General features: G+C 39.6%; 2 protein-coding genes across 2 annotated transcripts; one reads left to right on the top strand and one right to left on the bottom strand.

Annotated features, from left to right (window-relative positions):
• Positions 1–11,407: 11,407 nt before the first annotated feature.
• On the top strand, positions 11,408–48,825 carry LOC121658379 (atrial natriuretic peptide receptor 2-like; the record flags this gene model as incomplete). Its single annotated transcript, XM_042015253.1, has 22 exons — positions 11,408–11,534; positions 14,370–14,502; positions 16,872–16,995; positions 18,964–19,068; positions 19,620–19,722; positions 21,287–21,432; positions 24,005–24,077; positions 26,347–26,494; positions 27,933–28,019; positions 28,291–28,434; positions 29,316–29,437; positions 31,090–31,231; positions 34,467–34,515; positions 35,449–35,553; positions 36,487–36,600; positions 37,439–37,532; positions 38,331–38,418; positions 39,171–39,310; positions 42,742–42,894; positions 43,520–43,618; positions 45,911–46,002; positions 46,564–48,825. Coding segments are annotated over 22 exons (2,538 nt in total), but the record flags the coding sequence as incomplete, so codon positions are not given.
• Positions 48,826–49,802: 977 nt separating this feature from the next.
• TMEM215 (transmembrane protein 215) lies at positions 49,803–57,696 on the bottom strand. Its single transcript, XM_042015254.1, has 2 exons — positions 56,623–57,696; positions 49,803–53,689 (listed from the first exon to the last, which is right to left on the bottom strand). Exon 1 carries the CDS (start codon positions 57,504–57,506, stop codon positions 56,784–56,786), a length of 723 nt encoding a protein of 240 aa, XP_041871188.1. The 5' UTR covers positions 57,507–57,696; the 3' UTR covers positions 49,803–53,689; positions 56,623–56,783.
• Between the last annotated feature and the right edge of the window lie 10,498 nt (positions 57,697–68,194).

Raw genomic sequence — 68,194 nt, 5'->3', positions numbered from 1 at the left:
TATGGGAGAAAATTCCTTTAACAGGAAAAAAAACTAAGACTAAACTATATAAACTAAAACCCCAACACCCATCAAGGTCATTTTCAGCCCAAAAATCCAGTGAAACACATTTGTTCAACAAAGAGGTACAAGGACTTTCTCACTGTGAGATGCCATGTAAACCTTCCTTCTGATGGCCCTGCTCTGTGATCCTGCTGCTACTCCTTACTTTGCTTACTATCCTGGCGTAATTCCTTAATGTTAACATTACTCCTTAATGTTAATATTACTCCTTAATGACTAACATTTCTGCTACTTAAATTCTTCTAGAATGCATATAACCTGTGGAACTGCTGGTCATCCAAGTCTAGAAAACTCTAAAATAATTTTTTTCCCCTCTTTCTTCCCAGGCTATAACATTTATACCTCAAAACTTTTGCTGGGCAGACTTACCAAAGCTGGCTAACCCAGGTTTCTGCACACAAAACAAAACATATATTAATATAATAACAAAACATATATTACAATAGTCCATATATCGTGTGAGTGTATTATATGATTTTCTCATATATCATGACTGCTTCTTTAAACAAAAGTGCCTCCCAGACAGACAGGATTAGGGTGAGAAGTGTTGCTTCTTGGGACGGTTAAAGTCTGGCCCAGTGACTACATGCAGCGTACAGAGTAATGGAGTAAAATGGTGCTGCTGCTGCTAAGTCATGTTAATTTCATGGTTGGAACTGAAAGTAATCTCAGACTTCATTAAGAATAAGAGAATACTCTTTGTGGGACTATAAAGATCAGATTTTGGTCCTAGTCATTATGATCCTAGTCATAATACACAGAGATGTAGCTATTTCATAAAAGCTTACTATCTCAGATTTGGCAGGGGGAGTGCATTGAAGCAGCACAAGATGTGAGTCAGTTTAAGAATGAAACTTAGTGTTGGGTATTTATTAAACCACTGATACCTCAGAGGAAACAAAAATAAACACTTATTTATTTAAGAGAATGATTTTCTTGTATTTACCCAAAGCCACACAAGTAATTTTCTCTTCAGCTTTATGCTAGCCACAGCTTCCCAGTGGAATTCCAATTTAAATCTCTTACATAATCAGAGCACTTTCAGGGGAGAATTTGACCCTGAGGGAGGCAGGAGAGCTGGAGAGACTTGCTAATAGTCATGTGATAAAAACAATCTTTTCATTAGCCCTCCATGAAGCACGGAGATTGCCTTGAAATATGTCCTAGCTAGTATCAGAAATAGCCAAGCCAGAGATGAAAAACATCCTTGTTCTCAAATGAAAAGGGAGAAGAAAACCCTAAGATCATCTATGACAGTCCTCCTAATGAGTTCCTCACAAGTCACCGTTTAAAATGGCATCCTTTTCTCACCAGCACAGAAGTACAGGAATACCCTGGACATTCAGGTTCTGATGCACCGTTTCTCCCCTTAAATGGAGAATTGCATTTCAGGGTCCATAGAAATCAGTCCTTAATGAGAAACTCTCATGATCTCTGGGAAGCAACACTTCAGGAGTTGAGAGAAAAGCAGTTTCTTTCCTGGTTTTCCCTACATAACATACCTAGTTCACCTACTCTGTCTGCAGGTAGCCTGGTTCTTTAATCCCCTGTTTGACAATGGTAGGAGATTTATCCTACTTCACACTTGGAGGGCTGAGACTTTTGTGTATTGCTCTTCCAAATGTGTAACTTGCATCTCTAAACTTTTCCATGAAGTATGGAGCAGTTTATGCAGCTTCCATGGGATATAAAAACTAGCAAGATAGGCTTTTCCTTCCCACAGAAGTACTGAGAACAAAATTTATGTAAGTTAAAGGTCATCTCCTCTTAATAGAATAAGCACCTGGGGCATGAGGAGAAGATATGCCTCATCATTTTAATGACTAGTGAAAGAGTGATATTACGATCCAATACAACACTTGGTTATGGTCAAGCATTAACAGAAACCTATCAGTGGTAAAAAACTAAAGTACCAATATATATATTATAAAAGTATCTAAAACCAGAGCCAGTCTGAAGCCGGGGTGTGATATGAAACTGGATATGAAACTAAATCAGTTATAATACTGTTCATTTTAAAATACTGCTGAAACCAGAGATAATCCAAAGACAGTGATAACATCTGTGTTTCAAGTTAGTGATGGATAGAATTCTGTCCTGTCTTGATAATTTTCTACTGGAACAGAAAGAAATGAAAATATTGTTTGTAAAGAGTAAGTCCTTTACAAAAATCCATATTTGCAATTAGAAATAGTTTAGCAAAAGATACTGTAGAGGGATATCTCTGTTAGGTTTTGAGCAAAGCATTTGCATTTTCCTTTCTGGCCAGAATTTTATTTTATTGCATACTTACTCCAGAATATTATTTTTATTTATTTATTGTTAATACTTTTAATTTTTTTTTCCCCCACCACCATTACAGCTGAGGTATCCTTGTCACTGAGCAAAAACAGAGTGCTTGACAAGGGGGGGAGATCCAGGCAGCAAGGCAGGCAGAATAGTGTCAGCCCAAAGAGAGTCAGTTCTACAGTACCAGAGGAGGGCAATCATGATGGGTCTGTAGATAGAGTCCAGCCAAAATTGGAGGTTAACAGATGAAAACATGGTGATGAGACAAATCCAAGGTCAAGGCAGGAAGTCAAATCCATGTAGCCAGGGTCAGGATTCAGATAAAGAGTGTTTCTGGCCAGGTGTGGGCATAGGTACAATATAGCTCTGGCAGAAAACAAGTGTGAGAGCCCAGCCTAAACGCAGATCCTGGAGAAAGGTGCGGAGTCCCTGCAAGGGCTTCCCAGGCAACACTCCTGCACATGGCTTTGAGGCTGGGGAGCTGCACTGTCAGTGTTGGCCCTGAGACCAGGCAGGTAGCTTCCAGAAGAGAAGGGGATGCTCAGGGAGCATAGCTACTTATAACCCATGTCAGGATTGGGTTTCTTTTTTATTACTTGCTTTACACATAATACATAAAAATGAGGTATTTTTTCAAGAGCTAAGTGTCAGAAAGCCATGTGCAGATTCAGTGGGCATCAGGCCTCTGGTTGCTATTTATGTCTTTGAAAATCTCCTTTTGAAATTTTAAAAACCAGGGAATTATTTTATAAGAACTAAATTATAAAGGAAGTGAGGGATCTGGAAGAAATGTGTGAGATGAGAAGATACTCAGCTCAGCTCCTAACTAATATTTGACAGAGCACAGCACTGAAATACTTTATGGTAGAATCATCTGACACACTGTGCTTCTTGCCAGCCAGACTGCACTAGAAATCATTAAGTATTCCACTTTGCGGTGTACTCTCTGAAGGGAGAGAGATATCAAAAACAGGAGAACAAGCAATTAGCAGTAGACCTAGACAATATAAAATTGAAATAATGGAAAATAAAAATCCTCTTTATAAATACAACTTAATATGCCTGCGTTTCTCCGTGCAGTAGATTTGCAAGTTTTCCATTCTGGAACTAGCACATCATTGGGAAAAGCAAAGACATGCCAGGGATTTCAGTCAAAGTGAGGCTGAGCCCTAAATCAGATGGTAGTTGCATGTGGCTACAAAGGATACCTTATTTTATTCCCAACAGGTACATCAGATCAGGTATTTGGGTTTCAAATCAAACCAGTTTTCTTTTCTGTCTCTTCCTTTCTGTCACCATTTGAGCCACTACTTCTTGTGTCAAAGCTACAGTGCAAATGGTAGATTGATCTCTGGGTGAAGTAAAAGAAGTTGCTGGCTGCCCAGTGTTTTCTGACAGAAGGAAGATGTGTCTGACTTCAGCAGTGAAAGTAATGTACCCAAAGAACCAGAGAATCCTGAATAGCAAATAAATCTTTTCAGGTTCAGTAGTGTGCAAAAATTCTCTTCTTCTCCAACTAGACTACTTCTGACAACTAGTCAGTCACAAAACGTTCTAAAAAATGGTGTTATACCAAACTGGACATTTACCAAGTTTGCTCCACTTGAGGCACAGATTAAAAAAGGCTCATTGAGAGAAAGCCTTCATCAGCAGAAAGACTGTGATGTTAAAGAAAGACTGATTTTTACTTCTCTCTATAACTGTGACATTTATTTTAATTACAGAATGAGAGTGGTTGCATGGTAGTGATCCCAGGCTGCATTTGTAATCAGTTGTTTGCGTACAAAAACCAACATTCCTACAGTTGAAATATCTGTTCTGCTTTTTTTTTTAAAATCTCCCTTTTCTCCTGTACTGTGTTACAGAACCTAGGATGATCCTTTTTCCCCTGTGGAGAAATGTGAGAACACGTTTATGTAAGGCATCTTGATACATAGTAACTGGCAGAAACCAGAATGGTGGAGACTTTGAGCGTGTAAAAAAAGGATACAGAACAATATGACTGTTCTTTGTGTAGCTGGGATAAGTATTGAACTGAAATTATAGCAAGATAGAAGCTGGTGGGACTATAGAGAAAACCTTCTAGCAAAGAAGGGTAGTGAAGCCTTGGATTACACCACAAAGGAAGGGATAGAGGCTCCATTTCCAAAGGCCATTAAAAACAGGTTAGGCAAACATCTCTCCAGCCTGGCATATGCAGAAATGATCGTGGCTTGAGCAAAGGAAATAGTCTAGATCTCTTCTTCTTTTTTGGGTTGGTCCAAAGAGATGATAAAAAAGGCTAAATGTTCCTTTGGTTAAAAGACACCCTGTCTCGGTGATCTCTCAGTGTCTCTTAGGAATTCCTGATCTCATGACATCCTGGAAACATGGAAGCAATTGTGGTTTATGAGGGCGTGTTTCTGGGGGAGAGAAGGCCTGTGTGCAATGTCAAGAGATGTGCAGTGCTAATTGTACATAAAAATATGAGCTTTGGAAAATCATTGAAGAGTTCTGGAATCAGGAATGAGTAATACAGTGAGAAGTGAGGAGGACAGGAAAAACTCATTAAGGGAAAATGCAGATTTCAAATGAATGCCACTACTATCAGTGGAATGACCAGTGTATCTTCGGACCATAATGCAGGTTAAGAACAGAATTGTCCTTCAGCTACTGTCTGTCACTATTACCCAGGTCATCCAGTAGATCTTAAGAGCAGCCAGGGTTTCTGTTCTTAAGCACTGCAGACATCTGGAACATTTCTGCCTGTGTGGGAGGACTGAAAGATGGGAAGCATTTGAGAACATCAGTGATGTTCTGCTCAGCTGAAAAACTCAAATTATACTGTACTGAACTGGGACCCACACTTCTTAAGCTTCCCAGGCAGCCATCCTAACAAATTGAAATTCATTCTCACATTCTCAGACTTGCTGAATGCCCTTTGAACAACTACAGCATTGACATGCTATGTAACAGTAACAGAAACAGAAAGATTTCTTCAGGAAAATCTCTTATAAAGAAATCTATATTAAGTTATGTACATAGGGTAGGATTTTCTAAACTTTAGAAAGTTAAAGTTTTGAAAATAAAATGCTTGTTGGCTTCTCTGAGAACTGAGAGTTCATTTTTTCTTATCCAGTCTCTTTAGAGGCTTTCAGTTGTATGTTACATCAAATAACTAACATCACCAATATTTTCAGTTAGTGAGATAATCACTGTTACCTGCTAGTTTTCTACCCATGAGTATTTTCCTTGCAGAATTCTGGATATCATCATTCTATCTTCCCTTTAGAAGGAAAAAAACTACATGTTGTTTTACATGATGAAAATTCTAGAATGTTGCTTTTGTAGCACAATAGCTCATGTACTGGTCAATCCTCTAAATAGAGAATAGTCTTATTCTTAAGGAAAAATGTTTCTTCTTCAAGTCTGTGACATATCCTAGGTGTCAGTCTTCATACAACCTGCAGGAAGTATGCAAGATACTTTTCATTTCAAGTTTTGGAGTATTTTCTAAGATGTTTGAAATAAATATTTAGGCTTATTTAGTGCCACAGATCAAACCCAAAGAGCAGCAACAGAACAAGCCTTCCTATGATGCCTCATGAACTAGAGTGAACCTGAGGAATGTGTCCGTAAAAGCATACATTTGTTCAGTATTCCCAGTAACCTGAGAGTGCAGGGAAGACTATCTGCCACCTTCACCAATACCACTTGCTTTTTTGAGGTTTCTCTGAGTTTCTGAGGTATGTACAACATTGTGGGTGTTCGTCAGAATAAGCTGTTTCTTTGCTGCAGTTTTCAATGTCTGTAGTTGCCTTTTTTGTCTGTTTTGCTTTCATACTGCCTCCCTGTTCTGTTCCTTTGTGTAGGTATGTAACTGCTCCTTCTGCTGCGAGTAAACTGCCATCAAAGATTAATCATCTAACATTAACCTTTCAGATCCTTGAAAACCAATATGTCACCATTTCCTTTTCTAATTATGATTACCATTTTTTTAGCCTGAGACCTCTTTCTTTGAAATTCTCTCAAACTTTCAGTATTTGGAAAAGTGTATTAGGGAAATGAAGAGATACTACAAAGTTAAGTGATGGTGTGCATGCAAGACTCAGGGTTTTGCTTACTGCTTTCCAGCATTTCTTCAGACCCACACTTTATTACCTGTTCAGCACTTCCAGCAGATTGAGGGCACTCCGTACCTCTGAAGCTACTAATCTACTACAAAACTTTTTACAATGTTTAGTCTTTTAGTTAAATTATCGGTAGTTCTGAAGAAAATCAGGTGTTATTTTTTAAACCTGCTAATCCAGGCTCAGATTAGGTGTGAGCCTCACTGAACCATATGAGCTCACATGTGTGTTACTTGAATAAGTCAGAATGATGAGAAAAAACAAAGGGTGGGAGGAAAAAACACTGAATCTTTTTAAGCTGATGCATAATGATAAAAATAATAATAATCATCATCATCATAGCAGTTGTAACCAGATCAGACTTTTGACCCAGTTGTCCAGTTCATTTCAAAAGCAGCAGAAAGCCTGGAGGACCAGCACCGTAAGGAGAGAACAAGAAGCTCATGCTGAAAGGCCTCTTTTGGCACATATAATTGTTTGTGTCAATGTGGATTGATAAGACAAAAGTCAGTGCTCTTTATCTGTAGGGCTGCATTACATAGGGCAGAAAAACCCTTTCTGCAGGCTAAAAATGCATAAACAAATGATTAGGGTGACCCAGTGAAGGTGTGATAACTTGTGCTGTGGTACTGTCACCACATGCCAGAGCCCTGGGAGTTTCTTGTGGCTGGCCAGTGTATCACTCTGCTCTTGGTAAGGGGTAGAAGGCCACTATCTGCTGCCTCTGAACTCCAGGCGAGAACCTGAAATCAGGCAGGTTCTCTGCTGCACTGCTGCTCCGTACTCCATTTGTGACAGGTTGTGCGCCAAGAGGGGGCTTCCCTTAAACCAGACTGGGCATAGTGGGTGCATGCAGAGGAAGCTGTCCTTGAACCAGACCGGACACGGTGGGAACCTGCCTGCCGTTGTGCTGCAGGGAAACCACTAGAGAGCAGTGCCAGAGTGCGCTGTCCATGCCCAGCAAGGGCCGCGGGTAGGGGAAGCCGTGCTGGTCCCAGTAAGAGAGGCACTTGGACTCTGTGTAGTTGAAAATGATTTTGGAGCTGTCACTCTAAGATGAGAATAGTATGGATAATCTTACATCCCTGTCGCTGATAGGAGCCTGGAGCGGTGTAGCATTGAGCAGGTGCCAACCAATGCACAGGATGAACATCCTCTGCATGGTGGAGTTTTATATGCTAAGAACTTAAGCTTTAGTTACTGATTTCACAAATTGCAGCACAGTCGTCATGAATCTGATAAATTTTGTCTTCGGAACGCCATAATTTTTAAACGTCAAATAAGCGCTGGTAGTGATTTTTTGAGTTTTTGTCTGGGGCTTTTTGGTGGTTTGTTTTTGTTTTTTGGGTTTGTTGCTTTTTGGGGACTGTTTGGTTTTGTTGTTTGTTTGTTTGGGGTTTTAGGAGGGTGCTGTTGGGTTGGGGGTTTTTTTGTTTGTTTGCTTGGTTTTTTGTTTGGGGCTTTTTGTTGGTTTTGGGGTATTTTTTTTTTACTCAGTGTCCTCATCTTGCTTTCAAGACAAGAACGATCTGGAAAATTTGAATGTTGGAATAAATAAATATTTTCAAGGATATCTGAAGCATTAGTCACAATAATTTTTGTTCTGACTTATTGCTGGAATTTGCTATCCTAAAATACTTGAAAGCACAGAGGTGGCAACTTTTGTTCAGCAATATTGTATCCATTGTTATTTGCTACAAATGTTACAAAATTGTATTTAAGTTCTATGATTTTTGAAACACTAATAAGAATGCATGTTTTTAACAATATCTAAAGTTGTATTACTCATAGATTTTTGAAATATCTTTATTTTCCCTTTCTTTCGTAGCAGAAGTTATAATTGTGTCAATTAATGAAATGGAAATAGTGTAGCTTAAGGGACTGAGTACAGCCAACATAACAGAAACATGTAATATGTAAACATAAAGTGATTTGATAATTTAATTTCAATCAGTAGAAATGACCTGGGTTTTTTTCAGATTAAGAGATCCTTTGAAGAGAAGAAGCCAAAGAACTCAGTGTTACTGCACTAAGCAAGCCAAGGAACAGTACACAGAATTCACTTAATCTATGCTAGACTGGGTCTGGCTGTGATAATAAACTCATCCTTGGTATGATGGGATGTTAAGATACTAATGCAAATTTTGTAACTGCGTATAACTTACAACCAGTAAAAGGAACAAATGTAAAGCAATTATTACTAAGTTTGAGATGAGTACTTCACTTTATTCAAATGTATTTCTGATTTCTTTTATATACAGAGAGTTGTGGACAGGGTTGAAGAATATATTACTCACTGAGCTGTCAATCCTTTCTTTTTACCAAAGTGTACATATTTATATTGTACTTGTTTCCTTTTTAAAATTTCTGGTGCTTATCTGCTTAAATGCAGAGATGGTAATGTCCATCCCAGATAGCTGGGATTGGTTGTTAAATCAGATAATTGACAGCCATTTCTGTCTGCCCATCTTTGATCCAAGATTCCCATGTACATGTGCCCATTCTCCAGGAATTCTGAATGAGGGGATAGACAAGTAGCTGTAAAGGTAATGTATGATACTTACAGTCCTTGAATATTGATATCAATGTCACCTGAATATTTGTCAGTCCTATTAAAGAAAGTAGGATCAGTCTGGTAATCTTTAGGCTTCTGTAGCATGTAACAAGTTGTAATCCTTAGCTTTGCTGCCAGCAAATTCCTTAATAAGCAAAGATATCCTAAAACACAGTGCCAATAAAACCTCTCCAATATGTTAATTTAAGTGGGCTCTTTTAAGCAGATAATTGTACCAAAAAAAAAAAAAAAAAGGCGGCATTCTGAAATTCTCTAAAAGACTTCTAAAAGACATGGTGAGACCTATCATTTGGATGATCTCATCATAGTGAAGCACAGGAAAACAAAACACAAATGAGGTTTAGGATCTCACAACAGACATAAGATTTCAACCTAAAACATATTAGCTTATACAAATAGCTCTTTAATGAGTGAATCCAAACAGATTTTTTAATTCATCTACAGCCCTTTCAAGATTAATTTGGCACACACTGCATTTTTTATGCCATTTTGATGCAAGACATAGTGAACTTCAAGCATTTTGAGTAATGTTCTTAATACTGGATTTGGCTGAGAGACAGAATTCAAGAGAAAACAGAGAAATATTCAGGAGAGCTGAATCACAACTGAAGATTTGTATTGGCAGGACTTCAGCAAACATAGATATTCATGGACACATCTATGTCTTTAGTGTACCACCATGGCCGCACAGAAGTCGTTTCACCTGTGTATGTAGCAGGACATTTGGATAGAAGTTGTCCTACACCTTCAAGGACTGCAAAGTTGAAGCTACAGGGTCTCATAAAATTCAGGTTGGAAGGAAGCTCAGGAATCTGGTCAGCCTCTAGCCTTACCATTTATCTTATGTAGGTAGCCTTTGCTTGCCTTGGTGTTTATGCATTTCTCCTCCTCTGGGCTCAGCTATGTCTCTGTGTTTATTTCCACAGCATCAATTCATCTGCCTAAGGGTCAGATGCTAGTCACATTTGACAAGGCACTGTAAGAAAATCCCCCCAATTGGTTTTCTGATTTTGAGCAGTAAGGGGCACAAATTCCAGTGGTCTGAGGGTGGGACTGGCCCTACAATAAGTGGGGACTTTTCGAAGGATTTCAGCAGAGGTGCAGAGGGGTATTTCCACCCTGCACGATGAAGTGGGCTAGGGAAGAAGAGGGAAGGAGGAGGCAGAACAGCTGCAGCAGCTGGAGTTGCCAGGATCAGCTTGCCTAGCAACCCTCTTCTTAGGGAAGGGCATCTAATTCAGAAGCAACAGCAACATCAGAAGCAGCCCTGACACTTGGTGAGCTGGGTGTACGTTAGGGAGCATGGGAGCTGTCAAAACACCAGCTGTAGAGCTCCGAAGCCTCCTCAGTTTATTGGTAGGTCTACCTAGATCTGCTTACCAGACCTTATTCCTCTGATCTGTGCATACAGAAAGAACTGTATATGGCTTATTAAAGTGAAACAGCTATTTGTACCAGGCAGTTGATTTTTATTTTAGTAATGTAGAAACCAAAAGTAATGGAAGACATATTACAAATAACCAGTTTTATCATTGTATCTTATTCCATTCATGTTGTGTTAAGCAATTGTATAATACAGTAGATGATTATGCTTTAATAATATGTAGAAAAACAATAGCAGATTGTATGAGTAGAAACTACTATCTTTTACTAGAAGTAGAATAAGCCCAGAGTACATTACCATAGGGTATTCTGATCTGTTCGTATACACCCTGGAGTATTTTTTAATACATGACTGATACAATCTGTTATATATACATATATAATGTATATTTTGTTACTGTTGCAATTCAATCTGTACGCTACTATGATGCTGTATTCTACCTATACCAGGCTTATGCTATCCTTATTTTATGTGTCATTGTGTATATTAACATTTATATGGTTAAAATTTGTAGTGTGTTATTAAAGGTATAATAGAAAATTACTCGTTCAAAGATTTTAGGTATAAAAGATTAAAAGAAACTGAACAGTTTGGAGTGGGAAGAGTGCCATTCTAGAAGCAAAAAAAAAAACCTCTTTAAATAAATTGTGTCTCTGCATATGGTCCTAGAAGCACCTGCTCTTTGTAAAGAACCATTCTGGAAGAGAAAGGTTAGTTAAGTCCCCTCACTGTTTCAAGCCAATTTCTGGACAGATCAAAATAACATACTGGTTGTGTTTGTATACCCCCAAGGAGCTACCTTTTCTTTTTATTATTACTTCTATTTTTTTATTTTTTTCTCCAGAAGTTGAAGACAGCAAAATATGCCATACTATGTTTCTGCATTTTGTTTGATTTCTGTAGAAGGATTACAAACTTAGGAGATGGAACCCATCCTTTTCCCGTTCTCCTACTGTCATTTTGACTCTATTTTTTTTTTGTTTTGTTTTGGTTTTTTTTGGTTTTTTATTCCGTCAGGTGATACTAGTGGAGGGGTGGCATGATTTAGATAACAAAGACTATCACTGTTGGCCCCTGGAAAAGCCAGATGAGTATAACATGCTGGACTGCGGAGGTGAGTGAGTCATAAAGAAAGATGATATCTTCCTTGGGGAATGGCTGAAACCCCAAAAGTGAAGTATTCAAAAGTGAAGTATTCATAATAATAGTTTACTCATGATGGATGTTATCTGTGGTAGAAAGCATCTAAATCAGTGACAGCCTCTCTTCCTAGAGAAATAAGTGAAAGAAAACAACTAGAAGATACTTCAGAGTAATTATTTGTCCAATATAACTTTGTTCCAATAGAAAAAATAATAGCAACAGCTGTATCCCTTTGCCCAGAGAGAAACTGAAAACATTTTCTTTCTCATTAGAAAACCAAATGCAATTTAATCCAAATAAAGCATGGAGGCAGTGCTGCATTGTAGCAAATGTACTTGCTGAAACTTTGTAGTGTCAGTTCAAAAGTGTATTATGCTTAATCAGTAAGCCAGAATGTAAAATCACTGATTCTACATGTCATACTTTTCCACCTGGCTCAAAACTGTTCCATGAGTACCTAAAAAAACCCTTAGACCTTTAACCACTTACTTCTGCCAGTTCCAAAAATTAATTTACATGATGAGATAACAAAAAACCAGAATAATTTTTTTCTGTTGGTAATTTATAGATGAAAAAGTAATTAAGGAGCAACTGAAATGAGGAAAATTCAATTTAAGTATAAGAAAATTTCTTATACTGAAGGGGTTATAAAACAGTAGAACAGGTTTCTCAGAAAGTTTGTGGCTTCTCCATTCTTGGATATTTTCAAGACCTAACTAGACAAAGGCTAGAGGAACATCCTTGGGATGACACTGCCTTGAGCAACACAGGCTTGGACGAAATGATTTCTGTAGGCACCTTCCAAGATCAACTCTTCTGTCATCTTGTGACTCTGTCACAAATAAATAACTGATGTAAAGGAACACTTTGTTTATGTTGCAAAAGGTAGGACTGGAGACAAACATTTAATAGGGTTTTTAGAAAAAAACCAAGAACACTTCAGAAGGCGATTCTAATAAAACACTCCGGGAAATATACTGCTGTGTCACACCCTGAGCTGAATGTTACGGTTAAACATTCTCCAATTAATTATTTTGGAACAATGAAGTTCAAAGACTATCTAGATAATTTCAACTAATACTTATATCCCTGTATGAATTGACTCTTGGTTTAACATTGAAACAGCTACTTATCAGTACAGATGCCTTGTTTAAATCTATTTTTATTAAGTACAAGGGAAACTAACATGAGCAGGTTGCTTAATTAATGTATACCCATTACAGTCAGTTTTAGAATGAACTTCAAGCTCTATCCTGCCTTTCTTTGTAGGTTTTCTTAGCCATTTTCTGGGCATTGCTAGAAGCAAAGCAAAACACATATACTGTAGCCTCATTGCTGTGGAATTAACAAAAGATCTTCAAAGCTTTTATATGTGGGAGTATTTACTGTTGAAAGAAGAGTTAGGTTTATGTTTTTAAGACCTTTAAAAGGAAGTAGAAAGTAATTTAACTAAAATTTATTCTGACCTTTTGTCTTCATTCTCACATATTCTTTGAAGCTCAACTCTCTTACCTTTTAGTAGAAATCACATAGTATTTTTTAAAAAAATCTTTGTATTATAGTTTTTCACTTAGTGTTAGCAATTAAAATGAGTTTTTACTTTTCAAGGGAGATGGGAAATAAAGAGGTTATTTTACAATTTGCCTAGTTTAATCTGATAAGAAATGAGGGGGAAAATAGTGGTTTCAGTATAGTGCAAGTGAAGAACATACTTGTTAGAACAAGTATGAGTAACAGAAGAGGTCACAACCAAACAACAACAAAAAAAGAGATCTCTTGTAAGGCAGGTTTACCGGTCCTCTGTGGAAGAAATTTAATACTTCCTGACAAACTGAGTTACATAGTTGCATTATGTAGGTAATTTGATGTGGTGCAAATTAAAACTTTCATCCAACAATAGAGAAAAAGGTAGGTGGATGGAGTGGGAAGACTTTGGTAGTGTTGTTTAAGTTTATGGATTTAAAACTTTTCCCAACTCTTGTCTCACTTCATTCTCAGACCCAGAGGAGGTAATATGGAGTCCCAGGGACAAGAGACATGATGGGGGTAAACCATCTTTCCCAGTTAAAATTGTGAAAATGGGAAACGACAGATGTCTGATTAGCAGTCCTTCTACTGTCCTCTGTTCTAGATGCCATATGGTTCTATTACATGAGAATGCATTCTTAAATATGTGGTATATATAATTTATGTCTCATGAGTTTAAGGGTTTTGGCTGAATTTTGTGTGTGGTAGAGTTGTCTGTTCCTCTTCCATAATAAGGTGTGTCTCAGTAAAAGCAGCCAAGAATTAAGAGTAATGTTGCCTGATCAAAAGAGGAAAGCAAATATACCGGGATGCCATGTACTGGAAACAAAGTTAGTTTGCTTAAGCTGAAGAGATGTTTTGTTACATTTCTCCAACGGCTTGATCTTTTCTGAGTGTCAGAATTCTTCAATAATGTGCTTTGGTGTTTACCTATACAGCCACTAAAATGCATGACTCTTTTTGGCTCATAAAAAGTAATGGAGGAATACTCTGAGGGTTATTCAGAGGGTAGTGAGCACAGGAACAGGTTTCCCAGAGAAACTGAGGATGTCCCATCCCTGAAAATGTTCAAGGCCAGGTTTGAGCAACCTGGTCTATTGAAAGGTGTCCCAACCCATGGCAGGGGAGGAGGAGCATCTTTAAGGTGCCTTCCAACCCAAACCACTCTATGATCCTATGAATAGATGAAAATCACTACAGAGGAAGTTTTACATTTGTATGTATCTGTTAAGTAAAAAAGTATAGGAAATATTCTGACCCATGATTGCGTTGTTTCTAGGACTGGAGATGACATGGGTGCAAAGGCCTCCAGAAAAGTCTGTGAGTGGGGAATCCTTCAACATTACTTATGCAGTCTTTGCTTCTGACAGTTTTTATCAATATGCTGTGCAAAATGGAATCCTTTCCCAAAGGTATTACTTCTTATAAAAATGCTGTCATGAGCATGAGTATATGAGGATTTTGTATGTACATATTCAGTAATATAATTGGAACACGCACTCGGGGGCTCTTCATTAATTCCTTCCATCTTTTGAGGTCTCTTGTGGCTGTGTTTGCCCTGCTATTTTTCCCTTTGCTCTCAGACCAGCCATCATGGCATGGTTGCCTGCTAGGTCAGAGACAGGGCACATAACTACTGTCACAGTGCAACTCTGAACATCACTTCTTGCCTTCTCTACACATGGAATTTACAGCTGAAGTTTAAGCATGAGTCACAGACTCTCTGTGTTATATACTCATTTCAATCATAAGTGTAATTGAAGTGCACAACATGGATATCAAAAAGAGATAGTCCATCCCTGAATCCATTTAATTCAGTGGTAAACCTTGCTTGATTTCTGTGGGATTAAAACCCCTCTGAAAGTTTATTTGTCAACTCACACACTGTGTTGGTGACTGTGGACATCACAGCAGTTAAATAGAGAGTATGTAGGGGTGCAACTACAGATCTACAGATCTGGACCTATAAATCCAGGGATAATACACTCCGATTTCACACTTCTGTGTGTATGTACCAATTCTCCATCCCTATACAGGAACACCTGGGACAGAGGGTGCAGCCCCACTTTCTGTGCTGTTGTGTAAGAGATGTTTTTGGAACATTTTTCTCTGCCTAAGTGTTCACATTTCAAAGTTCAATTTATAAAAGCTGTTATCCAGAGTTATTTTATTTCGTATTGAAAGATGATCCACAATCTATTTGCAACAGGAAAAAGTAGATATATTTTATTTTTTATCATCTATGTACTATGTTTAGAAACTTACTTAACATTTATCACATTTTCTGAAATGTATGGCTAGTAATAGTTCTGAGAACTTAACCATGAGGCAGGTTTTTTCACTGCTTGGCATGAATCTGATTTTTCTAGCCTTCCCAGGGAGACCCACATGCTCAAATCAGTAAGAAATTTGGAAAAGTGTGCTTTTTGTGTACTTATACATATCTTGAAAATAGAGAGATGGCAAATATTTTTAAAGAGAGATAAATCTATGCTGCAGTTTTGCAAAGGGATCAAATTTGCATCTCATTTTAACTAGAAGATTATCTGGTTGACACTAAAGGTTACAGTGGTTGACCCAAATACCCATTGTGTATGGCCATCAGCATAATTGGGTGAAGTCGTGATGAAGTTACTGAATAAAAAATGCAGAATACTAGATAAATTTTAAAAAGGAGCCCTAAAGAAAAATACATGATAGAATTAGGCACCAGCTTAATTAAGTATTTTTCTTAACTTCACGTATGATCTCAAAGGCTAATAAATTTTAGTATTTTATCTGTTTAGATGTTTTGGAGATTGACGTATTTTCATATCGTTTCAAATATGTCTATGCCCTTTTAAATCTGGCCATGAGTACAATCTATGTTAACCTAATCCTCTGTGGTTTTGTTTATTTGTCATCATAAACAGTCTTCTCATAATAAACAAAGCCTTCTGTCTTAGATCTACTCATTACTAGCTAGTACTTCTTTCATTAAGAACAAGCCAAAAAATAAATCCTGTGTTCTGGAATTGTTTTATAAAGATCCAACACAAGTGCGTTACATTTCAGCTGAACTGCAATTAATTCGGGCTGTATCTGAGTAAATCATGTTTACAGAAAACAATTTTATCTTACAGCCAAATTTATTAGGGTGATAACCACTGAAAGTATAACTGAGGAAACAGTGTTGCATCACACATTTCCAGGTGAATATATTCATCTTTCAGGAATAAGTTTTCAAAAGTCGTTTTGCAGAACAGTCTGTTCATAAAGTCTACGCTAAATTTGTGGTTTGGGAAACTGGATCTGATATCGTCCATTATACTTATTTTCCTTGGCAATTTAGATTGTGGAGCAAAGACTAGATCTAAATGTTCTGTATGAATCACATGCATAGATGAAGGTATATAATTGAAAACATTGAGACTAGAAGTAGCCAGTGACACATATGTCTGAGAGTAGAAGAAGAATAATGGTGTTTTTGTCTCTGTCAGATAAAGTAGTGCCGAGTAATCCCGCCTGGTCATTAAGTCAGGCTGGAAAGAGAAGTGGAGGCTGGTCCCTGCTTGCAGCACAGTATCTGCTAGATGTTCATAGTACATGGCAGTAGGCAGAGGTCCAGTTGACAAAAATCTCCAGTGCTCTGGGAGCATTTCAACCAGAAGTAAAACAAAAGAGAAGGAAATGATTCAACCCTGTTTATTTCACTGCATATGTTTTTGCTGCTAATTTCTCTGTACAGGATAAAGAGCAAGGAATGGATGTAAAAGTTTTTCTCTCTCTCCTGTTTGGACAGCAATGCCACTGCTGCAAAGGAATTCTGTGAGGAGCATGAATGTCCTGCCAGATGGAAAGATGCAAATGGGGACAACTGCTGTGTTTACCATGCCAACATTCATTCCTGTCCTTTAGCCTTCATGGTTAGTGTGATGGTGCAGCATCATGTGCTCTGTTCTTGCTACTGGATGAGACATCATTGTAATATCCAGGTTTAAGTTCATGAAGTATTTTTGTGATTACAATTAGACCAAATTTATATAGTTCACTATATATTCACAAATTATAGTTCACTAAAACCGTTGTGGCAATGTCTGTCAGCTTTAGAATTTTTTTTGCACTGGATGCTGAGGCTGCAAAGCGTCTGGACCTTTGGACAAGGCAGTCCAAAGAATCTCTCATTAGTGGGACCCGACTTAGATCACTGTGCAGCCAACAGAGAAAGACAGGTCACAGCATTCTAAAACAAACAGGGTAAATTGTCAGTTGGAGGTATTCCAGTCTCTCTGTTTTATAGAGAGGCTGTGAATAATTTTCTTGGATTACTGGAGCTGAGGGCGATGAGTATCACCAGCAGTGATTTGTAGAACTGAAGCCTATATACCCATGTCCTTAGATGGAATGGTTTTTCTCCATTGTATCAGAGCAAAAAAAGGAATCCAAATACAGGATAACAAAATTTGTTTATGTAGTGTAAGCAAGATCCATTCTTAGCCTGTCTGCTTGGCTTGTCCCTCTTTGAATGAATACTTAAAGTTCTGATTCTAAAAATACAATTTGGAACACCTTTAGTTTTTTTAATCTATGAGGTAAGCCTTACCCTGCATGAAAACTTCCATGCAGTTGCCCAGTTTTTCTAGTTAATCTCCCTTCTGGCAATGTGACACATTCTTTGTGATCAAAGGTGGTGTAATAGGAAGCCTAGTCTACACATCTTGCAGCTGTTTCATGTACCCTTCTGTGCGAAGATCTAATGACTCCACAACAGCTCTATTTTGCTTCTTGGCAGCCTATTCTTAAGGACCTGTTTTATTAATGATTCCCTGAGAGCCTTAGCTGGCACCAGGACTTCGGTTTAAAAGAGGAATCCCTGCTGGAATCATCACATCAAAATTTTTGTCTAGAGCCATCAACATCCCACCACGGTGGTGACCTCTCTATTATTTCTATTTTCACTTTTAGTTCTGCTTGGAATTAAGGTGTGGAAATGGCAAAAGCATGTTCACCAACATGCATTATTTGGTTTCTTCATAATAGTGTAAATGTTAGAGTTTCTGCTTAAAGGAATCCTAAGCCATTTGACTGTCATACAGTTGAATATCACTGCATAAGATTAAACATTTACTTCAAAGTAAGATTTTTCCATTCTTTGAGAGGAGTATGGGTTTTCATTGTTTTATTTTTTTCAGTGTCATGAGTTCTAAAAGATTTTATTTTGGTTAACGTTCACCATTTCTTTTGACTTGGTTTATTTCTTACAGTCCTTTGAAAGAAGTGTCTGAAGAATTATCTGGAGTTAGGAGACAGGCTTAATCCTTTCAAGTAAACAAAAAACTACAAGATCTTTGTACAGCCAAAATATTCCTCTGTGTTTGCACATGTAGGATGTTTACATCTTAATAGCTTTATTGAGAAATGCTCTGCAAACAGGCCCTAAAGATGTGCCTCCCTTCTTTATTAAAGAAAAAAGAAAGGAAGCTGCTGTGAGGGACACATAAATCAAAAGTGACACATAAATAAACCCCTTTGAGAAAAATATTAGAAGTGGAATATGATTCTGGTTCTGATTCTAACACAGCAAATCCAGAAAAAGGGAACCAGCTTTATAAGATCACTCATTCTATGAGTACACTACTGAGGCTCATGTTTTAAGAAATAACAGTATATGTAAGATCTTAACTGAGTATAGGATCAGTTGCTTCTCTGTTATTTTATCTTTTGTTTTGTTACAGAACAGTGTTGCTTGCATTTTGGCATTTAATAGCTTTGGTTATAAAACAGCACTTTATTTGCTGTTAGAGAACATAAGTAATTTTGAGAAAGTAAAAGAGGAGGAGCTAGGACTTCCATTGTGTTGTGGTTTAATGACATATTGAATATGTTTACTAAAGGCTAAAGGAGGAATATGTGGTCCATGGATCCCAGACGATGGTCAGATATTTACTCACACTTTGTCTACTGCTGGCAAAATGAGCCAAAGAAACTGGACTGCCAAGGTAAAGTATATTTATTGCATATAGGTTTTTACCCAATTTGCTCTTTCTGGAGCTTACTTGCTAGTAATTTAATTCAGTTCATGTACACGTTCCCCATTTCATTTATATGTATGTGTTATTGTACAAGTTATGCATATAGCTGAGTACTATCAATTCCCAACTGACTTGACTGGGAAGTACCAGCTTTACTCCTTAGGTAGTTAGTGGAAGGAGTGGGGATGGGAGGAAAACAAATAGCATAATCTGCCCACTTGAGATCCACACTAACAATACATTTCACTCATATGATCATTAGGGAGCTTCTACCTGAAAGAACTAACAGGAAAGCATACATGGCAAAATGCGTAGGGCTGACAGCCCTGCCTAGTGAGAAGAAGACACACCAGGAAGGGAATCAGACCAGTCTTTCTCACATGAGCTGTCTCTCCTGATTCTGAAAAAAATGCACAAATTCTTCTGAAGGACACCACAGTCAGTTAGTCCTCGTTATAAAAGCCTACTGTATGCAAGTGAAGTTTTGATGCTTGCTGGTTTGTTCACTTGTTTCACAGGTTGTTTTAGTTCATGTGGGTGTGACTTCTCTCATTGCACACATCAGAGTTGGGAGAATGCAAGCTGCTCTGGAAGCAAAAACCACAGTCCTTCCTGTAGTAGGTATGATATAAAATGAAAATGTGAGATAATTGCCTATTGACTGCAAATCTCAATGCTTTTATCTTTCATGCATGGTTACCAAGAGGAAAAGCAACTCCTACCCCAACCTTTCTTTGAAAATGTCTTCCTGAAATTCTTCTTCACATAACACTGAAATCCGAAAAAGAGTTTGAGCTTCTAACATGAGTATTAATCTAGAACAGTAGAAAACCACTCTTGTCAAATGAGTAAAGTCAAATACCATGATGAATGGCTTCAGGCACTACAAGGCTTGTCTGCACTTCATGGGAATGTGCGAATATTCCTTCAGCTAGTGTTCTGAGGATCTGGACACTCTTCCTCTGAAAGGGAGCAGACTAGTCTTAAACATATTGGAAAGGTAGAAATCCATATTGGTTCCCTTGTTCACATTAAAAATTGTTGCCAAGGGCATCAGTCTTTCATTCACTTTAGTATACCTGGGTGGAGGGAAGCAGAAATAACTCTTGCAATTCTGTTAGTGATGTAAAATTTAAAAAGTGGACTTATTTAGTAAATTAAACACACAACCTGAAGAAGGTTATTGGCTAAAACAGGAGTGTCATCACAATACTCTTGTTAGCTACTCTTCTGGATGTGTGAGAATATATTTCCCAATGTTGTGGAAAAAAAAGAAAAAAACCACAAAGTAAAACAGTGTGAATAGAACTATTTACCTGTAGAATTTTCTTCTTGTTTCAAAACAACTGCAGCTGAGTGTTCCAGGAAACTTAGACTATATCTGAGAAGAAATTTTTTAAAATGCATCTCTACCCCTGAGGCAGAAAGTGACATCTGTTATTATCTTGGTATTATACTGGAATTAATGAGGCTGAAACAGAATTATTTCTGAGCAGTGGATTTTTTTTTTGAGGCTTTTTTATTTAAAAAAATTACATAATGACAGACTAATACCTTCAGCTCACCTCTCAAGGCTGAAGTATAGCACGATACTAGTTTAGTCACAGAGGTAAAATTGAAAGACCATTCAAGACATGGCAGAAGGAGTTTTGTTATTTAAAACTTTTTTGGTTTAAATTACATCTGATACTGCTGATAATTTGTATAAGACCTCGGAGTAAAGTAAAGGAAATACTTGAAGTGTGGGTTGCAAGATTCCTTTCTGTAGTCCCCAGTGTCTTCTGCTGCTGCTGAGGAAGGGTCACTGGCTTCTGGGGATCACAAGGACTGGATTAAATACAAAGAATACAAAAGAAAATGCCAGCCTTGAAGAACTTCAAGTTTCAGAAAAACAACATACGGATAATGAGAGACACAGTAGTGATGAAGTGATTTATACACAAGACATGTCAAAGGCTCAGATGTAATTAACATTTAACCTGATCAAAGAGAACATGTATTACTTCAGAAATTCAGATTATTCTTTAAGTTGCTGGAATGATATCTCTGAATTCTTCAAAATTTGTTCTTTCTGGGGCTCTGAGGTTTCCCAGCGCAAGAACTATGTGTTTAAATCTGAATACAATCTTGTGGATGGATGAAACTGCCTTAAAATTTTCTGATGTATGTTTCCTTTTCTAATCAGTCTGTGGAGATGGCTTTTGTGAGGAAGAAGAAGGCTGCTCTATCTGTCCAGCAGACTGTGGGGAATGCCCTCTTTCTGTTGATGTTAGGATAGCAATTGTCTTACCAATATGTTTAGTTTGCACTGGCTTCATTTTGACAGTCATGGTAAGTACCCATTCTCTCCTATTTCCTTTCTCTTACATCCATGATTTTATAAGAGTGGAGCTCTCTCTTAGTAGAGGGAGAGATTTTCTTCTGCATTCAGCACCTGTGTGCTATGGAAAAAAGGAGAAAGAAGGGAAACAACTTTTAAAGTTTCCTTATGAGGGAAGTCACATTGTACTAGGAATTTTCATCCTGTAAGAGAGAAGACTGAGGTGGAATGTAACAGAGGGATGGGTAGATGATGGTAAAGGAAAAAAAGATTTTCCACAACATGGGAAGCAGGGGATGCCAGCAAAGTAAGAGTACTTTTCACTCAAAATAAAACTCTGTTATGAAATTGACTGCTTCAAACCCTATGGAGGTCAGAATTATAATTCAAAAACAAATTAGGTAAATTCATTAAGGGACTAGCTCCACAAGAGGCTAATCTCAGAGTCCAAATACAACTTTAAAAGCAAAACATTCAACTTTGGATATTCTCAAAAGAATAATGGGGAGAGGATAATTTTTTTTCCTGTTTTTGTTGGTTGATTTTTTTAATAGGTTTGTTTTCTTAGTGTAACAACCAGCTTGGTTCAGTTCAAAGTGATTAATTCTGCATAGTAATTATCAATTATTATAGCAGACTCATGAATGAAAAAAAGAGAATGAGGATAGAGGAGTGTATCAATATTGGAGAAGTAGTTTTGGGTGTCTGTGAATGAAAATGTCTGTATAAAGAGAAGAGAGTATGCTATTATGACATTATTTAACAGTGCTTCTGGGAAAGAGGATCTACATTCCTTATGTATCTGCATCTTTAAAAAAATGCATTTATGAGTTTCATAGCAGAGGTTGTCAGGTGAATATGGCAGTTGTAGAATCATTGTATTGACTATACTCGTAACATGTAATTTATTTAGAGCTTGGCCTCTGTATCCTATAAAACTATAGGCTCCTCTTTCCTCAGGGATTCCTTCTCTTTCCATCTTGTACTGCAGTTGCTGTGAGCATCTGTGGTAGGCAGCTGCACTGAAAGGGAATGAGTAGGAGAAAGGTGATGGCCCACAAATTGAGGTACTAAGGGAGGCCTGAATCACGTTATATTTTTTTGTCTTTCTGTGCCTCACTGTGTGGCTTTGTGAGGTAGGAACAGAAGCACTGTTGAAAGCTATTTGAGCATTCATAATCCACAAGGAAGTTGTGACAATGAGTTTGTAGCAACTGTCCTGTAAAACCATATGATCTGATAGAAATATGCAATTGGACAGACGAGAAGCTCAGACAGTTTTAGATAACTAGCTTTTTAGAAAGAGCGATGGAGTTTCTTGGCCTAGCATATGTTTATTTAATGGTCTTGTAGCAAAATTAACCTATTATTTCTGCTGGTTTTCTGTAGATTTGCAGTACTTTGGGGTTTTTTTGTTCTTTCATTTCTATATGCATATTCCTGCTAACTTCTTCAATAGCAGCATCGTGGGTTTTTTAAGTTTTACTGGTTTTATTGTAACAAGATAGGAAAGATTATTTTATCCAACTCAGGAATTGATATAATGTAAAAAGAACCATCTAGGAAACCAATGCCTTCTTTAAAGCCTCGAGTAGCAGAAAAGATTCCTTTGATATCAGTATCAAAGGAAGCAAGCCTAGTATTCACTTCTTGCTAATGTCTTTGTACAGTCATACCTTTACAAGATAAAATGTAGGGTTTTTTTCCTCAGAAGCCTTTTGAAATAAATAGGATGACTTGATTTTGATTCAGTGAGCTCTATATTTGTCACAATTTCAACCAGTATATCAACACAATCTCCACAACCTGTTCCTTGTCCATTATCTGGGCATTTGTTACCTGTTTCAATGAATGCATCATTCCTAGTATTAAATTCTGCATTATAAAAAATGGTATAATGATGGTAAAATGCTGCTTTGATTTGACATTTTGACATTGCAGTCATAACAACTGTATAATTAATCTGGTGCTCATTTGAAAGCATGTATTTACACTCTGTAAATGTTAGCTTTGTATGTCAGCTCTACAGAAAATCAGCTGTTAGGTCAATGCCTTCTTTACAAAGTAGCCACAGAAATCCTACCTAATATTCTTTATGAGAGAGTATTTGACGGAATATGGCCTAATTTGTAGTTCATGGGCTAATTCTATTCCAAGAAATAAGATAACTGCTCCTTATCTCGGGATTGGGATGAAGTGTGTTCTTGTTCTTACTTACATAGCACAGGGCACTTCCATGAGATGAGATGATGTAAACCCCTCATCTGATGTCCAGGCTGAAATGTAAATGCATAAATGTTGACAGTAATGGAGAGTTTGTATCCAATGCAAAAAATGACACATAATTAGTTCTGGAATATAGTCTGTACAGTTTTTAATATATTTATTAGATGCTGTTTTCTTCTAAGCCTGTTATTAATACTTTTGGTTCTAATGTTACTTGTAAGACATATGCTGGATGTTTACTCTTCAGATTTAGTTTGGATACTTTTAAGTTTTCATATTTTATAAAAATAATCTCTGATTTAATTCCTTCAAAGACAGGAGGGCTACATTAGGAATGATTTTGTTTTATTTTTGTAGTGGTTTCAATATCAGAAACAAAAGATGCTTTGGGATGAAAGCTGGATTATAGATTTCAACTGCATCAAACAAGGTTAGTAACTTGTAATTTTGATACTGTGATCAGTGTCCTTACTAATCTTTTAGAAATAATCTCAATTATATTGTTCATATTTTGAGGCTCTTGCAAAAAGTGAAGCAGTTTGAGAAAGACATATCCAATGTTTCATCCCTGTAACCTCTGTGAGATGATCACTCATATTTTTGTTTATCAAAGCTTTAGATGACAAAGTTATTTTAAACAGTTTCCTTCTTTTTATTTATGTTGATTTGTCAGTGGTAAAAGACAAGCCTACCCCAAAATAAACAGATAATCTCTGGAGTGGAACAAAATAAATTACAGTGGCTTCAGTGGATATATCTTTCTGTATAATTGTTCCCACTAAGTTGGCCTGGAATTGCACAAACATATTGAGGGATAGAGAACTATCTTAATTTCTCTCAGTGTATGATGTCTGTGGCAGACTTGCTACAGAAAGAAATTCATTTTGGCCAGAAGTTTGGAGGGTTTTTTTTCTATTTTATCTTCTGGCTATAAACTATGATTTAATTTGTTTAATAAACTATGATTTAATTTGTTCTAATTAAACAAGTTAAGAATAAATTCAGGTGTTATTATATGCTTTACCATGCGGCACTTAAAATACATATAGATTATTTACTTTGCTGTTCCTTGATTTAGCAGAAGGAAAACAATACCTAGATCCTCAGAAAGGGTAAATCTGTAGAAATCTGCTGAAGTTGGTAGGTCTGTGCTGATTGTACACTCTCTCATTTTCTGTCTCGGGGACAAATTGCTCAGCAGATGTCTGCTTTATCTGTGTTCAGTTGTGTTGCCAGTGTCAAGATGTTCTTGTGATAATATATAGTAGAGATACTTCCAGCCTTAGACTTGAACATTAATTTCTGTATACCTTTGATAAGATATTGTTGTTGTGAAGAAGAAGAGATTTTGGCTTAGAAATTAATTTGATTACAGGAACCAAAATTAATTTCAATCCAGATTATTGAAAACAGAAATGGAGAAAAGTGTTCTTCAATATAACAAAATGTAACATGAGCAAAATTTTCAGCTGATAGTAAATTAGAAAATGCCATAAGCATCACACGTGAGAGGGAGCAATAGAAAGAGACTGAGGGAAATTAGAAACATGATCAAAAAATAACACATTAAAATTAATTTGGAAACTTCAAGATGAAAGATGTAACTTTCTTGGAAAAAAGCCTGCAAAGCAGCAATACTGTTTAAGACCTAAGAGTGATGGTTAACAACTTAATGAGGACTGATAACATTATAAGGTCACAGACACTATATCTTCTCTGGATAGAGTTGTTCAGAGCTACCCACAATGGCCTGAAATGCACAGTTATCTGAATGAAAACACATCAGCAGTGCTGTACCCAGGGTATGTAGCACTCAGTGTGAAAAAGTAGCCTTGTTTTCTTCAAGATAACGTCTTTTTTTGGTGTATTGCACCATATATAGAGATATAGATACATATGCACTCTTATTCTTAAAGCTATCTCAGGGACCCGTAATGTATTTCTGGGTGGAATGCTGTAGAAAGCTTCAAATGTCAATGCAATTTTGAACTGCATATGGATAATACTATGGTGTGGGAACATGGCAGTCCTGATTCAAGGTGAGATGCTGAACTTCCTCAGCAACTTCCTTAGCAAGATATTTCTACCAGAGAGAGTTGAGAGGTCTCAGCAATTCTGAGACTAATTGGCTAAATCTGGATTTTAATTGGAGATGATGACACGATATGTAGTTCATTAAATTTGTTTTGCAGTCCATTTTTTTTACTGTGACCTGGTCAACAGACATTAAAAAATGTACACTGAGATCGCTGGGAGTTTTTTCCTCTTACTGTATTGTTGCTCTTCTCTGCCTTCTCTCTGGTGTCAGAATCACTTCCCACATTCCTGTACTTTACAGTCCCTAGGAGCTCCAAATAGACTTGTTAAAGTATGGCACAGGGTTTGCTCTCCTTCCGTGGGTTCTGTCCTCAGCTTCTATGTAGCAGCAAGGGCTAATCATCTCAAGAGCAGAGAAATAAAAATTGCATCAAATCCTGTGGTTTAATGAGAAGTATCTCTGGCAATAAATCATCTTTGAGACTTTTTTACACTTTTTGCAGCAGTCACATTCCAAGCAATGGCTTTCTCTCTTAAGTATTAACAAGAGCAGATAAGATGCAAAGATTTTGAGAATTCTTATATTCGTTTGCCTCTGGAGTCTCCACCTGTGCAATAATAGGAACCTTCAAGTGCCTTTTCTCATCCCACAACCCATTTAGATTGCACTATATGGACAGCAACAGGAAGCATGATGAGTACTCCCCCAGCACCCAGTGACTCCAATGTCAGTTGTGTTACTGCTCTGAGCTCCTGCACAGCAGCTGCCAACATGTCCAGGAAGAAATATTTCACCCAGACTGGGAGATAGTAAGTCAATATGTTACTCATTTACTGCAGTGTCTACTGTATTATGGTTTCACCTTGATCTCTGATTCTTGCCACTTTACATTGATAAGCAGTGAAAAAGCTTGAATTTATCTTGTTAGGCCAAATCTGATAAGTTAAGATCACCATCTGACTTCTGCACCACATATTGGCTGCGGAATATTTGACATGCCAGGCTTCTGGTTTGGTTGTGATTCCTCTTTTTCTGTTAGGAACTTGTTAAAATGTTGGTGCATAAGATGTCATGCATCCATTAATGAATGGCCCTTGCTGTTTCAAATGTATCTGAAACTAAGGCTTTTATGCAACTCTTTTTTGTAAAATGCAGGCAGAGAAAGCTAGGTTCTTTGCACTAAAGAATGACATCCTCTACAGTAGCACACAGAAATCTTTTCCTTAAACCAGCTGACACGACTCAAGATTCAGAGCATTTCAAGTCTGAATCAAATTATAAAGGTGCATATCATGTAACTATAAGGACAAATGGCATAGCCATATCCTGCTATCCAGAAAACAGTTTTTCCCATAGAAGAGATAAATTAAGGGGTAGGAGCAGAACACATGCAAAGCAGTACTTACCATTTGAATACACAGGGAAGTATCTGTGCTTTGCAGGATAAAGTAGCTTACTTAGGATCATTGGCTGGGGGAGCAAGTGCCTTTTCAGCATAGATTGTGGAAAATCACAGCCACTTCATTGATGAAATACAGTGTCCAGCACTGATATTTTTTGCTTCTTCTTTCTGAATGGTGACATTTTCTTCATCATCATCATCATCGTCATCATCATTTTCCTCAGATGATTCACAGTCAAAAACATTCATCAAGGGTGAAAAATGTAAGAATGGGACATTCAGCCTCATTGGGGAAACACCTACAACTGCTACACTAGCCACCTCATACTCTGTATTTATATGGTGGGCACCACTAATATTCCTGCAGGTATCTCCACTGTATTCCTTTACTCTAACAAGGAAAATTGCTTTGCTCTCAATCAAATTCAGCTGCTTCTTTGCTGAGAATGCTCAATCTCATGAGAAAAAAAGCATGTTAAATGTCAGTGCAGGATCTACAGAACAGTAGCCAGAATTAATGGATAGCAGGGATGTGGCTGTATGTGTTTCTCTAGCTCTGACATTCCCTTTGCTGCTACTCCATCATCAAACTGCCTCAACTGACTCTAGCACTCACATTCCAAATGTTGGCCACAGATCAAGATTGCTTGAATGTAATCACTAATGCTTCCTTTATCAAAAGAAACAGGATCCTGTCCCTTGTCTTGGATTCAGATTTACAGCCACATATGGACATGCTTAAATTCTCTGCCTCATCTCTAGATATGAAACTGTTCCCCATTTGTGTATTGCTGGCTTGTGAAGTTGTCCTAAAACTCTGTAAACAGCATTTCATTCTGTTTCAGTGATGGTAGAACAGTGGCCATAAAGAAAATAATGAAGAAGGCATTCACGCTGTCTAAAACCATACGTAAAGAAGTAAAGCAAGTGAGGTAAGAAGTGAAATATAAGAAGTGTATGTTCTTCCATTTTTACACTGGTTTTTTAGGGCTTAAGATTTTTCCAAACATGACTGTAAATTCATATTCCTCTTTCTTTCAAACTTTGCTTGAAAGAAAGAAAAGATCGAAATTTCCTTATGTCTGTTTTACTTTTTTCTTTACATTGTGAGACAAGGTGCTTGGTTTTCCAGTTACACTAAAAAACCAGGAGGGACATCTGTGAAAATTTCTGTTGTGCTGTGATTTTTGTTGATTTTCACAGGGAACTTGACCATCCCAACCTCTGCAAATTCATTGGAGGTTGTATAGAAGTTCCAAATGTTGCCATTGTCACAGAGTACTGCCCCAAAGGCAGCCTGAGTGATGTGCTCCTCAATGAAGATATTCCTTTGAACTGGGGTTTCAGGTAAAAAAATCCAACTTTTTAAAAGCTAAATGACATAGACTGTGCTATATGCTATTTAGGACAAAGTGTTAATTTTAGATAAAGTTCTTGTGTAGACAGGCCTGTACTGTGATATAAGAAACAAGAAAGAAAGCAAGAAAGCAAGAAAAGAAAGCAAGAGAGAAAGCAAGAAAGCAAGAAAAGAAAGAAAAAAAATTTGAATGTCTAGTCCAAGTTTTCTTCTGGTTTTTTGAGAAATCATATGTTTAGTGCTAGCAATGCTAAGCCAATGACTTTTCAACTCTTTCTCTAGTTATACTGCAAAACTATTTTAAAACCCTTTTTTCCCATATAACTTTATTTTGTTCCCAAATATCTTAGGCATCCCTATTTAACTAAAATCCACTGCATCTTTGTTTGGGAAGACATATTGGTGAAATGGTTAGCATACCTACAAATGCTTTATTATACTTACCAATACTGGAAATGAGCTCACATTGTCAATGAAACTTTCACAAAGGCAGTGACATCGTTTTTTGAGATCGGTTGTCTTGATATGCCCATTCTGCTTTTGCTGTATGCTTGCCTTCAGCAAAGAAAAAAAGTTTTCAGGAAGGAAATCTTCCAAATAAAAGAGAGGAAGGTAATAAAATTGTTTCACTTGTAAACATGTGAAAGTACTTCCAAGGATACAAAAGTACTGACAATTTCTAGAATAAACTCAACTGTCTTGGCCTGTGAGCTCAGGGAGATACGGGTTTTCAAATAGTCACCTTAAGTGTTTTGGAAAAATGAGCATGGGAACACAAACTGAAAGCTATAGTTTCTGTAAACTTCAGCAGGCTTTGGAGCTATTGTTGAGTGAAAGTGGATATACTAGCTCACTGATTTTTGACTTCCAGGTTTTCTTTTGCTACTGATATTGCTCAAGGAATGGCCTATCTCCACCACCACAAAATGTATCATGGACGGTTGAAATCTAGTAACTGTGTGATAGATGACCGGTGGGTTTGTAAAATTGCAGGTAAAGAGGAGACTAGAAGAAAATTCCAAAACTGTCCAGCTAACCCCCTAATTACAGATTTCACACTCAACACTCCTCCCAAGTGCTTTCATGTTGACGTCTCATGTGGAATTGCTGACTGTACCAGACTTCACTAGCAGTGCCTTGTGCTGAAGCAAGTTTCATGTTACATTATCAAGTCAAGTCATTTAGTATATGTCACTGGTGCACATTTCAGATCCCACAAACTATGCAGTCTATCAACATCTGAGCAGAAACCGCCTCATTCTCAATTTTGATACACAGAGAAACCTGAGGTATGGACAATGGTGTAAAGAACTATAGCAATGCTGAGTGATTGGTAAACACAAGGTAGTTTAATGGAGAAAAGCAGACTCAGAGCTTTAAAGTCTTGTTCACAGCATTGAATTGTATGCTCCCAGAGATGGAACTACAGGTCAGGTCTGCTCTTGGTACAGGAAGACAGCCTGTGGGAAAAAGAAAACCACTGAAAAGTCTAGTTTAGTTTGCAGCTGCCAAAGGGAATTAAGGGAATGATCATCACTTCTACTATTTTCCCAGAGTAGTCATCATCCTCTCTAACCCATAGCCATCCTAAAAGCACCAGCAACAGATTTGTTTTTCAGTGGTACATCCTATGACTAAGGCTCCTACACAGGGCCAGGCCTGCTTCTCCAACTCCTTCAGTATCCTTTTGCCTTCAGAACTGTCTACTCTGCTTGAAGCCTGTTCTGGAGAAACACATACAAATTAGACTTAGTTCAATTACATCAACTGCATCACCTTAGCACAGCTCCTCTCAATTAAATAGGATCTCTGTGAAATCACTCAGCAACTTCTGTTTTGATTCTGTTCTGCATCAAACTGTAGTGTTTTCAAATTTTCATGGTTTATTGGGATGAAATAATGTCAAACAAACCTCATAAATAACAAATGTGGGAGGTATTTCAAAAATGACCTCCACATAAAGATTCAATCCCTAGGAACGTCTTAATTAGAGGTCACTCCAGGTAAAACCAGATATCTGCATCCAGCCTTTGCATACACTCAGAAGAGTGCTGTTTACATAAGAAAGACAGCAGAAGTCAGTTGTTTTTTCTCCTTCTTCCTGATTCTGAGTCATATGCTAAGAATTCCTTCTATGTTAGGCTAGAAGTATAGACAGAAAGATATTTCACATCTACGCTGCCTTTGTTCTGATGTTGTTGGTGTTCAAGTAATGCCCACCATCTGATTTTCAGTTGTTATTCTGTCTAACTAGTAATTGCTTGAGCAGCCTGCCACCAGAGATAAGGATCAAGGGACAAAGTAGAACAGAAACCTGTGTTTACATGCTAACTCTTGCACTAGATGAGACTATTTGCTGAATATAATTTGATAAAATCATAAAATAATTCTGATTGCAGTGGGTCACGTAGTTCCATTTCCCTGCTGTCCTGCAGTCTTGCCCAAATATTTGGTTTACCAGATGCTATGTTTGCAATAGTTTAGGGGGACAAGACCACCCAGACCCCACTATTTCTAGACTTAAGATGTGTATTTAGAATAGGGAAAATTAATTTCTTTGGACTAACTGTGTTACTATCTACTACTGCACATGTTTCAGGGAAGTATCCACTGAATAGTTTGCTTCCTGTTTTCTTCCATTTTAGATTATGGCTTGCAGTCATACAGAAAAGAAGATTCTCCTGAGGGATCAAGTTCATCCCAGCAGCATTTGATACAGATTTACACGGCTCCTGAAATACATTCTCTTTCAGATTTTGAACCCAATTCTATGTCAGATGTCTACAGGTAGCTAAGTTTTCCTGATCTCACTTTTACTAATCTCGAGTACTCTTTAACAATTAGGCTTGGTGTATTTCTGTTGTCACTCCAGGTATATGTTTGATTGTATTTTTAAAAGCATTGGTCCTGGAACACAGAACAGCATAGATATCACAGGATCTTCTCTTTCAAGGTAGATAACCAAATACTGAATTCACTGACATTATTTAAAAGCTGAGTTGGCCCAATGATCTGTAAGGAGTCACTTGACCAGTAAAATAAAAAGGCATAAAAGTCTGCTATTATCTAATTATCCTTTTTTTTCTGTTGCTGTTTCTTATGAAAAGCAGATTATTTTCAATAATGGCGATACTTCAAAAGTTAATAGCATCAATGTTCTAGGATGTCATACAGCACATATGCACCCTGTAATTCTGTAATTAAATGTCAGTACATTATGTTGGGGCATATACACAGTGTCAATATTTGGTTTACAGAGGAAAAATAAAGTGAAGGGAAAAAAAATGGATGCACTAGTGAATAGCTGCATTCCTTTCCTTTTGAAAGCCTTTATAGAAGATTGCCTTCCAGTGGCTTTCCCTGCCAGTGGTGGATTTCTTCTATCCAACCACTCTTCAGATAACCAGCATTACAATTGTAAACAAATGTCTGCATATACAATGTGCTTGAACATCATTAATTTTTTTCCATTCTATCAGATTACCTGAGAAAGAATTTGAAGTCTCAATAGTATTTGTGCTCATAGGCTTAAATATATTCTTAGAATTTGCTTCAAAATAATTCAGCTAAGGCAGTTTGAAATTCTGTTGGTATTTCTGGCTACTGTCATTTGTCCTGTTGATGGCATGAAGATATTTTTTTGCTTTTCTTTAAACCATTTTTATACCTTTTTACAACTTCTGTATTCTTAGTGCTTTTTGCCTACATTCTTGCACTTGTTTGTCAAGCTAAGAGACTAAACACTTTAGAAGCTTCGTAGCTAGGGATCAGTGTGCCCCAGCCCCCAAGGTCCTCTCCAGAACATATTCTGTAAACCGAGATAGAACCATCCAGGGGAAGGTTCCTTGGGGAGGGGGGCTCACTTGAGCCTCTCACTGGGGAATCTTTGACAGAGATGCTAATTAGTAAGACCTATAATGTTATACCTGATCTATTGTGGGTGTGCATTGTGGTGTGCATTGAGGTGCATTCGACCTGGATGTAGTGCACCTAAGGATCCTTAAAATAAATACCGAGGTAAAACCCCTTTTTCCCTTCTAACTGTGTTTGACTCTTGATTTTAAGACCAGGAAAAGGCATCACTGTGTTTTCAATATTAAGTAGTCTTAGAAAGAACTGTGCTCCAACTAAACAATAATTTTATGATTGTCTTATACATTCCAGTTTACCATTGCCCTGCAGCCAAAATGCATCCCAAAAATTGTTTCCTTGGCTTGTCTGTTCTTACACTGCTCCTGTTCTGGATAGATATCATTATCTGACTTCGCAGGCAACTTGGCCTCCTGAAGGCATTTCTTGCCGAAGGTTCCCCTTTAAATAGTCCTAAGATCTGATTTGCTCATGTCATGCATGTTTACAATGAACTTTTGACAGATTCAGTGAATGTTTCCTGGATTTATCTTGCTGTTCATCCACATGTCTGGAAAAAAAGGGCAACATGCAGTCAGGGAAGATAGAGAAGTGTCCTGTACTATTGAAAGGGTTGTCTTCTTATCTGGGCTTTCTTTAGAATTTGCATTTTAACAAATTTTGAGCAGGAGATAAGCCTTCCTGATAGCTGTATTTGGCCCCACTGGCCAGGCAGCATTGATCCAGTCTTGAAATCCTCAGTTTTCATCTGTGCAAAAATTCCATTAATATTCCTGAAGGTAAGGCCCAAATAAAAAATGAGTAGAAACTGCAGGAGTGGGACTTGTAATTTAGTGGGCTCTTACAGATGAATCACTTGCTTTTAAAGTTCTCTAGGGAAAGTGTTGGTCAGATGGGAAAGCTAAAATGGAAATGAGAATAGGAGGGAGCATGAATGTAGCTCCTGTTTTTAGCTGAAGAGGCTGTTTCCAGTCACAGTTTCTCTTACATAGATTCTTCTTGATTTGTAATCGTCATATGAATTTCACTATCCACAATGGATAGTGAATTTTATTGGGCAGTGCTGCTGAAGATGAATTAAATCAATATGACTTTGTCAGAGTTACCATCATCTAATTATTGTCCTTGAAAATCTGTTTCAGCTTTGCAGCCTCCCGAGGATTGGTTTTTCTTTCTTCCACCAATCACCACAAAATTAATATAAAAACCTCATCAGATTAATTTCTAAATTATTCATCATGTTTTATATGCATTATTTTATTTTCTAATCGTGGTCCGCAAGTGGGGTGAAAGACCAATGAACATATCCTGCTACCAATAGAATGTCTTACGGAACAGTGCAACCATTAGCAACACAACAGATTGAAAACCAATATTCTCCAAAAAGTAAATGTTACCAAGCTGAGAGGCATGCAGGGTAAATTATTACACTGTTTCACTTTATAAAGAGGTAAAAGCATCTTTTTCCAGCCTGTTGGCTGGAGGAGGTGCTTGCTTTTAAGAGATCACTGTTCTAAAAGATCTCCAGTGAGTTCAGTAAAAAGACTAAACTCTGTTTTTACTGTCTTTTTCCATTCTTCATCCTTGGTGAATGTATTTGACCTTAGTTCAACTGAGGAAGATAATGATAATGAAAATATAATTCAGAAGGAACAAGCAGAAATGCTTACTATAAAATATGTCCTCTGGACACACTGTGTCATCATAGACTTCATGGGCATTTTCTAGAACAGTGATCTTTTCAGTGGCTGAGAAGAAGCCACTCCTCCAACTGGTGATTCTGATGAACCTGCTCCTGCCCCTTGACTGGAGCAAAAATCAGACCTCTATGTTTAACTGGTAGGAATTATGTATATAAACCTGTACATATCACCTCTGGATTCCATTAATTCTTACAGAGAAAATTGCTTTGCATCAACCTCAAACATCTCTAGGACTGATAACCATGAGAGAGGGATGCTATGAAACTTTCAGTAACAGATCTTTGAAATCACAAAGTTGTAATAAGTAGCAGCACCATTGCCATCCTTCCTATTGGGATACTGGGATTTCAGACACAGAATGGGGAAGAATAAGAAATCATGAAAAGAAGAAATCACTGTCTCAATTAACTGTTATTGCATTAAGATTTTGCTTAATTTTTATTCTGCAGTTATGCCATCATTTTACTAGAAATTGCCACAAGAAGTGACCCTATGGCAGTAAGTAAAGACAAATTATCTTTGGAATTTGCATGACAACTTTGATTCTGTTTCTGCTGAAGACACAAACCAAACTTTGAGTTACTGCACCTTTGAGTTACTTTTTGAGCATGCATTTTCCTCATGATTTTCTGGATGCCAGTTCAGTTCCCATGGAACATGCAATCAGGGTTTCCTCATAAATCTACCAGTTTTCCCTTTCAGAGCTTTGAAGAAGAGCATATGATAAAAAAATGTAGCTCTAAAACTGCCTTTTGATTAGTTTTGTGAGGTTTAATGGCTAGGTGGATGCAGGGAGAATGTATGTATTAGCATCTTCGTCTTGCTCCTGCTTCTTCCTTTTCCTGCCATTTACATGCCCTTTTAGTGGAATCTTGCAGTAATAAGAATTACCTAGAAAAGCAAATTAACTGCTCTCCATAAGGAAAATGTCCATTTTGCATGTGTCTTTTGATCAGTGCTAAATGGCATACACAAGAATGCACCTTGAAATTGAAAACAGATGGTCTGGATATGTAACCATGTTCTCCGAAATAATTTGCTTAAGAAAAATTGTAACAATGAACACTTGAAACTGCTATTTTTCCAGTTCTGATAGTTTGTGATAATAGACTAATGTAGTCCTTTTGGTTTCTTAAACGTTTCCCAATATCTTGCCAGGTTTTTTGTTTCAAATGTTGTTTATGTCATATAAACACTGAGATTAAAGCCTGTCAGCCATTAAAAAGCTTTTAGACAAGGTGACCCAGTTTTGACTGGGTTATATGTTTTTTTATCCTTTTTTTTTCCTTGTGCTCTTATATAAAAAAAGCTGACTTAGAAGTGATAGGGAAGATATTATAAAAGTGATGATGATAATAGTAATATATTTTCAGTGACTGGGATGAGAACCATAACACTTGTTTCAACATTGTTTAATCCCTTTTTCTCTAGAAAGATGTCATGCATTCAGCTGAATATTCTTGGTGCCCACCTTTGGCAGAATTAATTTCAGGAAAGACTGAGAATTCTTGCCCATGTCCCACAGATTATATAGAGGTGAGTAAAATACAATATTGTGTACAAAAGTCCTTTATTGAAGTGAATTTACAACATGTCATAACAGTTTTATGGCAATGTTACCTTTGATAAATATAAATAACCTAGAAATGAAGAGGTACAAGTACCTCAAACAACGCAAAATGAAATTATTTAATATCCGTAATAAAAACATGTCATTGTGACAATGAAAGATTCAATTGTCCCCTCAAATTGCCAGTGTAATACATTATGTTTGTAATATTCAATCACTGATTTTTGTGCAATTTCATTTTATTATAGAGTGTTGAATTTCATACATATTTTATGTTAGTAATATCTAGCTTACTGACAGAGGGCTTTCAAATAACGAAGTCTGTCTCAGGCAAATTATGAGTTTGGTTTGATTCTTATGCAAAAGTCTTTGTCTTAGTAGCCTCAATAAAGTACACCCCCTCCCAGTTTAATTAAATCAGAAAAAGATTGGGTCATCCTTATTTCAGTTTCAGTGCAATATAATTCAGCTTTGCTGGTTTGTAATAACATAAATGTAAAAAACTTCTCATTAGTAGCACTGGATTTTAATCAGAAGTTAACGTTCCTAAGGGGTACTTCAGCTCTTAATCTTTTGGGAATTTGTGTAAAGACAAGTCCTCTGAAAACAGTATGTGACTCCAACAGTGTAACACTGTTTTACAGCACAAGACAAGAGCTTAAGCAGTGTTCAGCAGAAGGAACGTGTATATCTTACTATGATTTCCCACAGCAGCATTTTCATGAACTAATATCCTTCATTCAGCAAAAGCCTGTATAACTCCAGAGACTTCAGTACAGCTGCAGAGAGAGCTTCACACAGCCAGCTGGCACCAAGAGAACAGTAGTGTTAACTTAAAATACTGCTTGTGCTTGGAATAGTAAAAGCTGTGTGCTTTTCTCACTCTTTCCCTTCTGCAGTTAATTGAAAGGTGCAGAAAAAACAATCCATCCCAAAGGCCTACATTTGAACAAGTCAAGAAAATGTTGTACAAGATGAATCCTGTTAGCCCTGTTGACATGATGATGACTCTGGTAAATTTAGCTTTTTAATCCAATTCAATCTGCTCACTCTCAATAACTTTCACCTCCATCCTGCAGAGGTTTTTTTGATCTTATGCCCCTTGTTTGGTCAGAAAATCCACAGCTATTTGTTCTGCTTTGTTGGGGCTGATTGTAGCTGCAGCTCTGCTTGAAACCCAGCTTTCCTTCTCATTCAATTTTTTAACTGTTTCAACTTCTTTGGGGTTGAACTTTTTTTTTTTTGTCAATCAAATGTTGTTTGCAAACTATATTCCCCCTTTCCTGTGGCTCAGTGGTCTTACAGTACCATGGATATAGAATACCTGCATGCTACAAATACCATGTTTACAAATAATTTTGAGCAGAGTATCTCAAGCCCATCATCAGAGAAACAAGATTCCTGCCTCCACACACTATTGCCTCACACAGAGAAGGGATGCAAAAAGTAAAGCATTGACCAGCACAGCAAGATAGTTTATGAAAGAGCATTGTGAACTTTTGCTAAAAGATTGAGACTTAGATCCCTTTTGTTTTGGTAAGATTTTGATCCATGTCTGTAGCTTGCTCTCTGCATTGGATTTGGCCCCTAAAGTTTGCATGAAATTTGAAAAGCCTGAAATTGCCTTCTACCATTTTACATGTAAGCAACAACCTCAAATCTAGATTTATAAATTTACCTAAGGAGAAATCTGATCTTTGGATTTTGTAAAAAAGTGTTAGGTGTTTTAGACCTATGCCCTTTTTTATATCTGAATGTTTTCAAAACAGAATCATTCAAATTCTTACACCCTATCCAGCTAAGCATCTGTTTCAGTAAAAAGATGATTTTAGAAAATTCTCTGTTATTTAGATGGAGAAATATAACAAACATCTGGAGATACTGGTTTCTGAGAGAACACAGGATTTAATGCATGAAAAACAGAAGACTGATCGTCTGTTGTATAGTAAGTTATAAAGAGAAAAATAGTGGATATTCTTCTCAATAATAATTTTATTTCAGCTGTCTAAATACAAACAAGAACCCTTTGATAAGTGATTATTTGATAGGTAACATTTAGCTAGCAAAGAATGAGTACACTTTTTTCTTGCAAAGATGGAAAAATAGCTATGTTCTATATTTCCCCCTTAGAAATTAGTACACTCATCTGAGAGCTATGACCCCAAAATCCATAGTGCTCGGACTTTGAATCCATGTGGCAGGCCTTTTGCATAGTTATAAATGTTATGGAATTTTAGTTGGTTACTTTTAAAGGCAGTGTATGTTCCAGAATTCTGTAAGAAAAAAGGCATAAAGGGATGGGAATAGCATATAAGAGAGGGAAAAAAAGGGATGTGAAAGTGCAAGATAGGGGGAACAAAGGTGATTTAAAAAAACCAGAGAGGAGATAGTAAACAAACCTAACACAAGTAGAAAGCACTAGCAAAGAGCTGACAAAGGAAGAATTAGTAAAAGCCCAGCTCACACTATTAGAATCTAACCTTACTCCTTCTTGGAATGTATAGACATTGATTTGTTTGAACTAAAAGTTATGGGCCATGTGAAAAATCTGGATGTGTTATCAGTGAGATTTATTGTGAATTCTCACATTACAGCAGAGCAGATTTTGATGCCAAAGTGTGTTTTCACCTTCATAATATTTTGCATTTATGAACATATTTTTGTGCCTTTAAACAACATATTATATTTAATGTGTTCTTTAATCCACATAAAAAGATTAATAATGCTCTACTTTCTACAACAGGTATGTTGCCGAAACAAGTAGCAGATGATCTCAGGCAGGGAAAACATGCACAAGCTCAAAGTTACTCAAGTGCCACCATCTTCTTCAGGTAAATAAAAATGAAAGATAGGACTAGAACTGTCTCCTACAGAAGAAACTTCTAGGCTTTTAATGGAGGTGAAGCTCCTAACCAAGTACAGAATTTCTATCTAAACTTACAACAGGTGGCTCTGCAAAAGAGTGTCTTTCAAAATTCTCACACCTCCCTATTTTTCATTATAATTACTTAAATAAAAAATGGCATTACTCTGGAGCTCTAACAAACAGCAGCACATCCCTTTGCATGTGTTACACATGCATGAATGTATGTTTCATAAGATAGGTCTAAGTAAAAAATCCACTATTTAGCCTGTGTAATGAAAATTTTTCTGTCCTTAGAGTCCACATGGATTTACAGTCCTAATTTTTTTATGTGTGCAGGAAGAAACATATAAATGGCATGCCTTCACTTGTCATAAATGAACAGATATCAAGTTACCTTTTTTCATTTGAAAAATCAAAACATGACCCAAAATAGAAGACTGCTTAGTCTGTTACAGATTAAACTCTACCTGTAAAAATGCTTTACTGCATTGGTAAGCAAAAAGACTCAGGTCAATCTGTCCTTTTAAATGGAAGAAGTCTTTTGTCAATTTAAATAAATGAAGACAAAACTATCCTACAAGAATCTTAGTGAAAGAATTACTGAAAAGAGAAGGTTGATGTAATTGCATTGAGAAGTTTTTACTGTGTGCTTAAGATTACTAATCAGCAATGATTATGACAGTGGATGAATATGCTCTTTCTGTTGTGTTTTAACAGTGACATTGTTGGCTTCACTGAGCTGTCCAGCAGCAGCACACCATACCAAGTGGTAGATCTCTTGAACAAGCTTTATACCACTTTTGATGAGATCATAGATAACTATGATGTCTATAAGGTGGAGACAATAGGAGATGCCTGTAAGTTCCTTAAGCTGTGGGCAGTGATGGGGCCTGGGGCATCAGGATAGTGACTCTGATGATAAGGAAGAATAGCTGAAGGAGATTTGGAAAGCTTCTTACCACTGTCAAGGCCACATAAAACAATTAGGAGATGAGTCCTACCAGAGCCCTAGCAAACTCCAGGAACATTTTCCTGCATACCTTTAATCATTTGTATGATTGATGAGTGTTGTAAATGGGACAAATTAATTGAGTAAAATACCACTGCTTTTTGTTTGGTTCCTATGACTAGTAAGGTCTGACTTTAAGTCTTGGCTGCAGATTAATCCCAGTTGGCAACTTCTGTATCACACAAACACAACTAAAAAATTTACTTTTTACATGGGATCATAGATGCCATACCCTAAGTTTTATAATCTGTCTTTTTTTGCAAAGGCCATAACAATCTTCTTTCTCCTAATACACTGTAGGGGCTTGAGTGCCTCTTCTCTTTGAGTTTATAGGAAAATGGCTTTATATTTGCTACCATGGGAATCTGCTGGGGATTGATTACCATTAAAATTGACTTCCATAAAACCTAAGGTAATCTAACAGGGCTTTTGGATGAGACAGACAGAAGTCCTATAAGAGATGTGGAAGAAAAGCCCCACTATTTTTTCTCTGTGGAACTGTTGAACAAATTCCTGAGCATAAAAGTCCTGAACAAATGCACCCCTAAAAGACCTGTTTCTTGCCCTACACAGCAATAGAGTCAAAGAATCACAGAATATCCTGAGTTGGAAGGGATCAACAAGGATCATCGAGTCCAACTCCTGGCTCTGCACAGGACATCCCCAAGAGTCACACCATGTGCCTGAGAGCATTGTCCAAACACTTCCTGAACTCTGTCAGGCTGGTGCTGTGACCACTGCCCTGGGGAGCTGTTCCAGTGCCCAACCACCCTCTGAGTGAAGAACCTTTTCCTGACATCCAGCCTAAATCTCCCCTGACACAGCTTCAGGCCATTCCCTTGGGTCCTGTCACTGTCACCACAGAGGAGAGATCAGTGCCTGCCCCTCCTCTTCCCCTCACAAGGAAGTTGTAACTGCAGTGAGGTCTCCCCTCAGTCTCCTCTTCTCCAGGCTGAGCAGACCAAGTGACCTCAGCCACTCCTCACACGGCTTCCCCTCAAGGCCCTTCACCATCCTCGTGCCCTCCTTTGGACACTCTCTAACAGCTCAGTGGCTTTTCTGTGTCGTGGCACCCAGACCTGCCCCCAGCACTCGAGGTGAGGCCGCCCCAGTGCAGAGCAGAGCGGGACAATCCCCTCCCTTGCCCGGCTGGTGATGCTGGGCCTGATGCACCCCAGGACACGGGTGGCTCTCCTGGCTGCCAGGGCACTGCTGGCTCATGTTCAACTTGCCATCAACCAGGACCCCCAGACCCCCTTCCCACTGTGCTGTTTTCCAGCACTTCATTCCCCAGTCTGTCTGTACATCCTGGGTTGCCCCATGCCAGGAGCAGAATCTAACACTTCCTTTTCTTAAACATCATGAAGTTGGTGATTGCCCAACCCTCTAATTTACCAAGGTCTCTTAGCAGGGCCTCTCTGCTTGTGAGGCAATTTAGTAGCATTGGCAGACTTGCTTAGTATCCCTTCCAGTCCTGTGTCCAAGCCATTTATGAAGATGCTGAAGAGCTCAGGGCTGAGGATGGAGCCCTGTGGAACGCCCCTAGTGACAGGTCACCAGTCTGGTGTCACCCCATTCACTGTAACCCTTTGTGCCCAACCTGTGAGCCAGTTGTTCACCCACATGTGATGCATTTATCCAGCCGTGTGCTGGACAGTTTGTCCAGAAGAATCCTGGGTGGGCCAGTATTGAAAGCTTTACTGAAATCCAAAAAGATTACATCAGCTGACTTCCCTTGATTAGCTGGGTGGGTTATCCTGTCATAAAAGGAAATCAGATTTGACAATCAGGACTTTTCATTCATGAAGCCATTCTGGCTGTGACCATTTACCATATTGTCCTTCAGGTATTTTTCATTACCTCCCAGAAAAATCTTTTCCATAATTCTACTGGGCACTGAAGTGAGACCGACAGGCCTGTAGTGTGCAGGGTTGTCCCTCTTGCCATTCTTGAAAATTTGGACAATATTTGCCAGTTTCCCATAGACCGGAACTTCTCCAGATTTCTATGACCATTCAAAAAGCATTTTCAGAGGTCTTGCAATGACTTCACCAGCTCTTTGAGTACTATGGGATGAATCCCCTCAGGTGCCATAGATTTACAGGGATTGAACTACAGCAGCAGGTCTCACGTAAATTCAAGGTTTATCATTCTCACAGTCATGGTTCTCCAGGTCAGCACCCTGGGACCCCCAGAACCCATCATCAGTGTTTAAAGCACAGTGCAGGAAGCATAGGACAATGCCTAGTTGGAGTCATTGCCTTTTTTTATTATATCTGCCCAATGACAAAAGGTACTGAACAGCCACATTTGCACTGCCTGTCCCACTTTAAGAATTCTCAGTGGAGGGGAGGATGGAGAAAGAAAGGGTTGGAGGGAATAAATCTTATGTAGAAGTAAGAAGGAAATACAACATTTTTCAGATGTAAGTGTACCGGTTTGGCCAAATTTAGAAATATACTCTGAGAGAAGGCACAACCACCCCTCCCCCACCAGGTTCGGGAAAAATAAATTTTCCTCAAAGGAAAGTGAAGAAGATAAAACTATTTATTTAACAAACACACGGGAAAGGAAAATTATGCTAAATAATAAAATCTCTCACTGTGGAGAAAAAACCTGGGAAAGTGTCAGAGTCCTCCCTTTGGTCTCCTTGGAGCTGGGGCTTGGCCCAGGGCCAGGCCCTCTGTGCCCGGTGGAAAGTCCTCCTGATGTGCTCTGATGTTGAAGCAATCACGCAGTCCAGTAGAAAAGGGGAAAAATCTGAAATTCCAGGGAAGGAAAAATTTAACTCTCAGTCTCTCTCCGGAGAAAAAAAACCAGCTGAACCACTGGCCAAAAACTGTCCTCGGAGCAGCAAGCCGGGTGCTTCCTCCCTCCCCTGCCGCAGCGGGGAAAACCCATTGCTATCTGTGTGTGACCTTGAACAAGCTGCAAACTGCTTTGAAAAAGTTTTGCTCAGTTTTTTCCTTCCCCCTCTCAGGCTCAGTTTAGAGCCATAGAAAGGCACAGGAATTAATTTTTGGGCATAGGCAGCGATATGGGATACACATCATAAGGTCACCCTAAGACATTAAGGTAATTCCACACATGAGCTGTTGCCCTAGCCTTCATTTGTTTCTGGCTTTCTTTGCTCAGCAGGCACAACTGTGCCTTGGGACATGAAGAAATAGGGCTTCTTTCTTTTTCTTATCCTTTAAATTTTTTTTTATTGTAGGCAGCATACTTTAGTAAATCTGTGTGTAATGCCAAAGGTTAACACAGTTGCACTGTTGTGTTAAGATATGGTGGTGTCGGGAGTACCCAAGGAGAATGGGATCCTTCATGCTGGTGAGATTGCAAGCATGGCTTTAGACCTTCTGGACGTCTGCAAGACTTTTAAGATCCCACACAAGCCCAATACCCTCCTAAAGATAAGAGCAGGAATACATTCAGGTATGTTGAGAAAGCTGCAAATGAGTCTTCCTCTGGCTTAACAAATGCATCTGTAGTGGTGATTTCCTCTCCATTTAAAATAAAGTTAATTTTTTGATATGGGATGGAACACATCATAGAGGTCATCCCAACAGAGTAAATTACTGGATACTGGGATATTGGTACCTCAGTTTGGAGTACAACATTGGAAAGATCCCACAGCTCCAGTGCATTTGCTGATGTGAGTTAGAACTGCCATTCTGTATCTGTTACTTGTCCTTATCAGCTGTTCTCTCAAAACAGTGAGTTTTTTCTTGACACTCTGCTCTAGCCTTCACTCTCAGATCCCCAGCTCACTGATTTAATCTGATGTATGACTGCAACTCCTTGATAGACAGCCAGAGTTGGACATGTCCTGTGCAGTCCAGCATCTCCCAGTTAAACAGCTTACACTGACTTACCAAGAAATCATATTTTTTATGTTTTAAATCACTTGTAAGACAGATGTGTAACCCATGTAAAGACAATATTGACAGTCTTTATCTGGTTAACAAATTAGATATAAGATGGTGTAGGAAGCAGCCATAAGGCTGTATGACCATGTGATTTATAAACACAAAATATCTTGTTTTCTATTTCTTAACAGGGGCAGTTGTAGCTGGAGTTGTTGGAACCAAAATGCCACGGTACTGTTTATTTGGAGATACTGTGAACACAGCTTCCAGGATGGAATCTACCAGTGAAGGTAATAAGGAAAAAACTGCAGGTGGGGTTTTAATCATCCCTGAATTAGTTCTTAAAAAATGTTAGGCTGAGTTTTGAGTCCTGACCTATTCAAATGATTGCAAATCCTTTAAGGATATAAGGAGGTTCTTGATTTCTGGGTCCAGTCTGCCTAGGGACAAATTATGAGAGTGATATTCTCTACAACCGTTTTTGTAATCAGATCCCCTTATTTCTCAATTCTCCGAAAGGGATTTTTGTGGCTTTGAAGTCCTCTACAGTAAAAAAGGTAAGAATAAAATAAAATGAGAGGCAAGTGGTTATGTTCACTGTTTCTATTTGTTGCTCACACACATCTGGATTTATGGTAAAAATATTTTCATTACTCCTCTTTTATTGCTGATAACTTTCTCTAATGGAGAACACGAGAAATAGTAGAACACCATGGGAGCTGTGTCTGTGTTTAACCAGTATAGAAGATTATGTATGTGTCCTCTAGCAAAGAGTTTAAACAGAAATTTTGTGGAGGTATTCTCACTGCTTCTTCCCAGGAGATAACAGAGCTCCAAGTTTACTTAGCAAGCTTCATCTTTATCCAATATGAACATTTGAACCTCAGATTCGGAAATATTTTAGCTGACCTACAAGAACTGAGAGAAACAAATGATAGAGTGATTCAACATCAAAGAACTCTGATATCTTGTTTCCTTTCATTCATGAAATGAAGCTGTAGTAGTTTTATGGCTCACATTACAATGCATTGTAAATGGATTTGAACTAGCCACATACAAGATTCTTCAAGTTTAATTTCATGATAAAAACTGCTGCTTTCAACATCTATCATGATCCACTAAAAACAAGGCAGAAAGGCAGGGGAATGGTCCTAAATGATGTATTTGAAAGTTTTGAAAGGATTTGAGAATCACCAGCATCCATTCCTTCTCACCATTTTTATTTTTCCAAAGCAAATGCTAACCTAGGTGGAACAAATATAACTTCATTTTCTTTCTGTCAGTCTCCAAGATAACTCCTTTTATGCTCCTCGTATCAACTTATCTGAACTCCTTTAAAACTAATACATTCAAAATCTGCTTCCATCATTCATAGGTTATCTTTTGTTCTGTATGCCAGTCTCTTTCTCAGATGGTGCATCAACACTATAGACTTAGGAATGAAGACAACATTTTATCTTTCAAGCCTTTATTTTCTCTCCCTCTTTTTCTGGCCACATACATCTGAGGACCTCAAATTACATTACCATGTTTTAAACCTAAGATGATTGCTTTAAAATCGATTAATTACTAGCAATGTGCATTAGAAATGCTATCACCTGGAATCTGAGTGCTAGTGTCTTCTTGTCAAGCAGGATGACAAGTTGAAATATAATGTATTTACTGCAAGGAATATTTCTGAGATATGTATCTATGTATGTTGACACATATATCTCCTGATCTACAGGCAATGTTCTGAGACTCTAAAAAACATTTAAACAAATAAAAGTGGGCATATAAACTGTCATTTTCTGCTACAAGAAAAATCAATTACACAATCTTAGCCAGTCCTACTATCATCTGGGATGTTTTTTAAACAAAAAAGCATAATGATTGACTCTGTGTCACAGAATGTTACAGGTGAAAAAAACTGGTTTTTAATTTTTTTAAATTTTGGCAAAATTTTGCTTTCCAGCAAAAGTAGAATTTCTTCTAGCTGTCCTGCTTCTTGGTCCTTCCTCCATCATTTTCACAAAGCAAGACAGGTGAGGTTTGCATGGTTTACATGAAGATAAAATCTCAACTAAGGAAAAATCACCTTTTTAAAAAAAATGTGGAATTATGTTAGTATTGTCTCTTCCAACTGTCTTAATTTACAGGTTTGGAGTCAGAGCAAGGATGGCTGTATCTTTAATGTTTAGACTTTGCTGAAAACTATATATGCAAAGAAAGCACTGGCTCTTTATTTATCAGGAGGTAGAACTGTGTATGGTTTTCTTCACCAGATGAAAAGGATGCTCATCAGTAGCACAGACAGACAACTGTGAAGAGTTACAGAAATATTTTTAGATGCAGAATGTGAAAGTAGTGTTTGTTGAAAGCTCCATATTTGTCCTGAGATGCTCTCACAAACAGTCCAGGATACTGGAGCTTGTGTGCAAACATTTCAAATAACAAATAACAAGGAATGAAAGCAAAGACCTGAAAAAAACCCCAAGGGGGAGTTCATTAATGAGTCTTGAAATTTTTGACACACTTTAGGAGATTGATCTGTCTTAGATGTATAAATTGCTTGCTAATATGATATTTATCTTTCTTTCCAGCTCTTAAAATACAGTGCAGTTCAAGGGCGTACCAGCTGTTGGAGCAGATTGGAGAGTTTGTGTTAGTATGCCGTGGGAATTTACAAGTCAAGGTGTGTATGCAACATTTATACTCAGCTTTTCAGAGAGGAGAGTGTGAAAGTACTCTGGAGTCCCTAAATTTTAACCCATGCAGCCCCCTGTATCTTCTAGTCCTCTACATCTCAAAGTGCTTTGGTTAGACTAATTCCTGTGCCTGAAGAGAGCATGTTCAAGTTCTAAGGCAGGACCAGTTCCATGTTCACGGGACAAATCTGGTAAGTCAGAGATGAAGGACTTAGTCAAGCTTGGAAGTCCTGCATGGCACATTCACTGTCACAACTGCCTGAAATCAAAAAAAGGTCTTTCAGAGACATCACAAATCATCATGTGAGTTCCACAAGAGAATTAACATACTTGTGGACCCTGTTTTGAAAGGGACTTCAAAGAATTGTTTTAACTGATACTACTGCTACTATCTTTTAAGGAAAGGTTTTATGCCTCATTTTTCCTCTATGTAAAGTGGCTGACAGGCACATGTTTCTCATTTTGGGATTTGTTTTGAGTTGTAGTAAGAAAATTATTTCATAAATAATGGATAGTGTTATAACCTCATGACTAATATTCTTTCTTAGGGGAAAGGAGATATGGTTACATACTGGCTTGAAGGTAAGAAAGCCTCTGTTACCCAGAAGGCAGTCACCAGCCCTTCTGTGACTACTCAAGATGCCAACAGAGCTTCATATAGTCCGATACCAGCTGTCCTTCCCGGTGATCCTCTCTGAAGTCCTGCTTCCTAGTCACTCATTAACTCCAGTATCCCTTCTGCTTTCAGTCTGTTAGGTCATCCTGCTAAATTAGAAAATTAGAAAAGAGATAATACACCCCTTTGGCCTTGTGAATGTATTAGCTCAGGCTTTATTAACAGGTGTCTCTCCCAGAAATGGCGCTGAAAATACAGAAAAGCAAAAAACTCATCTTAAGGAATAATACATAGAACTGCCCCACCAGCTACCAGGGCAGAAGGTAGCTCCCAATGTTACTTCTTGATTTAGTTTTGATGGGAAATCCTCTGCCAGCGGCCACCATGACTTCAAAATCAGCTGGCTGGACATTCCAGCCTGTGAGGTGCTCCTACAGGAAAGGAGACAGCATAGTGTTGCTGTTTAGTGGTATCAGAAACCTTATGGGTGTGGTTGGTTTTGTGCTGTGAAAAATGAGGTGTGTATTGTGTGACAAAGTAAGATCCATCAAAAGAGGAGGATGAAGCAGAGAAATTATAGTGGATACAAACTGAAACAAGAATCCGTACTCCTGCTTTCATTTAATCTCCATGGTCTGGGGCATAGAAAAAAGAATTAAGTCTGCTGTTTCCATGCAGCCAATTCCTAGTGACACCTGCCATCTTGTTGCAGAGACATAAAAATCTTGGGAGAGAAGTGCAAGACATTGTATACTGTTACTAAACAGGATAAAGTTCACTACAGCTGCTCTTGTCTTTGGCCGCTCTGGGATTTCTCTGAAAAACAACTCTTAACATTAGCTGATGTTATGGAGTTGCTTTGATTAAAGTGGCAGTGAACCTACTGTTGCTGGATAGCTGTCTGTCAGTGAAATCAGGCAGCCCTCTGAGTCACTGTGTAATTTAGAACACAGTTTAGGAAAGGTCATTCCTGAGCCAGCATTTCCTGTAAAGAGAGAACTATCACTACAAGTGGAGTAATCTCTAGATGAGCATGATTCTGTGAGCATTGCTGGTGTTGGCTTTCTTTAAACACTGACCTTTCAGGGCTAATATATTTTGAAGAGTTTAGCCAGTTCCAGTTTAACTGATTAGCAAACAATCTAACAGCATAAGTGAAACAGAGACAAAGGATATCAAGAGTCACAGCCGTTCCACCATAATGTGAACTAGACTGGATAAAGCTAACTGGGAGGAGATGAAAAGGAAGGACTTTGAGTGACATAGCACCACTTACTCCTGCTTATTCTGCTTCCTTACCCTCCAGTCTGTCCCTGATCCTAGGTACAAGTACAAAAACATGCATGAAGCTGCAATTTTTCTGGTATAAATTTGTGCAGTTTAAACAAGCAACTGACTGCTTGTTCATGTTCCCATGTAGGTAGCATAGCCACAACTTTTAATTGCAAGTATGTGCTGTGTGATTGTGATAGTGATAGGAGGGTTACACTACAGTCTTTCTTTGGCTTCTGTGAGAATTAAATGCAGCAGTAATGATAGATTTTTCAGGGATGCCTAACAGAGGTAGAAAGTTAAATCCTTCCAAATTATGGGAGATTTTTTCAAAATACATAGAAAAGACGTAGAAAATTCTGAGTGAATTTATGTCTCAAGAAGTGTGTGACATTCTGTATCTGCCATGTTGGATACAGAATGGTTCTGAATGGAACCAGAATCTCAGCACGGGAGACAGACACAGCTGACTTTGGCACATGAGATCCCAACATAGAGTCCTGCCAAATTTTTTAAAATCAAAATTTTTAATTGGTTTCACATTTTTTATAGGCTTCCAAATTCCTTTCTCTGTTTTTAATTTTCATATTAGAAGGTACAGTAAATTTACTGTTTTTGTAATCTTAGCAGAATAAACTTTTCAGTTATCAGTAGTCCAGAGATATCCTCTAATACAACTATTTCCATTATCCAAATGCTATCTAGAAATTGTGAAACTCTCTGCTGTATTATAGTGCTTCATGTTGTATTAAATAGTTTACATTATTCTTTTAATTAGTTTGGATTTGTTTACATTTTTATTTAAAAGGTGCATATCCGTATCAAATGTGGATGTGAAAACATATGCTTTGTCTGTATATTACAGTTTTAACTCCTCTGCTTTATTTTAATGTTGTCTGTAGAATAAAAACTTTAAAACACATGTCTTATGAGTTTAAAGTCTTCTAAATATAAATGAGTGATGAGGGACCAATAGAAAGCTTGCTGTATTGACAGCTTCCACCACTGACAAGTCCTTGGGTACTATTCAAGTTCTGCTGAAGACAGCAGAGACTCTTGCTGACTTCAGGAGGCTTAGAGCCTGGTGGTTTTCTGTAAAAGAGGTACAGTTTGAAGAGTGCTTGTGTCAGCCTACCTCAGTTTTATTGTTACTTCCTGATCCTCTCCTCAAACAGAGCATCTCCAGAATGAGAACTAGATTGTTTTCAGGACCGTTGAATCTGTCATATGTTTCCTGCAACTTCAAGCAGTAGTCCTTATTAATGTCTGTTTTTCTGATGACTGTGATGATATGACCGAATTTGGAAGATAGAAGTACAGTAGTGAACATTACAGATAAAAACAGAAGTGTCCTCAGTCAACTTACAAGATTTTTTTAAGATTAATTTCAGACATTTTGACAGATGTAGTCAATGACTACAGCCATATTTCAGATGCAGGAAAGCATTTACCAGCTGATAAAGCTGAAGTATGATAACCAGCACAGTGCTCATCTGTGAGATGCTTTAAATCCACAGAGATTCACATCCCAGATTTGGAGCTAGTCAGCTAATTCTAGCAAGCATTCTTTTCTAAAATGGTACTCTATACTAGAAGTATGTGATGTGTTCTTCCTTTTCTTGATGATTATACCCCTGCCAGAAAAAGGGAAAGCAATTGCAATAACAGAGCGGAAGAAGTGAAGGTGGTATGTACTTTATAGATCACTTCATTTCTTCACTCAGTGGCCATTCATTTTCTACAGTCACGCAAGATAATACAGAGGATAGTAACACTCTATTCATGATGTGGTGATTTTATGGAAAGATTGTGCATTCTGATTATTGTTTATTGCAGTTCTATCTACCTGGCAGTGAGAATGCAGGCAGGAACATTAAAAAAATCACACAACACAAAAACTGACTTATGAAAGTCTTTTATTAGATTGATAAACCTTCACTATATTGTTTAAACTTGAATATTGAGGAACAGACTGAATAATCACAATATTTTAAAAAATCACAACAAGTAAAGCCAAAAATTCATTAATGTATTTCCAAGTGTAAAACTTCCTAGATTTTATTCACACCATGGGCATTGGAAAAAGACTGTGTTTTGCCACCAAAAAATTATTCTTTATCCCCTAGATTAGGTAGCAAACATATTTTAATTAGTTTGTTATTGGTGTGTGTGTGGGGGGTCTCTGGTTCCAAGGCTCCTTTTTTTTTGTAAACAAAAAAGTTATCTGCTTCCTTGTACAGCTAATTAGTCAAATGAAATAAATTAATTTATTTAAATAAAAGTGAAGTGAAATCAGGTGTCCTTTGCAAACAATGCAGGGGCATAAAATGAGTGTTAAGCCTGACTGTGCTGTCAAAGGATGCAGCATCTCTTTAAGATCTATGTCGGATCAGTATGATATTTCCCCAGCTTGTAGAACATCTCTTCCACCCACTCAGACCCCTAAAAATTACTAATAGCCCTTCCATCTGAATTGACCTCAAAAGTAGAAATCTTTGGTTTCTTTAAGAGTGTCTTTCTGGGGCTGTCCTTTCAAACCTGTAAAAAGACAAGGCTATGCAAGATTGTTCTGATTATACTCCAGCTGAGTACCATCTGCTTTTCAGCTAATGAGCACTTCGTCTTCCTAATTCCTCTCCCAATTCTTCCCTACTTCAGTATAAAACGTTGTATTGTACTTTTTTCTAAAAATTCTAAATTGGAATTCAAAGATAAAATGCTTTGCAATAAAATATTCTCTCCAAATAAAATATGGGAAAATTGCCTTTCCTCCCAGTGTAAATTTTGGTTTAAATTTAAATGCACTTTCTGATGTAGAGACATAAAACGACCAGAGTTTTAAATGTGAAAGAGTGGGTGTTTAGAATTTGTTTGAGTGGCAATCCTAATGACTGAAACCTTCCTAAGAACACCGATGAGTCTACATGATATTATTTAATGTCCCATAGCACAGTAACCACAGTCCTCTGGTTCACACAGCAAAACAACCTCCCCCACCTTCTTTTTGTACATCACCTTTCCACTGCACTATGTCTTAAACACATATGCTATCCTCTTTGGAACTGAATTCCAAAGACTGGATTCAACAGTTTTCATAAAGCACTAAGTTTGACCTTCAAGGTCCACGTGAAATGCTTCGTGTTACACCTTCGTGAAATCTGCCCTGGATTTCAACAGCAACAAAACAAGTATTTCCTACCAGTGAGCGCCAAATACGAAGCTAATGTGGGAGCATCCTTATGTTCATGACTGTGCACAATTGCTGATTACTGCTGCATTTCATACTAAAAAACAATGGTGGGAAAATAAGTGTTTTGGTGAGATCTAAAACCAGCTCCCTACTACAGGGTAATTTCTTTCCTGTAGTTCTTGTATCATGCCTTCGGGCAGGAAAACACTCTCTGTCTCTACCTGAGGAGCCATCTGGGTAAGCTACCTAAGATACAATGCACACATGGAACAGAGCACTAAACACATTGCCTTTGTGACTAGAATTTAACACAGTTAACCTGACAAAGTAATGAAATTGTGTGTGTGATGCCTTTTTGGTTTCTTTTGCGTTCATGAAGACCTCTTCTGTTCTACTCTTACTAGAATATATGAGTACAGAGCCAGATTTTCAAAGGGGTTAACCCTTTTTTCACTCCCTAAAGAGTGAAAAGGACACTTCAGGTTGAAAAAAATGCTAGAACTGAATCTTTCAGAATTGACTAAAGGTTCAGGGCTTTTATGAATGGTTTGAGGAAATGCTGAATGCAAAGCACTGGAAAAATTCTGATTTCAATTACCAGGATTTCCCGGTGGCCATACTGAAACACAGACCTGGCATGTCTTAACTCTGTTGGAAGAACTATGTGTTCTTAAAGAGCCACAACAGAGTTGTTCTTAGAAAAAGTTTTTTTCTCCTAAAGAACAGAAGAAATTTTAAATTGCACCAACAAGCTTGAGGCAGAAAAGTTGGGTAAGGTGTAGGAAAAACACCTCTGAGGAGATCTTAAATTAATATGTTGCTATGATTGTGCATTCTGTTTCCTGCCCTTGCAGACAAATGTACAGCATATATACACACACCCATTCAGGGTACATTTTGTAAGCAAAAACATTAAGCATAAGCACTTCTGTGTATCTGACACAAGGCTAATCCATGCAACTGTTCTGAACACAAAATACATAAAGATTTAAAAACTAATGAAAACTGCATCTCCATATCTGGTAATGGTACAGAAGGTCTGAAATTCTACCACTGATAGGACTGCTAAATTAAAGGTAATGCTTGCCAATGAAAGCTTGCCAGGGTGCATGAAAAGTGACTTCTCAATCCACTCTCTGTGTTTTCCAGACATAAAAGAGCCCCTACCACCAGAGAAGTAACACACCCGCTGACAGCTCTCCCAGTAGGGATTGCATGTTCAGACTGGTTGCAGAACGGAAACGGGCTCAGCATGAGCTGCTTTGCAGCTGATGCCCCATGCTGTGTGTCAAGAGAACACCTCTAGCCTACATATTAGGAAACTCCTCCACAAGTTTTAATACAATTGATACTAGAAGCATAGATAGAAACCTTTCAGGACTCAAAAGTTTCCTATGCCATGGCTTTACTGGCAACATGCTGAGAGTCAAGGTCCCGTGTGCTGATTGTGCTCTGCAAGTAAATAGGTTAGTCTCTACATGCACATGAAAATCAGGTTGGAAATGCTCGGTGGCCCGACAGTCACCCACCTCTAACCCATCACAAAATTCCAAGCTTGTGCTGCAAGAACTGACAATATAATTGAATGTCTCAACGTAACAGCTTAGATTGGATGGATGATGTAGGGTCAAATTCTACCACCCTGGCCAAAAGCAGGAGCTCAGTCTGCCAAGTCTGGTCTATAGCAGCAGAAATGGTGAGAGGGGGTCACAATAGCTGTTACTCCAGTAATTACAGCATAATAAATAGTTACTGGAGGCACAACTGCAGAGAGTTTGGATCAGAGGGGGAGGAACTGCCTCTGCAAGCGTATGACATTTTTGCAGAACGCAGATCAAGAATACAATACCAGTCCTGAGGGACACATACTCTAAGCACACTCACCTCTCGCTTGTTCAGTTCCAGGCCAAAAGGACCAGCTATTATTTTGCACTCAGGAGGACAAAGTGCATGCTGATTAAAACTTCAAATTGTCTGTTAAAGACTTTACAGTGATCAGCTTGTACGACTGGAGAAATACTACTTGTGACAACAGAAGTTTAAACAAAGCTACACAAAATTGCCTTTTGTTGATCTGCATATCATATTGTCTCTTAAAAGAAGTTATACTACACTGTAGCACTATGATAAATGCTATTCCAAAAATAAAGTTTATATATCTTAGGAAACTTCTCTGAGTGTCCAAATTACTGTTTTCCTTTAAATGCTTTATACACCATGTCATCCATACTTTAGGACCAAGCAATATGTGGTTCACAAGGCATTTATCCCCTAAGACTTTTATCCCCCAAACAGAGCTCCCCTACAACTTCATGTGTTATTTCGAAGAGAGCATTGAGGAGAGAAGTGGGACTTTGATCTGGCGGTTTTTTATAGCAAGAACAGAAAGAAGCTCTCATCTCTGGTCACAGTTTAGAATCACTCCCCAAGATGTGGTATCCTGAAGCCAAATTCTGACTAGAAGCTGCCTCTGAAAAGCAAAGTGATTATTCCTGCTTGCTCAGGTACTTGATCAGCACGGGTACCCCAAGTTTTGGCGTCCACATGAGCTGAATGAAAATAAAGTCCAAGGTGCTCTCTGATCTGGGAATGTTATCTGTATAAAAAATTTGATAGTGCTGTCATGATGTCTGTGATCAAATATGCAATAGATTTCTACTGGCAAAACTGTAAAAAGTTCACTTTATTAAAAATAAACCAAACCAAAATCACAAAACCCCCCAACAACAAAAACAAACAAACCAAACCAAGCCCCCATAACACTTAACCCTCCCTAAAAACCAAAAAATTTAAAGCCCTTTCATTTTCAAATTAACAAATTCATGCTTTTAAAATGGCCAAGTTAATCCATTTCCATTTCATTCTCTGCTAAACTAGCAGGAGAGAATGGAAAAATAAAGAAAGAAGTTTCAGAGGCAGTATTAATTTATTTCTCTAATTTCAAATTCTCACACATTCAATAAACAAATTTAGTGGATTATGGTATATTAGCCTGGAAATATTGCTTAAAGTTGTATTTTATTATGAAATCTTACCTCAGCTGAATGCATGGAGGGATGACATTGCCTGTAAATATCACATTTTAAACACACATTTTTTTATACCTCTTTCTGTATTATGGGAAGTTTTCACTCCCATTAAACTTTGCTTTAATACAAGCATTCTCTTGTTTTTACACTGAGAATGGAATAAAGCACATGACTCAGATCTGCATGTCTGTATATCAAGTTACATATTTACTATTCCATTTGTCACTAGAGTTTGCTGTCTTGTCTTGAAAAAATCCATGTAACTTTTGACAGAGAACATCTAATCCTAGACAAAATGGAAAAACTTGACTGCTTCCTATATTTGCAGAACTGTACAAATCTAGGTTCCCAGCAGGCTGGTGCCTTGCTCTCTTATGCAAGGCAAGCGATTACTCACAACCCTGTCAAAGGCAGCAGGCAAGACCCAGTAGCCTGTTTTCGCATGGTGGGTCTGATTTTCAGGGATGCTGAGCACCCCCAGTGAGACCCTCACCTGCTTTTCTCAGAAACAGAAAGCAAAAGACCCTACTCCTCATCATGTTCATCAGCAGTATTTTAGCTGTTGGCTTCAGAGGTCATGAAATCAAACTTCCTAGTGCCAGTAAAGACTTGCTCTGTACATTGCAGAATAAGGTCCTGCAGTGACTAATCCTAAGCAGGAGGCAAGCTGCTGACAACAACTGAGTACTTTTATGTGGAAATTGAACCTGTCAGGGAGAGGGTCTGTTTTTGCAGAATTCCTCTGCTCATTGGATAAAACCTGTGCTGTGCAGAGTGCAGGTGTTAATTTATTACCACAGTACTGTTGCTGCATGCCTGAGCAGCAGAGCGGCCTGTAACCACCTATTCACAGTCTTTGCCTGACTTAAACTAGCTAGTGTTTTAGAATTTATCCTAATAGTATCCAGATGCCCCACCAAAGCCTGGCCAAAGTGTTAACATTTTATTTGGTCTGAAAGACACCAAGTTCTGCAATGTAAAAAATTTTCCTCCTTCTGGAGACCTCTTCAGAGACTCGTTGTCTGTTACAATTTGATGCAAGTTTCTCAGCAAACAAACAAACAAACACATACATACACACAAATATATGTATAAAATTTACATTCACTTTCCAAACAATTCAGTGGGCATTGAAAGCCTCATTTGAGTACAAAATTCCTTTCAATTTTCTGCACAACATCTCAGGTTGCTATAAATGAAAGGCTGTTTTTCTTATTTCCTACTCTGGTAACTCAGTACATTTCTCCAGTACAACTTATGGTTGACAAAAACCAGCTAAGTAGGAACAATTATTAAGACTTGCATCACACAAGAACTTTTTGGAGTTCTGGGAGTTTACTTAGAGGAACTGGGGCTTTGTGAGATGCTAGCAAATTATTCTATGCTTTAGCAACCATTACCCTAAGTCCTTAACACTTAGCGTAGCTGCTTAGCATGCCCATTGTGTTACACCACATCTCTGTTACCTACACCGTAGAGGTCAGGTAAGATGTTTATGCACAGCATGGAACATGCAATATAGTGTTGGACAGAATAGCCAGGATTTGTATTTCAGTATGTAAACTGCAGGCTCTGAATCTGAGTGGTTAATCCTCATTACTCACGTCACATTTTCTTGCTATGTATCCATAAGCTGTGACAAAAACATCTATCAGTCAGGTCCTCTGTTCCCTTCTCCCAGCAAAGCATGGCTTTGAGACCCCTGAGTGGACTGTCACCATGCATTCCCCATACAGAAACATCTGGAATTTTAGAAAAGGCACAAGAAAATGTATTTTCAGAAGAGTCAGATCCCACTCTGAACATTACTCACAGAAGTCTATTCCTGAAGCGATTTTTGAGGTACTGAAACATATTTTAAAGACCTGAGTTCACTGACATCTGCTCCTAGTCTCTGCAAGAACTGTGTCATATTAATGTTGCATTCTCCTTGTCAAGTATGCCTCTAAAACCCAAAAGTGTTAGAAACATTCCAGTGAACTCAAGACCAGTGGAAAATTAAGCTAACACCTTTATGTTCATGCTATTGATGATGGGTTAGTCTTTGAAAGCCTAATCTGGTTCTTTGAGCCCATCTGGTTCCAAGGAGTCTTTCAGAAGAGCCCATGGGGTTAGGGTATCTATTCCTTGACACAAAGGAAAATAAAATCCTGCCAGGATGAAGGGAGAAAAATGACTTCTACATTCCCTAACATCAGCCAGCTATTGGAGTTTATGCTGACATCTCTCAAGCCCTCCCAAAAGGAAGTGACAGTACTTCAAACACTTATTCAGCCATAGAGCACCACATTCTTTCCTACAGACAGCTCCAGAGTTTCATTCAGCTCTTGATCTCAGCTGACAGCCACTGCTGCCCTCAGTGTGCCTACAGGCTTGGGTGCAATAGGCAGCAGGAAAACAAAAGGGAGGAAAAGGGAGAAAATGAAATTAAAATGCAATTTCTTTTTTTCCAAAATGAAAAATTGAGTTCTTTAACCTTTAAACATGCTTGTTTACTTACAGAAAGTGTATTTCAGGCACAAGAGGTTTGAGTATCAGTCATATAACATGTTAAATTGAAATAGTATCGGGATTGTCCCATGCAGTCAGCTATATTATCCCCTATCAAGAAGTTGAAGTTGCAGTTCTCGTATACATATATATATATAAAGTATGCATCTTTCACACAATGGTCTCCTGGTCTGAGTTGACTCCAGTGAGGTTTATGTAACAACAGTACCTGTCATAAGGGCTGCTATCCTTGTAAGAGCAGACAATGATACTGTCTTTAGGAGCCACAAAAATGTTGTCTTCAATGTCAGGGCAAGGAGTGCTGTCCCTGCTGGGAGAAGAGCTCTTCTTCTCCAAGGCACTGTATGTGGAGCCATCTCCCACGAACACATTCTCTGGCATCTCTGGGTAACAGCTCTCCAGGTATTTCAGCATCTCCTCCTGCTCTACCTTTCTGGTGAGCCTCTTGCACTCTGCCGTGGCAGCGGCGGTGGTGCTGGTGGTGCAGATGAACACGGTGTCCTCTCCCCTCAGCCCTCTCCTGTCCTTGCGGTAAGCTTTCCTGGCCAGCTCGTCACAACTTCCCTTGCCAGACTCCAGGTCCGAGGGGGTTCTTAGCAGCTCCATGACATCCCGGTCCTTGACTTCCTTACAGCACGGACGCATGTTCTCGGGACATTTGGTGCAGCCGTCGGTCTTTCTGGTGAGGGCAATGGCGGCGATACCCGGCAGGCAGATGGCCGGCCCGATGGCCAGCAGCGGGATATCTCCCAGGGTCTCTCCCTTGATGCCAGACACGGTGAACATGAAGCCGAACACCAGAAAGACGCTGACCAGAGCCACCACCAGCCCCGTCCGGGGGTTGATGTCATCGGGTCTCAGGGTCCGCGCCATCCAGCTGGTGCGCACGGGGACGCTTCCCTCCACCGGAGCGCCCCTCGGGGCAGAGGACAGACGCTCCCCGGCAAGCTTCCGAAGTTTCCCGGACAGTGAGGCGCGGAGGACCCCGACCGCCGGCACGGCTCGGTTTCCCTTCGGTGCAGCCGCAGACGGAGGGCGGGCCGGGGCCGGGAGCTGTCCTGCCTCCTGCCTCCTCCCTCGTTCCCTCCCTCCCTCGCTCGCTCCCTCGCTCCCGAGAGCCGGTCGGAGCGGATCCCCCGCTTGCAGCCCCGCCGCGCCCTCCCACGCTGGCAGCGGGCGCAGGGGGCTCAAACCCTGCCGGAGGCCGGGGGTAGAGAGACCGGGCGGCTTCCAGCAGCAGCGGCCGGGGAGGCAGCTGCCGCGAGGGTTCACCTGCCCGGCCTCCACCTCCTCGTCCTCGTCCTCGCCCGGCCCCACCGGAGCCCCGCACAGCCGTGAGTACGCGCACCGCCCGGCGCGGGATGCTGCGGGGCCGGCGCGGGGGCTCGGCGGGGTTGCCCCTACCTGATGGCCACCGCTGCTTGGCCGGCCGCTGCCGCCACCCCGGGCAGCCTCTCCCGCTGGGGCGAAGGGGAGCGGACCCCCGACGGGCGTCCTTCCTCGGGAAGCCGGGATGTACATCCTCCGCAAGGACCCTCGCACTTAAAGCCTCTTCTTCGGTGAGGACGGGGCTTGCGAAGTAAATCCTCTCCCGGACAGACGGCAGTCCTGCCTCAAGTCTTCTCCCGAGTTAGGCACAAGTGGAGAGCAAGGCTTCAGGAGATGCTGTGCTGCAGCTGGATTTCATCCTGAAGGTGGCCCTTAGGGATAAAGCCTCTCCTGATGTTATTCCCTGCCCAAGAGTGAACATAGATGTTGGGGTTCCCTTGGTATCCATGGCCTGCCGACTGTGATGGTGACGTTCTGTCCCTGTGATTTGATGCACTTCAGTGATGGTAATTTGAAGTAAGCACCACCAGCAGAATGAGTGTAGAAAAGGATCTCAAATAGGTGGGAATGTGGAAAGGCAGCAGCATGTTCAGGCAGGTTGCCAGCGATACAAAGGACTGAATGCTTTCACTTGGGGCAGAGATACTGGGAGATAAAAAAGAGTGATACCAGAAAGCTTCCAAGAAAATTAAGGTAACAGAAAAGGACACTCTGAACTAACAATCGTGAAACCATGGCTTCTCTAAGTTCTCCCATTAACATGATTCATTTTCCTCATACTACAAACTTGGAGAGCTCAGAGAAGCCAATTTAGAAAGCACTCAAATGTTTCTCAAGTCATGAAAAGCATGGGTTTTATTTACCCTCCCTACAGTACAACATCAACAGAGTACCTCTGTGTTCAAGGTTTCCAACTTGCCTTGCAGAGAGCAAGTCCAAGAACATAATTTCGTAAGTGGGAACAACTCTTGCCTTACAGGACACTTTCTTCATAAACGGGGTGTCAAGATAGAGTGTTTACTGTTTAATTTGAAGGATGAGTAAATAGGAGTAGAAGTATACACTGGGGAGAGTTTTTAAGTCTGTGGCAATGGCTTGTGTTTGAGATTAAAAGTTTGTGATGGACCATGATCATTGTTTCAACTTGTCCTCCAGAAAACTGTCCAATACAATTCACACTGAACCTCTCACCTGTTGCAGAGTGGGCTGAAACAGGAATGTTCTGGACTCTGCTAGAAATACCTTTCTTGACTGAAAGACTTAAAAATCAAAACCTTCCAGCTAGCACAAGTTAACTTCTACTTTTGCCACTGCAGGATTTAGCAGTATGAGAAATGGTGGTAGTGTCTCAGCCCCTATTTTCCAGAGTGAGAATTTGCTGTTTCTTTCCATCTGCTGTTATTCAGACACAGCTTTTATGTTCTCACAATGGAATGAATAATGCCTTTTTTTATCCATCAGCTAGATTCTGGATGAAAGAAAGTGATTAATCTTCAGCAAGCCTGTCCCACATAACTAAAATGTTGTAAAGTGTAAGTTATGAAGTTATGAGTATGTTGGTAAATAATGCCATGAAAGTCACTGTTCCTGCTCCCTGACCTTCCTTCACCTCCCCTAGTGCATTTGAATAGTCTTTCAAAAAATTGGAAATTGTTCTTTTGTTGAAAAACAAATGATGCCTGGGAAAAGCAATTACCTGAAGCTGTATTCATCAACAGTCCTTCAGAGATAGAAAAAGAACACAGAAATGTAAATATTAGTGGCATTAGTGGAGGGGAAAATTGCTGTAACAGCTGAAGTACATGTCAGAATATCTAACAGGAGTAAAAATGGCCCTTCAAATTTAAGCAACAGGCTTACTGAGATGGAAGAGGGAACATCTACTTCAGAACAGAAAGCTGTTAGTGGACAGAAAAACACAGAAAATGTCAGGACAAAGGTAGAACTAAATGTCTTCAATTTGTCCCTTTGTGAGTGATTTCAAGACAAGATTATGTGCTTCCAGTAGGAGGGGATAGAAAGGGAAAACAATCACCCAGTTCCAGGAAAGCATGCCACAATTGTTAAAATTGTCTTTCCAAGCTAGGAATCAAGAGATCAGCAAGTGCTACTTAACACAACTGAGCAACAATGCAAATGGTTGAAATTTCTATCCTGTTCGTAACTAGAGAAAAAAAAATTACTTCTTTGAGGTGAAGTATGTTTCTGTTCTGGTGCTGTACACAAAAATTAGGTACTGAACAGCTTTTTTACCTCAGTCTTCAATGGCAACCTCTCTTCCCCCTTCTTGAGTGGATGGACAGCAGGATGGGGACTGAAGGAAAAAAGTGCTCTCTACTGTAATAGGTCAGGTCTGTGATCACCTGAAGAACCTGAACGTGTCCATGGGATCTGATGAGATGCTGTGCTGGTTTTGTTTGGGATAGAGTTCATTTTCTTCACTGTGTCTGGTATGGGGCTATGTTAGTAATGTAGAGGTGCTTACACAGAGCCAAGGCCTTTTCTGCTTTTTGTGCTACCACACTGGTGAGGAGGTTGGGGGTGCATGGGAGGTTGCATGTCCCATCTGTGTCTCAGATGGGACAGGTGATCCCAACTGACCAAAGGGATATTCCAGACCATGTGACATCATGCTCAATATATAAAATGGGGGCAAGAAGGAGGAAAGGTGGGAAATTTGGGGTGATGATGTTTGCTTTCCCAAGTCACTGTTATAGCTGATAGGGCCCTGCTCTACTGGAGATGGCTGAACACCTGCCTGCCCATGGGAAGCGGTGAATCCATTCCTTGTTTTGCTTTCTTTGCGTGTGTGGATTTTAGTGTCCCTATTTAACTGTCTTTATCTCAACCTGTGACTTTTCTACCTTTTACCCTTCTTCTGATTCTCTCTCCAATTCCAGTGGGGGGGGGGGGGGAAGCGAGTGGCAGCTGGGGCTTGGCTGCTGGCTGGAGTTAAACTGTGACAGATGCATCCCAGAGTCCCAAGGGAATTAGTTCACATAGTTGCCAAGCCACTCTCCTGGTACTTGAAAAGTCCTGGCAGTCAGGTGGAGTCCCAGGTGACTGGAAGAGCAGAAATATTGGACCCATGTTTAAAAACGGTAGGAAAGAGAACTCTGGGAGCTACCGATCTCTCAGCCTCCCTGGCCTAACCTTTCCTATCAAAAGCTATCCAGTGCTCTCTAAATTGTCTAGAGAAGGATGTGATGGGTAGACTGTTCAGTGGATAAGGAATTGGTTGAACATATCCAGAAGGTAGTGGTGAATGGCTCAATCTTCACATGTAGGTTGGTTATAGATGGTGTCTGTTAGGGATCTGCCTTGGGACAAATACTGTTTAATGTCTTTCTCAGTGATGGAGAACCACTGGCAGATTTGCAACCAACCTGCTTTGAGTGGTTTGAGTGTTGCTGTTGATGTACCTCAGGGATGGGATGCCATCCAGAGGGACCTGGACAAGCTCAAAAAGTGGACCCATGAGAATCTCATGAGGTTTAACAAGACCAAGAACAAGGTGCTGCACCTGGGTCAGGACACTCCCAGTACCAGCAAAGGCTGGGGATGAACAGATGGAGAGCAGCCCTGTGAGAAGGATTTGGGAGTGCTGGTGGGTGAGAGGCTGGACATGACCCAGCCATGAGCACCCACAGCCCAGAAAGCCAAACGTGTCCTGGGCTGCATCCAAAGCAGCGTGGGCAGCAGGGGAGGGAGGGGATTCTGCCCCTCTGCTCTGCTCTGGTGAGACCCCACCTGGAACACTGCATCCAGCTGTGGGGTCCCAGCACAGGAAGGACATGGACCTGCTGGAGTGAGTCCAGAGGAGGCCACCAAGATGATTAGAGTGATGGAGCACCTTTCCTACAAGGAAAAGCTGAGAGAATTGTTGAACCTCATGAGATTCCTGTGGGCCCACTTCTCCATCTTGTCCACATCCCTCTGGATGACATCCTGTCCTTCAGGAGTGTCAACCACACCACTCACCTTGGTGTCATCTGCAAATCTGCAGAGGGTGCACGTGATCCCTTCATCTGTGTCATTAATGAGATAGTAAACAATGCTGGAGCCAATATGGACCCCTACGGGATATCCGGGATATCCAGGATATCCGGGATACTGATGTCCATTGGGACTCTGAGCTGTTGACCACTACCCTCTGGATGCGACAGTCCAACCAACTCCTTATCCATCTAACAGTCCGCTCATCAAATCCATCTCTCTCCAATTTAAAGAGCAGGATGCTGTGAGGAACCATGTCAAAGGCTTTGCAGAAGATAAATGACATTCACAGCCCTTCCCTTGTCCACTGATGTAGTCACTCTATTCACTCTCTATTTCCAGTCACTGGGGATTTCTCCTGACTGCCATGGCTTTGCAAATATGGTGGAGCGTGATTTGGCAACTATATCAGCCAGTTCTCTCAGGACTTTCTGGGATGCATCTCAATGGATCCCATAGACATATATCCTCAGGTGATCATGAACATGATCTCTTAAGGAAGGAAGCACTTTTCTCACCCAGCCCCCACCTTGCTGTCCATCCACTCAAGAGGTGTGGGAGGAGAGACTGACAATGAAAAAAGTTGCTGAGTATATCAGCCTTCTCTCATCCGTTGTTACCCATTTTCTAGTCGTGTCATCAGAGGAGTATGTTTTCTTTGACCTTTCTTAATTACCATGGAGCAACCAAAACAGCTATTTGGATAAGCAGCTTTAGATGTACTACATTCTTTTTGGTTTTCTTATGTAGGTTTGAGGACAGAGATCAGAAAAAGATGGACCGAGCTGGATGTGGTGAAAAGTACCACTTGGATGACAGGTAATTTTTCCTGGTACTTCTTTCTTAAGCCCTTTCTTAAACACATCTGCTGTTTTGTAGATGTGATTGTCTGCTTCAATGGCTTTTTGCAAGAGCAAAGCCTTACTCTGAGCAGGCAGTGCTGCAAAATCCATGGAAAAGTGTGTATGCCATATCTTTTAGTATCTTAAAGTTGAAAGATCAGGCAGAAGGAGTTTTGAATTAATACATTACAATGGACATCTGGCTTACCTATAGGATCTCAGCCATACCATGCAAGGACTCCACAAGCCCTTAATAACATCACAGGTAAAATTAGACTAATTTTCACCTTCCAAGCTCTGTGGCAATGCTAAAACTTGATAGTGTTTCTGTGTATGGGATCATGTAAGTCCTATGTATAATTTGGATATGGAACATGGGACTTGTTTTGCTAGCAAGTTCTGTGTGGATTGGGATACTCAAGTTTCAAGCTTTTACACTAATGCACTTGTGCACATATTTGAGCCACCCCATTAGCTTGAGGACACAGTCAGTCATTCTGCTGTGGTCACTGGCAGGCACTTCAAACCTGCTCAAGAGCTGCTTCACAAAAGTCCTTCCTGTCTGCAGCAAGTAGTCCTTACTGAAAGTGGATGCTGAATGCGCAACATCCATCTCCAGGCCTTTTTGTACATTGTGTTTTCTTGGCAACACATACAAAAGGAAATACTTGACAATTTCTTTGTAGTGTGCAACTATGTGCTGTGATCCTCATATACCTCATATACCTCAGTTAAGAGATTTTTTTTTTTTTATTTGAAAATGCTTATTGTTTACCCAGCTTCACATACCATAATTATCTTATTTATATTTCTTAGCGGTTTTGTGTAGCCACTTCTGATGCCTCTTCCATGCCTCTGGACTGCTCTCAAAGCCCCAGGCATTTCTCTGTGTCTTCATGTCCTCAAGCACAAGAAGTTCACCGGAAGGAGGATTTTTGTACTCTGTTCACTCAAGCCCCTGGGTCTCGCTCTTTGTAGACAACCATTTGTGCTTCACTGCTGCTTGCTGGCCAATTGGCCAGATGTGGAAGGACTCTGCTGATGAGAGCATCTGATCAATAAACAAGGGGCAAAAGGGAAATAATAGATGCCTGAAGGGCTTGTGTTTTGTCACTGAGCCATCACACCAGGAGTGGGATTCAGAAACCCTGGTAGTGAGTCATGCATCCGTCTTGAGGTGACCTCGGGGACTTAGCAGGATTGCTGTGGAAGAGGTACAGGCTGCTGTATGAGTCATGGCATCAGGCAATAAATTAGCCGATATAATTCACTGGGAACTTTGTCTATCTGCATCGCTCTGCCTGATGTGCTCTTTCCCTTTGGGAAACTTCTGATTAAATATACTTTATTTCTTCTATCGAAAATTGCTCACAAAAGATGCAATAAACTCAGGGGAGTCACCCACAAGTACTGTGTGTTATGCACAGTGGTGAATAATGGGTGGCTTGCTTTGTCCCAGAGAACATAGAAAACATTTCTTAAAGGGGGTCTCTAATTGAGTTGCTTGTCTGTGGAGAAAGAGGAAGGGAAAATAGGTCATCTTGACCTACCTCTGCAGAAGAAGCTAATAATTTTTGATATGCTGAAACACTTTTAAAGCAGTTTCAAGCATAATCATGTAGAAATGACCATGTATTAGCGTACTTGCAGTGACTAATTCTTTCTGTGAAGCTTGCTGGCATCCTTCCTGTCTGTTTAAGAAAATTTAGTACAAAACCAAGGGAACTGATCAAAAGGCTATGCATGTTCCTTGCAGGCTCTGGAAGACTGGAACTTCCCAAGCCAATTAAACTTGAATCAAATTTAAATGGGAATGGATATGATCAAAGTCTATAGCTCATTAAAACAATGCAAATATGTCTTTAAAAAAAAAATCATCCTATGCAAAGAAGCAAAGAAATCTTTGTCATAACAGTCCTGATTTCCTGGCCCAGTGATTAGGCCACATCTGCACCTTTTTGAAGATGTAGCAGCTAATCCTGGGAAACATTTCCAGGCATATGAATGACAAGAAAATAATCAGGAGCAGGCAGCGCGGATTCACAAAGGAGGAAGTCATGCTTGATCAGCCTGATAGCCTACAGTGAAACGGCTGGCCTGGTAGATGAGGGGAGAGTTAGTACTGTCTACTTGGACTTCAGTAAGGCCTTTGACTCTGTCTCCTGTAAGATCCTCCTAGACAGGCAGTTGTATGGCTTGGGTGAGCAGATAGTGAGCTTGACTGAAAACTGTTCAAATTGGCAGATCCGAAAGCTGATGGTTAGTGGCACAACATCTACTTGGATGCCAGTGACTAGCAGTGTACCCCAGGGGTCAATACTGTGTCCTTCAACAATCTTCATTAGTGATCTGGATGATGAGGCAGAGTGCACAATCAGGAATTTTCAGAGAACATAAAACTAGGAGGAGCAGCTGATATCAGAGGGTCATGTTGCCATCCACAGGGACGTCAACAGCCTTGAGACATGGGCTGACAGGAACCTAATGAAATTCAGCAAGGGGAAATGCCAAATACTGCACATGCAGAGGGAAAAAAAATATATATGCTAGGTACTGCCCACCTGGAAAGCAGCTTGATAGAATAGGACCCAGGGACTTGGTGGGCACCAAGTTGAACATAAGCCAGCAGTGGGCCTTTGCAGCAAAGAAGGTGAATGATGTCCTGGGCTGCATTAGGAGGAGTATTGCCTGCCAGCTGGGAGGTGATCCTGCTCCTTTACTCAGAGCTTGTGAGGATATCCCTAGAGTACTTTGTCCAGTTCTGTGCTCCTCGTTACAGTAGAGCCATGAACATATTGCAGAGAATCCATTCTTCAATGGACCCTTCAAGGGAAGGGTCATTAAGACATCTCAGGGACTGGAGCACCTCTGCTATGAGGAAAGGCTGAGGGAGCTGGACCTGTTCAGCCTGACGAGGAGAAGGCTCAGAGGGATCTCATCAAAGTCTGTGAGTGTGTGCAGGCAGGTCACAAAGAGGACAGAGCAGAGCTCCTTCCAGTGGTGCCCAGTGACAGGACCAGAGGCAGTGGGCACAAACTGAAACATGGGAGGTTCCCTCTGAAGTTCAGGATACACTTTTTCATTGTGAGGATGACCAAACATTAGGGCAGATTGCCCAGAGAGGTAGTGCAGTCTTCATCCTTGGAAATACTCAAAAGTCATCTGGACACGGTCCTGGGCAACCTGCTGTAGATGACCCTGCTTGATTAGAGGTTTGTTCCAACATGCACCATTCTGTGATTCTTTTATGGCAGATAAAATGATGGATGAATGTGAACATGTGTGCATGCACAGGCTGAGAAGTCTCTCATCACTGTGTGCAGGGCACTGGAGAGAGGTAGGCAAAGCATTTTTTACTGGAGATGGGGATGCAAGCAACTGTCTTTGAAGGGGGTGAAATCTGCATGGTACACCAGGAATTCTCTGGGGGAAAGTGTGCAATGGGGCACAAGGTGTGCACACAAGTCACAGGGCATCTGTGTTTTTGAATAACATGAAATCTGCTTTTTTTCGGGAAGCAGCCTGTCCAATACCTGTCAAGTGGTGATGGCTTCCCTCCACCATCTGCTCCAGCAGATCATCAGCCATCATATGGCTGGAGGCACCAGGAGTGGCTTGCTGCAGTCCCATGGTAGCTCCTCACTCTCAGACATTTCCTTGGCAGCCCCCCTTCTTGCTGCCTGTGGGAAATACCTGCTACTTCACCCTCTGACACCTCACAAGCCGAGTATCTGAGAGCAGGTTTCTCAACCACTGCCCTCCAGCAGCTGTGGGGCCACAGACACTCCTCAGGGGACAGCTCACCTCAGCCCAGCTAGTTGCTGCTGGTGGCCGCTGTGAAGATCTTCAGGGCCTCTCTAAAGATCCAGGGGAGAGTGGTGAACTATGAGATAGGTATTTGTCAGCTCTGCTGTCCCAGTGATCGATACCTAGCAATAAGAGCAGCTGGGGATCAGACCAAAGCATGTACACACTGAAATTTCCTTTTTTTTATTTGGCTTTTGGGTGCACCAGAGACCGAGGTCATGGAGTGATGGAAGCCTGTCCAGGCTTCCTTCCAACACTGAAAATGCTGCTGAAGACTGCGTTCAGAGGAAACACTGTTTGAGTTTGTACCCACAGGTACCCTCCATGAGGGGTTGTGGGGAAGAATATGCAGACATGGTTGTTAGGAAGATCTTGCTCTTTTCCTCCATGGATGGTGAAATGAATGGGTAGGAAGCGGTAGTAGCGGTAAGGCCTCTGTGATGGAGTGGGGAAAAATCAGATGTTCTGTTGTCCAAAGAAAAATTCATGTACACCACCATGGTCCTTGCATGCCACCACTGTCTAAAAATTAAGAACTGATTTGTACAAACATCACTCATAGGAGTGGCTAAATGTGTACTTGATTAACCTTAGTGCCCTGCCAACTAATTGGGCAGCTTATGGGGATGGCTTCACAGATGGTAATATTTCCTTTCTATGGACTTGTTCCCTTTTCCCATAGGCGGCACCCATAAGTATCCATTATCTAACTAAGCCATCGCAGATGGTGAGATGACAACAACCATGAGTCAGTCATGGTACTGTACTGTGTCAGGGAGCAGTACTTAAAGGAAGGGTTGTGTGTTCACTGTGCCAGGATCTCAGCTCTGTGAATGCGTTGGGTATAGACCAGATCCTGGTGTTTCCTACATGAGGAAGTGTGTAACCCCAAAGGGCAAAGGATGTGATGGGGGAGGACTTTGCCAGCATTACACACCTTTCAGTGCAGTAAGGTGTTCTTGTGTTTCAAAGGCATTTGATGCAGAGGTGTAATAAAGTTTTTATTGCTGTACGCTTGGAGTGCTTGCAATGCTTAGAGTTGGTAAAAAACTTGCATGCTGATATCAGGGGGTATCAAATGGCTTCTGATTGCAAGCGTGGGTGTAAATACTGCTTTTCACTCCCTTTCTGTAGAACAGACCTGTCTCTCTAAAGAAACGGGGAAAGATGCTGTAAAAATAGCTACATATGTTGCAGAGGAGGAGCAGAGCACGTGAAGGTCTCCAGCCATCCCACAGGAATGAGGGGTTGGTGCAAACCAAGCTTTGAGCACAGGCTCAGACCTGTTCCTCTACCACCCTCATTTCCCCTGCACTGTACCTGGAGCAGAGACAGCGCAGGCCACTTGGGGCAGCTTCATTTGAGCAGGGATGTTCCTTTCCACATCCCAGAGATACTGGGTTTAGAGGATCTCAGCGAATACTTACCCAATGTGTTTACTATTGCTGGCCCTTCACAGGCCATCATTCCCTGGTTGAGGCTCCATCTCTACATCCAGCATCAGGCATCAGGTGCCCTGTGTCCTCTGTCAAGGGATCTCCAGCCTACAAAGAAGGCCATGTGGCAGGTTCCTTTATTGCTCTGCAG

Source organism: Corvus kubaryi, unplaced genomic scaffold (assembly GCF_017639235.1).
Source record: "Corvus kubaryi isolate FWS band 111438036 unplaced genomic scaffold, C.kubaryi_AGA036_p1.0 split3-37296, whole genome shotgun sequence".
Lineage (NCBI taxonomy): Eukaryota > Metazoa > Chordata > Aves > Passeriformes > Corvidae > Corvus > Corvus kubaryi.
This window is presented reverse-complemented; position numbering and strand designations above follow the sequence as displayed.

Bases quoted from the DNA above. Each gene is read 5' to 3' on its own strand.
- TMEM215 (XM_042015254.1), bottom strand. From the start codon at position 57,506: ATGGCGCGGACCCTGAGACCCGATGACATCAACCCCCGGACGGGGCTG.